The 57,434-nt window shown below is 53.3% G+C and overlaps 2 protein-coding genes and 2 long non-coding RNA genes across 18 annotated transcripts; 2 read left to right on the top strand and 2 right to left on the bottom strand.

Annotated features, from left to right (window-relative positions):
* Positions 1-8,729: 8,729 nt before the first annotated feature.
* On the top strand, positions 8,730-24,197 carry TAL1 (TAL bHLH transcription factor 1, erythroid differentiation factor). Of its 15 annotated transcripts, none has more exons than XM_086716894.1 (7): positions 8,730-8,798; positions 11,534-11,689; positions 11,958-12,125; positions 12,297-13,032; positions 15,038-15,475; positions 16,853-16,947; positions 20,685-24,197. In XM_086716894.1, the coding sequence occupies exons 5-7, from the start codon at positions 15,039-15,041 to the stop codon at positions 21,137-21,139; spliced, it is 987 nt and encodes a 328-aa protein (XP_086573020.1). In that variant the 5' UTR covers positions 8,730-8,798; positions 11,534-11,689; positions 11,958-12,125; positions 12,297-13,032; position 15,038; the 3' UTR covers positions 21,140-24,197. The 15 variants fall into 15 exon arrangements, with proteins under 15 accessions (XP_086573020.1, XP_086573019.1, XP_086573024.1 ...); XM_086716893.1 differs by having other exon boundaries at positions 12,271-13,032; XM_086716898.1 differs by having other exon boundaries at positions 11,958-13,032; positions 20,685-20,891; positions 21,013-24,197.
* A 15,373-nt stretch (positions 24,198-39,570) lies between these two features.
* LOC147577990 (uncharacterized) lies at positions 39,571-41,801 on the bottom strand. Its single transcript, XR_015254679.1, has 2 exons — positions 41,693-41,801; positions 39,571-40,069 (listed from the first exon to the last, which is right to left on the bottom strand). It is a non-coding gene; the product is annotated as an uncharacterized LOC147577990 (long non-coding RNA).
* Positions 40,822-47,474, top strand: PDZK1IP1 (PDZK1 interacting protein 1). The gene is made up of 5 exons (XM_086716884.1): positions 40,822-40,845; positions 41,060-41,236; positions 44,356-44,464; positions 46,327-46,422; positions 47,045-47,474. Exons 2-5 carry the CDS (start codon positions 41,170-41,172, stop codon positions 47,115-47,117), a joined length of 345 nt encoding a protein of 114 aa, XP_086573010.1. The 5' UTR covers positions 40,822-40,845; positions 41,060-41,169; the 3' UTR covers positions 47,118-47,474.
* LOC147577989 (uncharacterized) lies at positions 45,725-49,182 on the bottom strand. The gene is made up of 2 exons (XR_015254678.1): positions 48,900-49,182; positions 45,725-46,493 (listed from the first exon to the last, which is right to left on the bottom strand). It is a non-coding gene; the product is annotated as an uncharacterized LOC147577989 (long non-coding RNA).
* Positions 49,183-57,434: the final 8,252 nt, after the last annotated feature.

Genomic DNA, 57,434 nt, shown 5'->3' with positions numbered 1-57,434 from the left:
GGTTTCTAGGACCAGGAGGGCTGGCAGTTTGGGCTTCCTCCAAGTTCACGGCCCAGGTTCCTGCTGGGTGGTGTCCCTCTCGCTCGATTTCTTTCTCCAGTTCCGTCACTCTTATTCCTTCAACATACCATTGCGGTGCTGCTACTCTGTCTCTATGATATGCTGGGGCATAGATAAACCAGACCTGCCTCCGAGGAGCTCTTTGGGGTACACAATCCCCCTGATGTAGTGGTTGGCACCATATTGGAGGGATGTTTAAGGGACACAGGAGAAAAAGCTGGAGGCAGGAACTTCTGCTCTCCTGGAAGTCCTAGGGCAGCCAAAGCCCTTGGCTCCCTCTGCTTAGAGGAGATTTACTTGGTGTGCACCCCACCTTCTCCTCCCCCTGCCACCCAGTGCAACAGGTCCCCAGTGTATGGTCCTGGGAAACAAGACCAGGGTGGGACTGACCTGGGAGGAGCACAGTACCCAGCCCATGTATATTTTAATCCACTCGGCAACTTTGCATTCTCCCAAGCCTCGCAGGCACAAGCCTCGGCGCCTTGGCAGGCAGCCCAGATGGGCTCTGAGTCCTGTCACATCCCCAGCAGCCAGCATGGGGCCCAGAATTACTGTTCAAAAGTGTTTGTTTAAAATGAATGCATAAGCAGGGGCCATGCCCACTGTACAGATGAGGAAACTGAGTTCTGGAGAGGGTGGATGACTGCTCTCCCATCACAGCTTTTAGGAATAGAACAAGAAGGAAGCCAGATTTCTTAACCTAGCGCAGAGCATGCTGTCCAAGCAAGGGGAGCATGTCACCCCCGCACCCAGGATATTGTCTGGCACAAGCTAGACCCTTAGCAAGTGTGGAATAAAGGAATGAGTGAAGCTGGGTGGGCATGCATTTTGGATAGCCCTGGCCCACCATGCTCGCCTCATCTACCGCTTTGTGTAGCCCCTTTGTATAACAGTGACAGTCACACTGAACTTCTCACCATCCCCACATGTACCCTTCCCTTCCCACCACTGGGCCTTTGCACCTGCTATCACACTTCCCCATCATCTGACCCTGCTACTCCCAGTCCAAGACAGACAACACCAGTTTTGCAAAGTCTAGTCTGATCCTTCCCAGCAAGAATACCCAACACACACACACACACACACACACACACACAGTCTCTCCTCGGTCTCCAAAGCATTTTGCATACCCCTGTCTGGCAGAACATGTAATCCTTGCTACTGTATCTCTCTCTTCCATCTCAGTATCTGTAGGCCTGAATACGGGGTGGGGTAGAGGCTCGTAAGAAAATTACAGTTTCTATTTATGAGACGGCGCTCAGCTCTGTGCTCAGCTTTTTATATATGTGTCATAGGTTCCCAACAACCCTGTGAATCATGTGTTCTTTTTACCTCCATTTTAGAGATGAGGAAACTGAGGCAGGGAAAAGTGCAGTAACTTGCTTAGGGCCACCAGCCACGAAGTAGTTGAGGAGGAACTCAAGCCTGGTGGGGCAGACAGTTAATCGCGTATTCTCTTCCACTCCATTAGGGCTCTGTCCTGTGGAATGGGTTCCGGGCTGGACACGCAGAACCCAGGCCACGCAGGGCCGTGCAGACGAGAGGTTTTCCTGGCGACTCACGGTTGTGTGATAGAGCCTGGTAGGCCCATGTGTCTCCTTAATGGTGCCTTTAAAACAACTCTCCCTTTCCCTTCCCACCCTCCTTTTCATCGCCCTCTCACTGTCACCCCATAGGAGCTGGCAGACCGGCTATGACTCTGTCGGGCCTGACTTGTTAGGATGTGACAGGGAAGTGGGCTCCTTGTCTTTCCGGGTACCTGTGGGGTGTGGGAGCTCTCACTAAGAACCTGAGCGGAGACCCAGAAAGAGGAAGGAGGCACAGATGAGAGCCAGATTAAAGACAGAAAGAAGAGCAGACTCAAAGAGTGAGAGCTGGAGATAGAGACGGCACACTGAAAGAGATGATAAGAGATAAAAGGGAGAGAGATCCTGTGGTCCCCTCGCCCCATCCCTATTAGAGATGGGGAAACTGAGGGTCAGAGGAAGTGACCCTACTTCCTGGCAGATGTGTCTGTCACTTTTGCAAACACCATCAATCCACTTCCTCTCATGTCCCCAGATAGCTACTGCTGTTCGTGTGCCTGGCCCTAAGCAGCGTGCGTCAGACTGCCGCCGGGGGCTCTGGGGCCTGCTCGGGAGGACAGCGAGAGTGAGGGGTATCAGTGCAGGATTGATCAGCGATGGCATCCTGGACAGGATAAGACCGAAGCCAGGCCACACAAAAAAATGTTTGCAATCAACCTTACTGAGGCATGATTTATACACAATGAAATGCGCCCATTTGAAGGATACAGGTTATTGACTTTTGACACACATACGCTCGTGTAAGCAGCACCACGAATCGAGACCGAGAATATTTTCACCCCCAGAGACGTCCCTTGTGCCTCTTTGCTGTCATCTCTCCTCTACCACCAACCCTGACTTGAACTCTGCCATTATAAGATTAGGTTTGCCTTTTCTAGAGTTTTCTATAGATGGAATCATACACAAGTATACTCTTTTGTGCCTGTCCTCTTTCACCGAGCATAATGTTTTTGAGATGATTTCGTATTCTTGCATGTATCAGTAGGTTGGTTCTTTCTTTACTGTTGAGTAGTTTCTTTACTGTTGCGTGAATGTACCACAATTTATCTGTTCACCTGTTGATGGGCATTTGGATTGTTTCTGGGTTTTAGCTGTTATGAATAAAGCGGCTATATGAATATTGCATCCCAGAGTTCTTGGGGATATATGTTTTTCAATTCTCCCAAATAAGTATATGTCTATCAACTATTTTTTTTTTTTTGAGAGAGAGAGAGAGAGAGGGAGAGAGGGAGAGAGAGAGAGAGCCCTAGCAGGGTAGGGGCAGAGGGAGAGGGACAGAATCTTAAGCAGGATCCATGCTCAGCGCAGAGCTGAGACCCGGGGCTCGATCTCACAAACTGTGAGACCATGACCTGAACCAAAATCGAGAGTCTGACGCCTAACTGACTGAGCCACCCAGGCGTCCCCATGAACTGTATATTTATAAGGAACCGTCAAAGAGTTCTTCAAAGTGCTTGAGTCATTTTTGCGTTTCCCTTCAACTATGAGAATTCCAGTTTCTCCACATCCTCACCGTTAGTTGCTAGTGTCAGTCTTTTAAATTTTAGCCATTTTAGTCAGTGTGTCACAGGCATCTCATTGCAGCTTGAATTCACATTTCCCTAATGTAAACTTGAGCACCTCTTCATGAGTTTTTGGCTCTTTGTTTTTATTTTTTAGGGTCACAAGGGATTTACGTCGGGACATATCACAGTGCCATCCAAAGTGTCCACGATTTTAAAGTTCTCTCGATGTAGCAAATGAGTCATTACAGCCAGAAGGCATGAAGAGGACATTGGGCCCAAGGCGACGTGGCTGCAGACCAGCTGAGTGACCTCGGGAAAGCTGAGCCGGTTTCCTCATCTTGAAAGCTGGGGTCACACTAGCAGCCTGGCAGGGTTATTGTAGAGGGTGTTGTGGCAGAGAAGAGCCAGACACAGGGAGCTGTGCAGGCGTACGCGGAAGGTGCTCAGGACATAGAGCCCCCTTCAGCGGTCTAGCAGTCCTGCCCACAAGTATTTATGTGTACCCAAGGCCCAGGGCCTGTCTGAGTGACCACCAGCAACTGTTCGTTCACTGCCCAGAGGGCTGGGGGCAGCACGCGTGCCTCTCCTTTTCTGACAGCTCTGGGAGCACGACCACTGAGGGCAGAGCTGGCTGGGCGGCTCCCTCGTGAGGACAGATGAGTTTAGGCACTAACCATTCCAGGTCTGGGGAGCAGCCTTGGTCTTCCGCATGCTCCTGTCAGAAGCATGGGGCAGGGACAGGGACATGGCTTCAAAGCACTAGGAAGCGCAGTGCTTTCTTAACAGATTCAACTATTTTATGGTGGGCCTTGCAGAGGACAGCGGTAACTAGGGCAGAGTTTCTCAGGGTTTGGTGAACATCAGAATCCCCTGGACGTCCTGTGGACATGCAGGCTTCTGGGCCTCACTCCCGGAGTTTCTGATGCATCAGGCCCAGGGTCTGGGACTTGGCGTTTCTAATGAGTTCCCAGGTGGTGCTGATGGCCCACTCTGAGAAGCGGAATTCTGGGGTGAAGCCCTTTCCGTCCGTGGGAGCTGTGGTGTCCTCGCTGGGCTTGGGCAGCATACAGATGGCACTCCCCACGCTTCAGCTTGGAATTCTCTCTCAGCCCCACCTATGGGCAGGGGGCGGGTTCTTTCAGGGCAGGGAATGGAGGCCAAAATGGAGACAGTGGTCCCATGGAAGTGGAGGGGGGAAACAATGTCACCTCCTCAAGTCGGAGTTTGGTTTTATTTTTAAATTTGTTTAGTGTTTATTTATTTATTTATTTATTTATTTATTTATTTTTGAGAGAGAGAGAGAGAGAGAGAGACAGAGCATGAGTGGGGGAGGGGCAGAGAGACAGAGGGAGACACAGAATCAGAAGCAGGTTCCAGGCTCTGAGCTGTCAGCACAGAGCCCGATTCCACGGGGGGCTCATGAACCGAGAGATCACGACCTGAGCCGAAGTCAGACCCTTAACCGACTGAGCCACCCTGGCGCCCCCAGAGTTTTTACCACTACAAATAACCCTGTGATGAGAACACTATGATGTATGGACAACAATCACCCCCTCTTCTACAGATGAGGAAAGTGGAGCACAGAGACTGAGACACTTTCCTACAAAGCTACTACTGACAAGTGAGAGAGCAGGGATGGGAACTCAGGACTGCCCTTGGAAGCCGCACAGCCTGGAGCCTGACTGCCTTGGGCCGGGATTCTGGCTCCACCACTTACCAGCTGGGCGTTCTCCACAAAGTTGCTCAACCTTTCTGTGCCTCAGTTGCTTACCTGCAAAATGCAGGTGAGGGCAGCCCCGACTTCACTGGGTTGTTGGAAGGATTAACTGAATTAATACTTATGAAGTGCTTAGGGCAGTACCTGGCACATTGTGCCTCCACATAAATGCACTGAAAGTAAACCTGGCTGTCCACCAGAGCGCACACACCCTGCATTCCTCCAGAGGACAAGCTCAGGGGAGAAGCTCAGAGATCAGCTAGTACCCAGAGACAGAGTGGGCTGAAACGCTTGAAAAAATTAAGACCTCAAATTTGGGGGTTAGGAAGAGCCCAGCCTTTGGTAGGGGTAGGGGTGGAGGCAGGGGACAGGTCGGAGAGTGGCCACCGCGGCCTCAGGCCCCAAACCTGGCGAGGCTGTTCTCTCCAGGATGCTCCCTTCCAGGACCAGACTCCAGACTGACCTGTCTGGGTCCCAACCTCCCCTCCACCCTACCCTGCTCCCCACCCCAGCCCGGGCGCTCTGGGTTTCCTGCCCGCCCGAGGCCCCTGCTCCAGGCACGCGGAGGAGGGGTGGCATTTCCTGGCGGGGCCGCGGGCCGCGTCACTCGCTCCTGGACGCTCGGACAGCGCTGACCGACAGGCACCAGATGCTATTTCAGGCGGCGCCCTGCTCAGTGCGCAGTTTCCGTTTTTCCACCGACCGTCGGAAACAGGGCAGGGGAGGAGGGTGTAGACGTCACGAGCCCCCCCTCCTCGCTTCAGGCGGGGGTGTTGGGGGCGGGGGTTGGGGCAGGTCCGCGATGGCTGCCAGACTGTCAGAATCTCGAGCTTTGCGAGCTTTGCGAGCTTTGCGAACAGAGGGGGTGGTGAGCGTCACCTCCGCGCCCTGCCACGGATACCTGGGCACACTCTTCTGCCGCAGGGTTGACGAAAGCCTTGCCGCCTGTGTTCCTTCCCTACAGCCTTGCGGGGTCATTTAATGCCCGGTAGGAGAATCCGACAGCTTGTAGCTGCCCCGGACACCTAAACTCAAGAAATTCGAAACCAAATGCAGAATCTCTCCCCATGCTCCCTGGCCTCCAGGCCCCTATCTCCAGGAATAACACCACCGCCTAAGCCAAGGAGAGCCAGAAACCCAGAGGGGTCCTGGATTTCTGCTTCCCTCTCATCCCCCAAACCCTATGGATACAACCCCAGTTTTGTATCCTAAATACAGGTCGTCTTCATCTGCCTCTTGTCATCTCTTCCTCGGCACCCTAGTCCACCCTCCCACTGGACCACTGCCTTGGTGTCAGAACTGGTCTTCCCACTTCTTACCCTCCCCCCCACACCCCTTCGTCACCTTGCAGCCAAAGAGCTTTCTAGAAATGCAAATCTGATCCTTTTTAGGACACTATGCATCCCCCTCCCCCGGAACCAAATAAACAAAATGGTTTCTTCTCCTAAATCCTTTAAATTGGCCACAGGCTTGTTCCAGCCACACTGGACTCTTTTCTGTTCCTTGCATGAAACTAAAGCCCTTCTTCCGCATCAGCCCTTGGCCCACGCAGAAGGCTCTCAATGTTCACTCTTTTACCCACCCTCAGATCTCACTCTCAGTTCTCCATCCAGGCATCATTTTCTCGGGGAAGCATTCCCTGGCGGGGCTTTCTGATATGGGAATGGCCAGCACCTATTTGCAGGGGCTCAGAGAAGCGAACTGACTTCTGGAACTCAGAATTACAGGAGTCCCCCGCTTTCAGTTAAGTGATGCAGTCAGGCAAAGGCAATGGGGACCAGAGGAGGAGAGATGAAATCCAGCCCCGTTGAAGGGAGGCTTCAGGGAGGAAGTGGCCAAAAGGTTGAATCGTGAGAAACGCGAGGAGACAAGAGAAGGCCAATAAGGCAGAAGGAGCAGCAGTAGCTGAGGCACAAGGGGGGATTCGGTGTGATGATAGTGGGTGAGGCAGGGCTGGAGCCATGGGGAGAGAGCAAGAGATCAGGCCTAATAGACCCCAGAAGCCTCTCCTCAGGGTCCCTGTGGAAGGCTGGAATGGCTGGGCCAGGGGACGCCTTGTGACATGTCCAAGAATTAAATTATTTTTCGCAGAACTTGGATGGTTCTTCTCCCAGGAGATTCTGTAAAAGTTACCGGTATGCACAGGGTGCCCTGACTTCCACCAGAGAGCACAGGGGGGATAGAGGCCACAGCCTGCACTGAATTGACCCTATCTTCACAGAGAGTCATCTTGATGGCAAGGAGGGGCCAGTACTCAGACTGTGACCAGACTCTGGGCACTGTCCTTGACTGGGACTCAGTCCGGGACCAGATGAAGGGATTTCCCCAGTTTTCAGGCTGCAAAAGAAGCTCCAAAGCAGAGCTATGGGGAGGACCAAGCATCCTGGCATGGTGGGTAAACCTGTGGACTGGGAACTAGGTACTTGAGTTTGGGTCTCAGCTTTTCCTGGGTTCACTGTGAGCTTTGGCCAAGTCACATCTCTCCGTGCCTTAATTTCCTTGTCTGTAACAATAACCAGAACTGCCATGCAAGTGCATATGATGTCATCCTGGGCTCTGGGCTGTGAGGGTTCCATAGATTACTGTTCTCATACCTACCTTTTAAAGGTCATTTAATTCTCACAACAAATCTGGGAGGTAGGTATTATCTCCCCATTTTACAGAAGAGGAAACAGAGGTTCGGAGCCAAGCGACTTGCAAGATTTAAACCTGGGCTTTCCCCTCCACCATAAAAGAATGAAACCAGATGCCCTCCATGAGCTGAGCCCCAGTCACCACTCCTCGCTGAACTCAGACTTCTACCCCACACTAAGATCTTGGTCCCTGCAATGAGTTGAACCCAGATCTGTCATCCCAGCCTCGGCTCTGGCTGCTTTTTGTCATCTGCTGGGCTCCAGGTGGACACTGGTGCCAAATGAACTTCAAACCCAGCCTCCACCACTCACCAGATGTGTAACATTGGTCAAGTTTCTTTTACTCTCTGTGCCACAGTTTCTTCATCTCTAAATGGAGGATGGTAATAGCACCAGCATTGTTTATGAGAACGAAAGGAATTTGTATGTGTAGAGTGCTTAGAACGGCGCTTCAGTAGCAGGATTAAACTGTTTAAAATATTATGAGGGATGGGATGTTCCCCGGGCTCTGGGCTCAGCCTGGAACTCGAGCAGAATAGACGTTTAAATCGCTCCGTTGACAGCAATTCTGCCTCCACAGAGCCCCCGGCTGTGAGCTCACTCTATGCCACGGGAGGCAAGCAAGCTCCATTTTAGAGCAGAAAGGAGCCAGGGCTGAAGGGGCTGGGGGGCCGGGGGGGGGGGGGGGAATGCTGGGAGCTTCCTGGGATGAGGAACTGCCCATTGAAATCCAGGTGTCTAGGACTGGAGAAAGAATGGATGCCGGGGAAGGGTTGGGAGTGATGGTTTTGGTGTCGGAGGTAGGGACGGGGTGCTGGGATGAGAGTCGCTGAAGAAAGGTGTCTCGAAGGCCGTGGGACAGAGGTTGCGGGTTGCCCGGTTCCCCAGAGGCTTCGGGATCAGAAATGGGGCTGGACTCGCCGAGTCCTAGACCGCGCGCCCAACTCTCTCCGTGGCGCATTCCGGAGCCGGTCCCAGCGCCGCGCAACCAGTCCCCGCTCCCTCCGGTGAAATTGCCAAATTAAAATGAATCATTTGGCCCATAATGGCCGAGGCGCTTATCGGGGGCGAGCGGACCCGCGGCAGTGCCTTATCTCGGCGGCGCACACGGCCCCGGCGCGCCTCGGCCCATGCTAACGAGGCCCAGAACGTGAGCGGGGATTAGCGCGCGTCGCTGGAGGAGCCTGGGCGCGCGGGCGGGGGACTGGGACGGGGGGGGGGGGGGGGCGGGGGCGGGCCTCCGCACTGAGGACCAGGCCTCAAAATGGCCACACGCGTCCCCCCGTAGCGGCAAAACGTGAGCATTCTGGCCTTTTTCTAGGGGGAGGCAACCTACGGCCTCCCGCGGAATTCCCCGTCAGTTCCTCTCTCCCTTTCCCCCCGCTCGCCTAAGAGGTCTTCGCTCCTTTTCCCTGGGTTTCTTTCGATGGGGGGCATTTTCCACGGACGCCCTCCGCTCTCCGCCGCCGCCCCTCCCGCCACGGAGACTCTCTTCCTTCCTTCCCCTTTTTCCTTACGCAATATACAGAAATGCGCGAGGCGGTGGTTGGTTTTCATTTCTTCTTGGTGGTTGTGTGCATGCGGTGGGATTGTGAGTGCGTGTGTGAGCCGTCGGCAATGCTGACTTCTTCCGAGTGTGGTCTTCCCAGGCGATGGGCTGTGTCCGAGTGTGATGGTGTCCGCGCCCTTTGGGTTGTTGATTTGGATTCTTCAAGCCCTTCTGCGTTTTCATCGTTGTATACAGTTATGCTCGTTGGCTTTCTCGACACGGGTCTGCCTCTGGGTGTTGGGTTGTGTGGCCTTGGCGATTGTGTTTGGGTGGTTTCGTTGTGTCGGGCGTGTGTGATCCTGACTACCTTAGGTGTCTGTCCGTGAGCGATTGCGTTGGACTGATTTCGTTGTGGCGCGTTGGACAATGTGCGGGCCCGACCATGTCGACTTGCGGGGCAGTGTTGGGTTGTGTTTACTTTGCTTCCCTTCTGTGGGGCTGGACCGTGTGTGGTCCTGTCCATACTGGGTTGTGTGCTTGTGTCCTTTAGAAGTGCATTTGCAAATCGCTGGGGGGTGGAGGGGAGGGCGAGCAGGAGATGGGGCCGCAAGTTGAGGAGGCGGCAAGGGGGCGGGGAGAGGGATTTCACATTTTATTCCAAATTATGATGTATTCGGAAGCCAGTGTTGGCTTGGATGGGCAGACGGAGCCCGGTCGGCGGCTGCTCTGTCCAGAGGCCAGCCTGTGCCCCGGTGTTCGAGGGGTTTGTTAGAGTGGGAGGTTCTTCAGGCTCGGAGCTGAGCAGCGCTCGCCAAGGCCCGCGCCTTCAAGCCGGTAGCCGCCGGCTTCGGTTTCCGCCGCACCCAGGCTTCATCCATTTCTGGTCAGTTTCGCGGGTACCTCGGCCGGGGTCTGCGGGAGAGGCCTGGAAAAGACAATGGGCGCATTCTCCAGGTTTCGCGCCTTGGGTGGGGACCCTCGGGATAATCTCCAAAGAACACTTTCCTATCCCCTCCCCGGGTGAGCGAATTGCCGCGTGGGTCAGGTACACGTCGCGTCGGTGACCCCGGCCAGGCTTTGTGGAGGGATGGGGTTAGTGCTGCCCTCGCTGCGAAAAAATGGATTTTGTTTTGCCAGTTATTATGGTTACTGATGTCGTCGTCGTCATCATCCTCATCCTCATCGTCATCATCATCCTTTTTAATTAAAGTAATCGTTCAGAAGCGAAGCGGCTTGTCCCTTTTAGCTTCTTTGGAGCGATAACAAAGCAGCGCCGTTTCCCGCCGCCCCCCCCCCCCCCCGCTCTATTTTTTAAGTTGCTGAGCTTGGGGTTGGGAGAGAAAATGGAGAGAGGGACGGACACACAGACTCTGTCATAAAGCAAAAATTAACCCAACCTAAGATACGGGAATGAGTGAATTCTCCCTTCTTCCCACCCCTCCCCCCATTTCGATTAGAAGAGGAGAAAGAAAATCTCCCGCATTGGACTGAAACTGCAGGGAAGAATTATTACTGTATTTCTACCAAAGCTGGGGTAAAAAAAGAGTCCTTTGGAATTAATCCAAGGCTTCGATGTGTAATCATAAACTGGACAATTTAGGCAAAACAAAACCCTTAGGAGGAAAAAAAAAAGCAGCCTAAATCTCACTACACTACACCCTGGGAAGCAGTATTGGATTTGTGTTTATCCTTCCTCCCTTTGCCTTGTTTATTGCTGCAAGGAATTACTAGAATTCTCCTTTACTCTGCTAGTCTGAACACTGAAAAATTGAAAATCATTGTGTGGGGATGGTTGAGAGGAAGACGGGGGCTGCCTGTGTCTCTCTCTTTCTTTCTTTCTTTCTTTCTTTCTTTCTTTCTTTCTTTCTTTCTTTCTTTCTTTCTTTCTCAATAGGAAGAAAAGAGGGGACCTAGATAGATCAAGATATCTCTCCCTCCCCTCCCCCATCCTCTTGGATCAGTGCTGTTCTGACTCCATTTCTCTGAGAAAGTAGCTTTTGGAATTGGGTTCTGGTTTCGCTTTGGGCTAGAGGTGGATATGGAGAGAATGGGGGCCTTGGAGGTTCTGCCCCACAGATCAGGGTCTGAAGACTGGAATCCCCTTTTCCAACACACATTTCCCACCCACCCGTGCTAGGCGTTGTGGCTGCTGCTTGGGCCTGACCCGGGTTCCCAAGCCAGCCAACCGCATAGACATGTCAGTGCTTAGAAAACAAACTCGGCTGGCCGCACTGAACCATCCGGTTGGAGGGCCCGAAAATGTTCTGGCAGTCTGTGGAGAGCTCGTTTTTTGTTGTTGTTGTTGGAGTAAATAGTTATTCCTGATTGGTCAGGTGTAGGGTTCTTTTTAAAGGGGGGCTGGGGGGAGGCTTCAAGCACCTGCAAGTTGGGGGCAGAAAGCTGTTTGCAATTCCCTGGGCTGGTCGGCGAGGACATGAGGTAATTCCCAGCCATTGACCCCCATTTCTCTCTCTCCCTCCCTCTCGCCCTCCCTCTTTCTCTCCACCCCCATCTTTCCTGGAAACTCGCTTTGGGCGCGGCAGACTGCCCAGGACCACACCGTGGCCTAACTGCTGGTCTCTCAGCGAGAGAGGGGGAAAGCAAAGACCCCAGTCCACAACTTGGACCTTGGCTCCCGCCCCTCTCCGGCGGAGTGGAGATCCTATTCAGAGGGGCTTGTCTCTCTAAATATGCCCCAGGTGAGTTTTGGGGGAACAGTTATCGGTGGCAACAGTGTCCAGGAAGACCTTGGGTTCCGGCCTGGGGTGGGGGAGGCTCAGGACAGAGGCCAGTCCGGTCTCCGATTGGGTGAGGGGAGGACGAGCCCAGAGCTGGGAATCCGGGATCCGTGCCTCTGTGGTTTCTAGCGGGACCCTTTCTTTTTTCAATCCTGGGTAAAAACACCTAGCTGGACTTAGCCCCCACAGGCCGCTCCCATCAGTCCTGGTCCTGTGCTTGCTTCACAAGGCTCCTAACTCTGGGGCAGCTATTTCTGGGTGGTGCAGGCTGCGTGTGCCTGGGCCGCTGGCAGGAAGAAGGCCCAGCCATCCTGGCTAGTGCAGTCCCAACTCCGGTGGGCCTTGACCGGGGCCTGAGGCCTAGAGCGGAGCACAGCTGGAACACTCCTCCACTCTGGTAGTAGCAGGGAATACGGTTCTGTTCTCGCGAATGCAGCGCAGGCTTGGGGCTCCCCCGGGGGTTCGTTCGGGTGTGGGTGCAATATGAAGGGCAGGAAGCTAGCTCTTACCCCAGGTACCAGCGGAGGCTGTTTTCACATGAGAAATTTTCCCTGCCCGGAATTGGGAGCTGCGGAGACCCCGTTGCTGCCCCCCAGGAGCTCCTGGGATCCCTGCCTTGTTCAGACTCGAACGGAAACATTGCGGCCATCTGGCAACAGGAGATGAGGATCCGGTGTTGGGGGCTGCGAGCTGGTTCTGGGCCGCACAAAGACAGAGGAGTTGTAATGGTCAAAATAGTCTAGCTCGATTCTGTTCAAAAGCTTCTCCCCATTCCTTTGTCTTCCCCAAATAAAAACAAATGAACAAAGTAAAAATCACTCGGGCTTTCCTTTCAGTAATCTTAACCAAAGCCAAGTGATTGGGGTTAGTCTCCTACAACCAGAGGTGCTTATGAGTCCGCTGTTGGCTTCTTCTGGAGCATGGACCTTGGCATGGGTGATCCTGGTTGCAGAACAGCCTGCCGGGTTTTCCTAAGGTCCAGGGATGGGCGGGGAGAGGTCGGCCACAGACCCTGGGGGCCAATCAAAGGTTTCTCACGGGGAGCCTCCGAGATACAGATATTTATAGGCCTCTGGGGAGGGCATTTGGGGCCAGAGTCAACTCATCTGGAATATGTGCTCCTCTTGCCCCTTGGGGACCCACGCCTACATGAAGCCTCAGAATTAATCAGAGGGTATAAATGTGTCATAAGGAGAGCTTGAACTCAGTCTGGTGATTGCAGTGTGCACCGTTGGTCACTCTGGTTAGAAGCTGGGGCTGAAGCACGTGTCACCGGGCACACAACGGTGTGTGGGGACAGTAAGGTAGGGAACCAGCACCTTGGGGGTTGTATATTTTGCCACAGGATGGTATATTACTGGTGCATTTCACTGCTGCAGGGGAGCCAGGAACACCAGACTGGTATACCTCTGGTGCATTTCTAGTGGCTGCAGTGTCTTGGCAGTCCCATTCTGTGGATACAGATCTATTGTTGCCGCCATAATCGTAAACTCATTTCCAGTGAAGCCTTGTGAACCCACTGCTTTTGCAGCTCATGTACACCAGGTCTTGGGGAATTCTGTTGTCTCCAGGGCGAGCCCCTGGAGCTGGCAGACCCAGTGCAGAAGTGCAATTTGAATGACAATTCTCCATCAGCTTGTGTGTCTGGTGGCAATTTTGCTGAGCCCCGAAGAGGTTTCAGAAGGTCGTGTCTCTCTTCTGCAGCTGGAGGATATTTCCCAGGCCAACTCTTGTCCGGAGCGGTGCAGTGGCGGAATGGCTGCCGCGAGTGATTAGATGCCCTCTGGTTGGGGATGAATTGGATTTTTGTGTATTTTCTGCTATAAAATATCCCAACCATCTAATTCAGAGAGCAGAAATCTTCTTTTGGACATCTTATGAAGCCTGTTGGGTTGATTATATACGTATTTTATTAAAAGAACTCACAAGCATCCCCAAACTGCAGACCCAGAGTCTCATGGTTTTTTGGTTTTCATTCTTTCGGGAGCCTGGCTCTATTGGCATCGAAGCAGGGCGGTGGAAGGCCCCCAGTCAGTGTTAGTGGGGACTGGAGCCTCTGTGGTCACCCTGGTGTATGGTTGTGGAGAAAAGAAGGAGTGTCCTCAGCCCCAGGGATATACATGGGAGGGGGTACACAGGAGGATAGCTCAGACAGAGTGAGATAGAAGTTCTGGTCCCGCTCTGTGGCTCTGTGGCCAATAGGTTCATGTGACCTTGGGCAAGGCATTCCCCTGGATGGTCCGGATAATGTTTACTTGAGCATTTGCAGGTGCTTTTAAATGCATAAATGAGGTATTGCCCCCATTTCCCAGAGGACAACACCACGGCAGGAGAGGGGGATGGAAGAGTTCAAGGGCCTTCGTGATACCTCTTCCTGCTCACAGATGGGAGCCTAGACCCCGGTGGCCTCAGGAGCATTCTGAATGCTGAGGCTCCATAGCCCTTCAGCCAAGCCTCCCTTCCAGACCCCACCTCACTTGAGTCCAGCTAGGCAGAAGGAGGTGGAGTGTGCGGGGGACGTAGGGCTAGGATCATTTTCTTCTTTCCCAGTGTCTCATCTCTGGTCTCGGTGGGAGTAAAGGGCCACCGGGGTTTCCAGCAGCTGCCCAGAATACACGGTGTATTTGCTTACTACAGACAGACAACCCCTGCAGGGGGGTGCATATGTGTTGAAAAGAGAGCAAGAAGCGCTGCCAGCTGTGGCACAGTGGACCCCAGGCCCTGTAGCCTCCATTCCCTGAATTTCCTACTTGCACCCCTCCCAGGTTTCTGGATGTTCCTGTGCGGGCGGCAGGCTGGGGGTGGGTATTGCTGAGGGTGGTTGGAAAAGCACCCCACCTCCGCGCCACAGTTTCCCCGCCAAAACCAAAAGGGGGGCGGGAAGAACATGGTCAGGGGATTTGTTCCCTCCTCTTCCCTTGCGGCCTGAGCAGGGGGACAAGATGGTATTTCTTTCTCGCCTCTTTCTACATTTCCTTCCTTTTCCCCCTTCTGTTTTCTTTCGCTGGCTGTATTCCTTTTCCTCCAATGCCTGTCGTGTTTTTCCATCTCTTCAGTCTCTGTGTCTCCCAGGCCCATCTCCCTTCTCCCAAACTAGAGCCCCCCCCTTTCTCCCTCCTGCCCCAGCCCCCCGCTGGGCCTTCAGGCCCCGGGGGAGGGCGTGTGTCCACGTGGCGCTAAGTTGGTCCGCCTCTTCCCACGTCTCGGTGCGAGAATTTCTCTGACCCCTGCACCCCCTTCACTCACCCCTCGGTGGGCTGGGGGCGGTTGTCAGAGCGGGCGTCCGCTTGTCTGTCTGTCTGCCCGCAGGATGACGGAGCGGCCGCCGAGCGAGGCGGCCCGCAGTGACCCCCCGCTAGAGGGACGGGACGCGGCCGAGGCCCGCATGGCCCCTCCGCACCTGGTCCTGCTGAACGGCGTCGCCAAGGAGACGAGCCGCGCGGCCCCCGCGGAGCCCCCGGTCATCGAGCTCGGCGCGCGCGGCGGTCCGGGGGGCGGCCCCGCCGGTGGGGGCGGCGCCGCGCGGGACTTAAAGGGCCGCGACGCGGCGGCGGCGGCCGAAGCGCGCCATCGGGTGCCCACCACCGAGCTGTGCAGACCTCCGGGGCCCGCGCCCGCCTCGGCCCCCGCGGAGCTGCCCGGCGACGGCCGCATGGTGCAGCTGAGCCCACCCGCGCTGGCGGCCCCAGCCGCCCCCGGTCGCGCGCTGCTCTACAGCCTCAGCCAGCCGCTGGCCTCGCTCGGCAGGTCAGGGCCGCGGCGGGAGGGGACGGGGTGGGGGGGCGGCACCCCGGGAAGCATCCTGCCGGGGCGCCCCTTGTGCCCCTCGGAGCGACCGCGCTTAGCGGCAGGAGCGCAGGAAGGGAAGGGAGTAGTAGACCCGAGGGCGGAAAAGTCTGCTCGCTGGAGCCCGTGCGCGAGCAGACGGGAGCCCTTTGTGGGAGTGTGCGTGTGCGCGGGGCCGGGGCGTGCCCCGTGCGTGTGCGGCCTGCATGGGTGTGCGTGAGCCCGCGAGGGGTCCACGTCTTCGGGCGTGCAGGCATGTGGCCGGCAGTGAGTGGAAGCGCGCTGGCTGTGCTGGGTGTTGGTAGTGTGTGCGTGCGTGGTAGCTAGTGGCCCGAAGGGAGCCGCTGGAGTGTGAGTACCGGGCAAGAATGTGTCTGAATGCGCTCCGCTGTGAGATTCTTCTGGAAACTGCAGCCTTCAGTGGACAGGTAAGAGATACGGAGCTGATGGTCGTTGCAAGAGGGTTCCCTCTTCGGAAACTGCTTCAGGGCGCATCTGGGGAGTGGATCCCTCCCTCTCCTCCTGAGCCCCTCCTGAGCCTCTCTGCCCCTCGGCCGGGCTGGGCAGGGCGGCGGTGGGGGGGGGGCGGTGCGCGGTGTATACCCCTCTCGGTGTGAGGGTGTCCATTTTCCTGCTGGGGCCACTGAGATGGCGGGGAGATAGAGGTAGAGGTTGCGCGCAGACAGGAAGATGAGGCAGGGGTTGATAATATGGGCCAGTTATTGAGTTTGTGGGAGACCCCAAGAAAGAAGCCATGGAAAGCACAGAGTGGGTGATGGGGGGGGGCATGTAAACAGTGGTGAGTCAAGGTTTCCTTTCTGTTGAATGTCGGCGGCCCCCATGGGACCCCCGATGAAGGTGGGGCGATCTGGGGGGAAAGGGATGGTGTGCCTTGTGAGGGGCTAGAGTTGCACAGCACACAAGGTATGAAGGCCACATCTGCCTGTATGAGTACCTGTTTGGGAGGGGAGGTGTCTGGGGATCCTGTGCTTGTACCGGGAAGGGGAGTATGCCTGCCTGTGAGTTGCATGTGTGTTCATTATTGCATTTGTTCCATGTGTTCACTTATCATTTGTGTGGGGGGAGGGGTGTGTGGGAGTGTGGTCCCTCCTCCCCTTGCTTGTCTCACCGGGGAGAGAGGGTGGGAGCATTCTGTGAGTGTGTTTGGGTGTGTGTGTGATGCTCTTTCTATTCCAAACTCAGGTGTGAAGGGAGCAGGAGCCCCCTTGTTTTCCCAAGGGTGGTGGGAGGCTCAAGAACACGTGGGGAGGATCGCTGAGGAGGCTTTCTCCCCTCCACCTACGTGTGATCTTGTGATCTGCCTGCTCCCTCCCACAGTGGGTTCTTTGGGGAGCCAGATGCCTTCCCTATGTTCGCCACCAACAACCGAGTGAAGAGGAGGCCCTCCCCTTATGAGATGGAGATTACTGATGGTGAGTCTACCTGCTTCCACCTTTGTGTCATCCCTCATGCTCCTTAGAGCCCCTTGAAGGTGGGATCCTTGGGCACTACTCCATGGGTGTCTCACATAGCTGGGTTGGCTGCCTTGGAACCCGAGTCTGCCAGAATCCTCACCCTGCAACTAGACCTGGGACTAGGGAAAGTCATGGGTGGGGCTGGGGGCCACCCTCATGGTCCTGGGAAGAGGGAAGTGGTGCTGAGGACACACTGAGGCATTTAGCCCAAACCCCTGGAGTCAGTTGTAGTCCCCACTGTAGCTCCGTTCCAACCCCTGGCAAGAATCGCAGGCGGAGGGCAGAACACGTGGTGCTCCCTGCCTCTAAGCGCTGCCCCTCAGGGATTTCGTGCACCTCCCAAGTCCTTTTTGGAGTCTGGAGTCTGCTCCCTGCCTGGAATTGCACATTTAAGGGCCTTGTCCCAGGACCCTATGTTGTGGGGCCATCTCGTCTCCGTTCCACACCCAGAGCTGAGAACTGGAGTTCCCTTCCTGACATCCTAGATTCCCCGAGAAGGTCCTTGGCACTACTACAGTGAACTACCCGAGTAATCTTTGGCACTTAACTTGGGGGAAGGGGTTGGATGAATGGGAAATTTGGAGTATCCCCTCCCTCTCCCCAGTGTTGATCTGATGCAGTAGATGGGACCCAACACCAGGGGGCAGGAGAGCAGGCTCTTCCAGAGCCCAGGACTTGGAGCCAATCCCTGGAGCCTCCAGTGCTTCAGCCTGGCTGGGGCCTGGGGCTCCAGTAGGAAGGGCACCTGAGGCCTTGAAGCCACACTGGGTTTATTCAAGGAGCCAGTAAGAGGGATATGTATTGAGCTGGAGCTTCTGGAGAGGAGTCCTCTGTGGTGTTCTGGAGGGGAGGGGGCCTAGAGTCTGGACAAGGAACAGGCCTCATAAGACCTGATCAACCTGGGATATGGGGTGTAGGTCCAAGAGGGAAGGGTGATGACATGTCAGTGCTGTTAGGTTAGAGAGGGGAGGTGGGTATACCAAACAGGAAATAGGCAGAACCAGTCCCGAAGTTCCCCAGGGAAGAGGCATTTTCTGCAGAGGGCAGAAGCAGCGACAATCAGGCATAAAAGAGAGGAAGGAGGAGAGGGGCAAGAGGGTGAGGATTTGGGGGGAGCACAGACGTATAGGGAAACCATTACTCATAAATGTCACTAAAATTTACTGAGCACCTACTCAGTACCTGGCCACGGAGAGTCAGAGGGTGCAGAGGGATGGACAGACTGGGGGAAGAGGAGGGTGTGGAGAGGTGGGAGGTTCTCTGGGAAGGTGCCAGCAAGGAAGAGGCAGAAATGGAGGTGAGAGGAGGGTATGTGTGTGGGGGTGCAGAATCTGTCCATGAGACTTGGAAGTCAAAGGTATAACCAGAAAGAGTCCAAAGAAGTGGAACTAATTCGAGGTGTAAAGTCGGGACTTGATGTGGATTCCTACTGCTGAACTTTTCTGGCACTCAGTTTCCTCATTTGTGAAGTGGGGAGAGTAATTGCTTCCTTACAGATTGCTGAAAGAGTACAATGGGGTAAAGTGTTTTTAGGGCCTGGCTCAGAGTAGGTGCTCCTTCTGGAGTTCTGTCTAGCTGTAGCTGTGACAGCACTTATAATGCCCCCTCCTCACCTAGGAGCTCCCTAAAGATCAGTCAGCATTACCATGGAGCAGGGACGGTCTTCTCTATGTCACAGCTGAGGGACACCCCTCTGTCTGGCCTGGAGGCCAAAGAACATGGAGTTATTTCCTCCGCAGCAGCCCAGGGTAGGACTGCCAGCACAGTGCTGTTTTTCCCAGCTTGGGTCTGGCCTTTGGCGAAGAGTGCATTGGGCTGGGGCCTGTTGGGGTTTAGAAAGACAGCTTTCAGAGGCACAGTGGGCAGGGAGTGAATGATCCGCTCTGAGAGAATATCGTGTGTGTGCATGTGTGTATACGTGTGTATGTGTGTGTGCACGTGCTTGTAAGAGAGACAGATGATGAAGCTAGAAGTGCTGGCATGGATGAGCTGTCCCAGCCTCAGTCTCAGTGGAATGAGCAGTGGGTCTTAGGTGATGCCTTGACCCTTCCTCTCCTCGTCTCCCCTACTCAAGTTTCCACATTCTGAGGTCTGGTTCTAGGGGTCATCAAAGAGGGCAAACAAATATCCCAGGACTGGGAGTTCCTTCAGTGCACAGAGCTTCCTGATGACTGCTGGGAGCTTGGCTGTGTGTCTCAGTGTTGGGGAGGGAAGCGGTCACCTCAGCCCAGGAGGTCAGGAACACTTGCAGGGCCCTGTTCTATTTTCTCTGCTTTGGGCATCCCAGGTCAGGCTTGGATATTTTGTGCAGTGCTTTGAACATCATAGGTGCTCAATACATGCACGCTGGTGTCTGCTACTGCTCCACAAGTCTTAGTGTGTGAATATAGTCTGAAATTGGTCTAGTCTGTAATCAGTGCATTGTAGACATGGAGAGACTGAGGCAGCCCCCAGACACCTGCTCAGAGCCTCAGGCCGTGCCTGTGCATGGCTGTCTCTCCACTCCTCTCCTGGGGGAGAGAGCCCACAGGGTAGGTGGGCCCTTTTCCCTCTTGTCTCTGCTCTCTACTCCATTCCCCCTCCTGCCAGCATGATCAGTTAGCAAACATTTACCAAACCCCTGCTCTGGGTTTTCCATCACCCTTAGTATAAAGTCCCCACCCTGACTGCAGGGACTTATGGGGCCTAGATTCAGCCTACTCTGATCACAACCACACTGATTAGCCAGGCTGGCTTCAGCCATTTTCCAGCTCAGGGCCTTTGCCATACCATTCCCTCTTCCCTTTCTGTGGCTGCTGGCTCTTGTTTAGCCTTAAGTTCTTACCTTCTAGATGTCACTTTTCTCCAGTATGCCATCCCCAACCACCTCAGCTAAATGTAGTGGCTCCTTTCCATATTTTATTACATTCCACTTCCTGTTCATTTGTTATTTGTTTGTACTTGTTCATCATCTGTCATCACCATTAAAATGGAAGTTCCGTGAGGGCAGGGACCCTGTCTGTTTTGTTCATCATGTTCCTTGGTGCCTGGTTGTTAGTAAATAACTGATGGTTGGATGATAATAGCTGACATTTATTGAATGTTTTATCTGAGGCAGGTATTGCCTTAAGGACTTTACCTGTGTTCGTTGTTAGATCCATATGACAACCTTGTGACTTCAGTTGCTAGTATTACCTCCATTTTACAGATGATGAAGCTAAAGCACGGGGAGTTTAAGTAACTTGCCCAGTCACTCTCTAGTGAGTAATAGTCAGGAATCATCCCGGAAAGTCTGGCTCCAGAGTTTGTCTTTCTGACTAATGTGGTATGGCCTCTTGGCACAATGAATGAATGAATGAATGAATGAATGAATGAATGAATGACAAATGGTCCCTGTCCTCAAATGTTTCACAGCCCAGACAGGGCAACAAGCATAGACACATACAGCAATGATCAAAAGTAATGGAGATCAGGCAGTTGGAGGGCCATGATGGTTGGTGAGGTCTGTCCCAAGGGGTGGAGGGAAATCCTCAGAGAGGAGGAAACAGATGAACTGGGCTTTACAAGCTGAATAGGAGTTTTCTAAGTAAAAGGTAAGGGAAGGCGTTCTGGGTTTCCCCAGTTTCCCAATGACTGGTTTCTCTTCTTCCCCACAGGAGAAGGTGCCTTGGGGCACCTCCATTTCACCGTTTTAACTCTTGTCCCCCTACCTCCAGGTCCTCACACCAAAGTCGTGCGACGCATCTTCACCAACAGCCGAGAAAGATGGCGGCAGCAGAATGTGAACGGGGCCTTTGCTGAGCTCCGCAAGCTGATCCCCACACATCCCCCAGACAAGAAGCTCAGCAAGAATGAGATCCTCCGCTTGGCCATGAAGTACATCAACTTCCTGGCCAAGCTGCTCAATGACCAGGAGGAGGAGGGTACCCAACGGGCCAAGCCTGGCAAGGACCCCGTGGTGGGGGCTGGTGGAGGAGGCGGTGGGGGAGGGGGCGGTGCACCTGCAGACGACCTGCTGCAGGACGTGCTCTCCCCCAACTCCAGCTGTGGCAGCTCTCTGGATGGGGCCGCCAGCCCGGACAGCTACACAGAAGAGCCGGCACCCAAGCACACGGCCCGCAGCCTCCATCCTGCCATGCTGCCAGCCGCTGATGGAGCAGGTCCTCGGTGATGGGGCCAGGGCCACTCAGGACCGGCCAGGAGGGCAGCCTCAGGCTGCTGGGACCATGGGCTTCGGGGCAGGTGGGGTGAGGATTGGGCAGCTCTGAAGCAGGGCAGTGGACTTGATGAGCCTTCCTTGATGTCTGAACTTTGGGAAGTCTTAACTGCCCCAGCTGGCTTTCCTGTTTCCTGACTCAGTGGTAGAACAGAAAAATGGAGCAAAGTGGTAGGTACTTTTTATGAAGACGGCACGGTCTTCCCCTCCCCCAAATCCCTAAGACTTTAAAGTAAAGAGCTCAACTGGCACTGCTTTTGGCCTGGAGCTTGGGACCCCCGTCTTTGCTGAGACTTGGGGTTGTCGGCTCTCCCCTGGGGCATCCAGCAGCCTCTGCCTTGCCTTCAGCACCACCCCCCCCCCCCCAAGCTGGCTGGAGTGGCTTGTGTGGCCACTCTGTCCAAATATGTAGGTACCTGGTAGCTGCCCATTTCTGGGTGAGCCCCATCTTCACCCAGGCCCATGTTGGTCCACCCAGCTTGCCAGCTGCCGCAGAGAGTCACAAGCCTCGAGGTGCCTTCTTCAGGGCCTGGTTGAAGAAGATGGCCAGTGGACAGCCTGCTCTTGACTAGCTGGGCCAGAGGGTCAGAAAACCCAGTAGCCCTTACTCTTGCCCCAGGATCAAAGCTCTGCTTTCTCCCCACTGAGACTTGCCTTCCTAATCCTTGTGGCTGTGGGGACCGAGTCTGTAGCTGGGAGCATGCCCTGTTGGGCCTCATGTGAAGGCAGAGAGAGGGAAAGTGATTAGAATGAGTTGAGCAAGAGCTGTTTAGGGCTGTGGGTTCACATCCCGATGGTGTCTCAGAGCTTCCTGCCTGTATTCTGAGCTCCCCATCACTGTTTGTACGGTGAACGAATGCCAGTGTGCCGATGGGCATGTGCTTGTGCTGACAATGGATGCACAGCCCCATCTGTGTGTCCTCGCAGATGCTCAGAGGGACCTTCTCACCCCCAGGAAGTCTGTTTGCTGATGGTCTGGTCTGTGTTCTGAACTCAATTGAGCACAAACCCTGTCCTGTGAATTTCTGGCATTTGGGATTTTTGCTTCACTTCAGTTACTGGTGGGATCTTTAGGTCTTGATAGGACCCAGGCGCCAGCCCCCTTCTGGGGCATGGGAAATCCAGAGACCAGAGACCAGGCCCTGGCTGAGACCCAGACATATGCACAATCACTTAGAATCTTCAATACCCCTCGGTTATACAGCTTTCAGTCACCTAGGGTGTGTATGGGAGGCTGGCTTACTGCAATAAGAGTGTCCCCCTCCAAAAGTTGTACATGAAAGTTTTGTAAATCAAACCCTTATCCTTCATCTTTTGAAGAAGTACTACTGCAAGTCCTTTTGTAAAGTGAAGAATTTTTTTGTAGAGTGGACCCACTGTCCTGTTGATCTCTTGTGTCAATCCACATGGTGGGACATGGTTTTCTTAAGGCCAGGCCTGCCTGTGACATGCATTCCAACCCCGTGGAACAGACTCCACCCAAGTCCTATATACCTGTCATTGTACCCTCAAGTCACCGCAGCCATCTCCCACCAGGCTCTGCCTTTGGGGTTAGAGGGAAAACAATCCCTTGTGGTGAAGGACCTTGAGCACAGCCGAATGCAGATGGCATGATCCCTGCTCCCTCCCCTCCCTCTTAAGTTGTGGGGTCCAGTTTGTGAGTAAGGGGGGAACATGGTAACCCTTATAGTACCATTCTTCATCCATTTAAGACCCCCAACATCCTATTTTGGTGAACTTAGGATTGGTTTCTTTCCAGTACTTGGAAGCTCCTGTGAGGAATCCCATCTGTCTAAAGATGGAGCCCCTGTCCTAGGTCCTAAGACTCTACCTCCTGGCAGAGTAATTTGACTTGGGAGTGAAAAGTGGCCACAGTATGGATGAGTGGAGACGATTTAGGAGATGATCACACATTCTATCAGGAACTCAAGCTTCTGGCTTCCTCCTCTCTCAGACAATATGGATGTTACCTCTCTCAATGTCAGTTTCTCATAAACACCCTGGTCTCCTAGAGCTGTGGTGTAGACTGAGTGGAATCATGAAAGTAGCATTTTGAAACCAGAAAGAACCCTTCTGCCCTCAATATCATTGCTGCAGTGGGGTTTCTCACCCTGAGTGCAGGGCCTGGGCAGTGGGCCAGCCTGCCTGACTGCATAGCATTTGAGTAATCTAGGTTCCAAACCACTTTTGCCTGGATTATCCTGATTGTCCACATTTCTCCAGATTGACCTCATTTTCGTTTCCTTCCAAGGGGAGGCACAGGAGTAAGAATGGAAAAAGATATGGGCGGAATATGTAAAACGCAATACAGCTTCCCCAAACTGGCCTGGGTAGGGAATGGTAAGGCTTCATGTCTTTGCAAGACCTACAGAAGATCCAAAATTTTCATTTTCATGTCCAACTGCGCACCCCCCGCCCCACCCAGCATACCCTTCTTCTTCCTCTGCCTCACCTGTAAAGAGATGGCAACATTCCAAGAATCATATTTCTGCAAAGGGAAGGAATGTAAAGGAAAAAAAGTGTGGAGAAGAGAGATGATTGTAATGACCGGAGGGATTCACGTCTTTTCAGGAAAATTCACATGCTTTTATTGGTGGTGGCAACGACAAGATGGTACAACCTTTATCCTATTCCGAAAACAGAACAGAGGGCACAGCATCTGTAGTCAGCTGACAACTATCTTGGCCTTTGGGGCTGGTCTGGTCTCGTACTTGTGATTTCGATGGTACGTGGCCGCCACCAAAGGCTTGCCCTTGCCCCTGTACATAGCGCGTTGTCCCTGTGGGCGGGCCCAGCACTTTCCGTCAATGTTGTACTGTACGTGATGAGTTGTGTTGGTCTCCGCATTTTTCTGCAGAAGGGGAGTAACCGCTCCGGGTACCTTGACCTTTGTACAGCCGGGAGGCCAACACTGTGGGCGTGACTCTTTAGCGACAAAACCCTTGTGGTGATGATGTGTGTATATATATAAGGATATATTGGGAAGATTTCTAAATAAAAGTTTTACAAAGGGGCCTGGACTCTGTACTTGGATCTTGCACCCCCAGGCCTGAGAGTTGGGACATTAAAAGGAAAGGTCTGACAAGAGTCTGTCTCCCTTGATATAGAGGGGCCTCCAGGACTCAGCTGTTCCCTCAGGGTGGGATGATCCCACCCTGAGGCTCCCCGCCTTAGAGGTTCCATTCTTTTCCCTCTCCCAGGCCTCACAGAGGGGGCCTCTTCTGAACATTGTGTACCTGTACTTGCGGCGCAGGGCCATCCCGCAGGTGGCCTCCTCTGTGTGCTGGGTTCAGCCTGTATGGCTGGGGCAGTGGCTTTCCTCATAAGTTCAGGACAGATTAAGGTCTCACCAGAGGATGGTCCCAAGTGCTCTGATGACTCCATGGAGGCTGCAGCTCTAATACCTGACTCTCGAGGATTGGGGGGTGCAGGTCTCATGTGGGGCTCAGGGACAGGCTGAGGCTTTGGGAGAAGTGATCAGTGAGGGGAGGCTTAGGAATGGAAATGCCGTGACGGACGGGGACTCTGGGTTCGGGGGGCAGAGAGGGCTCTGCATATGGACTGTTGGAACTTCAGGGACCTCAGTGGGTTAGCATTTCCAGTGGAGTACCAATCCTTCCATGTAGTCGTGTTTTTTGAGCCCTACAACGGGCCAGGTATCATTCTAGGTACTGGAGATCCAGCAGTGAAGAAAACCAAAATCCCTGTTCTTGAGTTGCTTGAATTCTAGCGAGGAGACAGTAAGCACGCACACGCACACACACGCATATTAAATATGCCGATTATGGTGTTGATACAGTGAAGTTACAGCACATTAGAAGGTGATTAGTAGCAGGGAAAAAAGATGTGCCCAGAAGGGAACTCAAGGGGCCCCTGGATGACTCTGGCTCCTTTGGGATTAGCCTTGCTCATCTTGCCAGGCTTTGATCTTGGCTGCACCTGTCCTAGGAAGCTTCCAACCATAATCTAGGAGGGCCAGGGCCATGCAGAGCTTGAGGGTCAAACTCTGGCCTGTAGGGAAGCTCCTGAGCTTTTAGAAGACTCCCAAGTATGCATCTCCCTGGCCCAGGGCAAGGAAGCCTTTGGGAAGATAGGAAGAGGAGACTTGGTCCTGGGGCAGGAGAAGGGGGTTCGGGTGGTGAGAGAGGGGGTGGAGGAGAGAGAGAGATGCATGTTCATGCAAGCAAGAGAGTGACGTTTCGGAAGCTATAGTGAAAGGGGGTTTGGGGTCGAGGAAGTGGTTAGCCAAGACCAATGCAGTGATAGCCGAGGCTCTGGTGAGGATGGCATCTGGGGAGGAGGAGAATGGGAAGGGAGGAGTACCTATTTCCAGGAGGATCTTTCCCAGGAGAGGGCAGGGACTCCATTTACAGAGAGGTGAGGAAGACCTGACTCTGTGGCCACCAGGCAGAGTCTGTGGGGCTATTGACTGCCCAAGTGGGCCAGGCCCTTGGGGATCGTTTGGACTAGTGTCTCCATCTTCAGATAGGAAGACTGAGGCCCAGAGAGGAAGAGTCTTCCCAGGGCCACACATCCCATGGACAATGACAATAGTGGCAGGCAGGGCAAGACTAGACTTCCTGCCTCCCATGGGGGACACCTTCTGCCCACCTCAGGGAAAAGACCATGTTCTCGCCATTCCACCCATTCCACTATTTGCTTTCTCTGCCCCTATTGTATTCACCTTTCTGTCCTGGCTGCCATTGTGTTTTTAACCATTCGGTTTTGCACTTTTTGTTTCTATCTATCATCTGCTTCCATCTTCCTTTTGTCTGGCTAAATTGTCCCCAGCACCCAGAAGTCTGTCCTGACTCTATGGGGCTTCCCTTCCCTCTGTGCTCACTTGTCTGCTTCCCCAATCAAACATGAGCCCCCTGAGGGCAAGACCATGCCTGATTGGTCTATTGGCCTCCAGTGCCCCATGGCAGACCTGGCATGGGATCCTTTCAACATTGACTGAATGAAGAGGTTCCCACGTATGGAAACTCCTAGCTCAGTGTTGAGGCCAGCATGGAATGAGAGGATAGGTGTGAGGCTGGGTCATCCCTACAAAGATGCCTCCTGCAATGTTCTCCCCCACCCCACCCCCACCCCGGCCGAAAACCACAGCTCTGGGCTGGTTGGGGCAGATGGACAGCTCTGCTCTTGGGGCTGCTTCTGTTGGTGGGGAGGCGGGGTGTGAGCTTTCTGGGGCTGGGCCCCAGTGGCCTGGTTATCATACTGGACCTGGGTGGGGCGAGGTGTGGCTGATGAAGATCAGGAGGCTGTTTATCCCTGTGCTCATAGCAGCCCTGCCCCCTTGTGCTGCCCACTCCCCCTTCTCTACGTGCAAAACAACTAACGGTGCTCTCTCTGGCCCTATGGCTGATGTGAGCCAGGCCAACACATCTGACCAATGTGCTGAGGACAGGCCATGGTGCTGGGCCATCATGAGTCAGAGTGAAAGGAGTAAGTCAGGACACCCAGAGCATCCTCTCTGTTGTCCAGAGAAGGAAATGAGGCCTAGAGAGGGGATGGGGTTTTACCAGTTACTCAGGATTTGAATTCAGGTCTGAGTCCAAAGCCCGTGTTCACTGCCCTTCAAGAGAGGAAGAAGAAATAGTCCCTAAGTAGTTGGGTGTTTTTAGAGCAGACAGGCCCGTGCTGTGCTGTAGAATCTGCCCAGGACCATGAGCAATTGGTGGGGGCACTGGAGAGCTTGCCTATAGCAACAGGCTCAGCTTGAGGACAGGCAGTAAGCACAGTCGATGTGGTGTCAGTTCAGGAAGGGAGAGGCCAGGACATGGGTGGGATTGAGCAAGAAAGGCAGAAAGAGAGGCGCTTTGTGGGCCACAGAAGGAGCCTAGGCTTGGGGTCAGACTTATCTGGGTTTAAATTTCAGGACTACCACTGATTGTACTGCTGTGTGACTTTGGGTAAATCACTTACCCTTTCTGAGCTTCAGTTTCCTCATCTGTTAAGTAAAGATATTAACTCCCATCTTACAGGGCTGGCATGGGATTTCAAAATAATCTATATAAAGTGCTTGTGTTTTATAGAAAGAGCCATTGTTATTGCTAGCAATGGGTTTGGGACAGGGCTATACCTGGGAACGGCAGAAGAGAGAAAGAGGGCAGAGAGGGAAGTGGGAACACTAATCATTCACAGCAGCAGGAACTTCTCTGGACCCGCCACATGCTGGGCGATGCTGGGCGATGCTGGGGGGCCAGCAAGGGACTTTCCCTGTCCCCTTGTCCGAAGGGGGCACGAAGGCTGGGTGGAAGCTAGGTGGAGGGGAACAGATCCAGAACATTACAACCCCAGAGGAAAGTGTTGTGAGAGAGAGAGAGGCCTGAGGCTGAGGGAAGTCTGGCTCTGGCCCTGCAGGCCCAGGGTAAATGTTTGCTGAATTGAAAAGAGCCTGGGGAGGAGGCTGGAGAAGGCTTCCTGAAGAAGGTACCATTTCCCGCCTGCCAGGTGCCTTTGCAGGGAAGCACAGCCTGTCCTGAGCTCCAGCATCTTCTCTTAATGGCAGATGCAAGTTGCTCCGGGGATGTTGGTCCTCCCTCCTGGGTGCCCTACTCCTGCCAGGCCACCTGGGGTCAGGCAGGGCTGGGCTGCTAGAGCTACCTGATGCCCACTGTGACATTCCCTCTGGCTCCTCCTTTCTCTCGCCACTCACTTGGTCTGAGCCCTGCCTCCCTCCCCAGCTCCTGGCCTTCTCTGTCCACACAATAACAGGATGTGATCCGTTCAAGAGAGGAAGTGGGGAGGACGGGCAGTGCTGATAGCGCATTTCTGACTCTCTGACTCTCCACTCCACACCTCCCTTCCCCTCCTCCCCTCCGGGCTGCCTTCCATGAGGCTGCCTCCTCCCCAAGGCCCTGCCTGCTTTGAGAGGGATGAGTTTGGGGTCTTCCGGCTTCTCAGGCCTGTGTAAGCCTATGGAAAGGTACACGCTGGCCCACTGTACGGCCTGCTCTTCAGGCTCCGGCTTTGCTGACCTGCAATTGTCTGAGACACTGAGACTCAGGGAGGCTTGCCTGACAAGTTTTGGACTCCAGGGTATTTTCTGGAGCAGCTGGAGCATGAGGGTGGGCAGGTGAGTCCCTCTGCCTCCAGATCAGCAGGGCTCCACCCACACACCTGTTTCCTTGTGGGCCTGATCCAAGGCAGTGGGGTGATAGAATCAATCAAAAGGGCCTCGTCAAGCACTGACTGTGCTCTGCCTTGCACAGTGTGGGATAGGCTGCACAGATGGGGAAACTGAGGCTCTGAGGGGCAAAGGGACTTGTTTAAACAGCATGAGTTAGGAGATAAGTTGGAACCAGAGTCCAGATCTCTTAACTCCCAACCTGGAGCTGTCTCATGCCTTTAGGCCGGCACTGTCCGATACAGCTTTGTGTGATGATGGCCATGTTCTGTGTCTGCCCAGCCCAATATGATAGCCGCTGAGCACATGCCGCTATCAAGCACTCGAAATGTGGCTAGTGTGACTGAGTAACTGAATTTTTAAGTTTGTTTAATTTGAATTAACATAAGTTTAGACCTGTTAATATGCCAGTCCCCTAGGAAAGAGCAGATTTTCACCGAGAGAGGCCGAGGGACCCCAGCCCCAGACCTGGGAAGCTCAGGAAGAGGAAGTGGGTCACTGAAGGTTAGCCTCACCCACCTGTGCTCAGTGTCTACAGTTTATAGCAAAGGGCGAGGCTTTTGACTCTGCTATCACACTCTGACTCGTCCCAACAACCCAACGCAAGAGGAGAGTCACTCCTCATTTTACAGATGAGGAAACACAGAGGTCAGAGAGGTTAAATGATTTGCCCAAGGTCAAGTGGCTAAGAGACAAGCCCAGCTGGGATTCTGACCCTGGCTGTTTGGGGAGCCAGTTCGCTCACCCCACTACAGGTGAACCCCTGAATGCAGCTGGGATCACTGCAGAGAGGCACCACCCAGTCCCAGGCCATTAGGATGGGACTACTTGGAGTGGAAATCGGAGGGCTCCCCCCTACATTGTGGGAAGGGAGGTTTGGTTATGTTATTCTGTGAGCTCCCTGATTTGGGGAGACGTGATCTCTCCTGACTCAGCTTCATTGATGCAGATGGTGGTTTGCAGATAACGTCCCCTCTCCCTAGGCAACCCCCAACCCCTTGCCATCCCATAACTAGGCCCCACAAAAGACCCCTGCCTTTCTGAGACCCAGTGGACCTACGGGACCAGGGTGAAAAACTCTTTCCCACCCCATGCCTGGTGACAGCTCAGCCAGCTGCGACCTGGGAGCCCAGGGTCCTTCGCCCTTTCCAGCTTACCCTCTGCAGCCTGGGACCTGTGGTGCTCCTGGGTCCCAGGCTCTGCAGGATCTCCGGAGGCTGGGCCTTCTGCCCTCTGGCCGTTCCCACACAGGCTGGCCTTGGTTCCTTCCCTTGTGCTCCGCCCCTCTCTCCAGCAGTCCCCAGGGCACTGCGCTTTCAATGGGCTATCGGGCTTCCCCATCACTCTCACGCCCCTCTCCATTACCCCTGAATAGGTGGGATCCAGACAGACACAGGCACTCCCAGCCCCAAGCCCCCAGGCAATCTCGTCCAGGACCGCCTGGGACCTCAGATCTCTGCTGTAGGCTACCTGCCCGACCAGGCTGGAGACTTAAAGTCCTGGGAAGCTGAGTGTCTGTCGTGTCTGTTTTCCGGCAATGGCACGTTCTAAAGCAGCTCTCTGAAGTGGCTGCCCCGGTCTAGGATGCTAGGATTTGACCCTGAGCCTAATGACAGGTCTCTAAGACCCCAGGAGTCATCATTCAGGACCCGTCTGCTTCTCTGCTTCCATTTGGCTCTTTGGCAGTCCCAGCAGATTCTGTGGGGCGATGCAAGGAAAGGCTGATGGGGCTGGCAGGACAGGGCCGTGGTTGCCTGGCGTGGTTAGTTTCTGAGGAGGGGGGGCAGGGTTGCCCACAGGCCCCTTCAGGGTCCACATCTGCTTGGTTGGGGCCTAGCCAAAGCTGGGCTGGCCTGCCCAGTTGCCAGGCGGGCAGGCTTTCTGTATGATGCTAATGAGGGCTGTGGCAGGCGAGGAGGGGGAGGCACAGCTTTTGTCCTGCACTTGTCCTTGCTGGAGGGTCCTCAGAGAGAGACAAGGGGCCTCCTCACACCCAAGTGGCTGTGATTAGCCTGCCGTCACTCACTTTGATGGCTCCGAGTGCTCTGGGGATGTGGACAGTTTCAGGGAGGGAAGGGGGGAACAAGCATGGTCCAGGGAGTGTCCTAAAAAATCAGGCCAGTTCAAGACTGGAGTAGAAAGTGCTGTGCCCTCCTCTGCCCTCCATCCTCCCTTAAGGGCCTATTGAGCTCCCCACGTGTTTCATGTGCACTGTCTCTTAGTTCCCACCTCTGAGCATTTCCCTGGCTCAGGTGCCTGCCCTGAATGCCCCACGATAGGTGCACTCCTGTGTGTTCAACTACCTCAGATGCTCAGATGCTGCATCTGCTGGATCCGCCCCCCCCCCCACCCCTGCCCCCGCATCCCCCTGCTGAGGGCTGGGGCCTTCCTTACTTCTGAACTCAGAGCCCCTTGAACCATACCTGGGGCGCTTGCCCTGGATTGAGTCCCGGCCTCATCTCCCTATCCGTGAGTTGGCCAGTGCTGGGACAGGGTGTCACTGGTCACTGGTGGCTCCGTCATGCCCAGAGTGTGTGGGTGCACATAGGTGCTCGGTAAATATTTACTGAATTATTTCATCAGGTCCTCGTGATGTGTGGGCACAAATGGGTCATTACGTTCATTTCATTAAGAGCATTTCCAAATCTATGTGAAAATAGAGAGGATAATATAATAAATGGCATGCATCCATCACCAGCCTCAACAATCAGCCACGTGGGTAATCTTGTGTCATCTATACCTCCATCCTTCCCCATACTCCCTGTCTTCACAATGGATTATCATGAAGCAAATCCCAAACGTCATGTTATTTCATCTGTAAATTCAGTTAAAATCTTTGTTAGTTCTTACAATTAAAAATATCCACTGAACACCCACTCTGACTGATTGTGTGCTATGCTCTGGTAAATTCCTACTCATCCTTCAGAGCTCAATTCAATGGACACCTCTTCCTAGAAGTCTTCCCTGATCTTTCCTTCCCCTTTGGGGACTTTAATAGTGCCTTCTCCGAGGTTCCAATTGTATGCCTCCTTCACGGCACTCATGGCTTTTTAGTAATTGATTTGTTTTTAACATGAGGAGGAAGTATAATGTAATACTTGAGAGCTTTAGAATCAAATAAATGTGGATTCAAATTCTGGATCCACTTACTTTCTGAGTTTAATTTCTCTGAAATTGTCTATGGTATTGTCTATGGTAAAATGGGGATATAGCACTCACGATATTGTGAGGATTAAATGGGCTGTGAGTCCGCAGCACCTGGCACAGTGCTTGGCGCATAGTAAGCATGCCTTCAAAAAGTGCTAGCATTTCTGGTGTTACAGGTGTCTCTGGACTGAGCTGCAGGGCAGGCCCCAGATGCTTCCTATGTGTGTCCTGGCACCTGGAGGGCCTCTCTGGAAGAGCATGACGGGGGCAGGCTGCCATTAGCCAGAAAATAGACAGACTGGGCTCGGCCATAACGTCCTAGTGCCCCTGCCTGGCCAGGGACAGACAGATACTTTGGCAAAGAGAGGCTCTGGGTTAACTCTGCGCTATGTAAGGGCAGTAGTAAAAATTTGGAAAAGTGACTTAATTTTGCTTTTTAATGCAGGTTTATTTTGTTTATTAAAAATTTTTAAATGTTTATTATTTTGGAGAGCGAGAGAGATGAAGCATGAGTGGGGGAGGGGCAGAGAGAGAGGGAGACACAGAATCTGAAGCAGGCTCCAGGCTCTGAGCTGTCAGCACAGAGCCTGTTGTGGGGCTCGAACTCACAGACCGTGAGATCATGACTCAAGCCGAAGTCAGCAGCCCAACTGACTGAGCCACCCAGGCACCCCTATTTTATTTATTTTTAAACTATGAGTTTTTTTTCTCCCCCTCTCTCCCAACAAACATTTCTTGTTATAGAAACTCTGGAAAGAACAGAAAGAGAGGTAAACAAAACAAAACAAAAATCATAAACTCGGCCCAGTTCACCAATGAATGTTTCGTTGTATTTCCTCTCTTTAAAAAAAAGTCTGTATTTGGGGGCACCTGGCTGGCTCAGTCAGAGGAGTGTGAGACTCTTGATCTCAGGGTTGTGAGTTTGAGCCCCACGTTGGTTGTAGAGATTACTTAAAAATAAAATCTTTAAAAAATATATATATTTTTCCCCAACCATGAAATTATGATTGCATTATGTTTAACTTCTGCGTGAAGCTGCAGGCTTTTAAAGTAATTTTCATTTCGAAGGCCAGAGTCTGACTTTCAGACCAAAGCTCCAGATGTGAAATGTGCAGATGGTTTGAGTGTGGCTTCTTCTACACTGACTTAGAGGTGGTGAACATGTGGCCAACGGAATGTGCCCATAATGCCTCTTACTGCCCTGCTGGGGTTTCTGTTCAGAAAAAGGGCTGGTTTGGGACAGGGCAGTATAGCTCAAACACTGGACGTTGTGTTTAGATCTGGGTGCTCTCAACATTATCAAGTGTCTCCTGCTACCAGGTGTTCAGATGCCTTACTCTCTGACCAATCCAGTGCAGCAACAGAGGCTGAGAAACAGAGGCTCAGAGAAGTGGGGAGTGGTGCCCGGGTCACACAACTTGTGCTGGGTGAGGGTCTCGACGCTCAGTTCATTCCTCCTGGGCCCCAGAGACGTCACCATTGAGTCCACTCACCCCTCCCTGCCCCTTCCTGTACTCTACCTCTCTCTGCAACCTCACAGCTCCAACTTGCACACCTCTAGTGATGGGGAGCTCATCACTTTACAGGGGCTTCTTCGCTATCACTAGATACTCTTCAAGACAGGCTTTGTCTCGGTGAACCAAAAACAGTCTCTCTGTAAATCTTCTCATCCCCAGCTCCATGCTCAGAGGGCACAGAGGATGATTTTTCTCTGGTCAAGGACAGCCCTGCAGATAACTGGAGACAGAGACTCCTGAGAGTGCTCCTTTTCAGGCTGAAAATCTCATCTTCTCCAAATATTTCATAGACTAATGGCAAAATTGATAACTAGGGAAGAAAACAGTTTTTGTTAGGGTGAAATAAAATCAGTTACATGACTCCAAAGGTCCTGAAATGTGGAGTGCACCTGATGCCTGTAATTTGATCCTAAGTGGTGTAAAGGTGATATGTGTTCCTTCTTCATTTTCCTTTTGATTCAGATGGAGACCCACTCCCCATCCATTCACACAGGCATTTCTTAGGGCTGGGTCCTAGCCCTACTTCTCATCCCTCCCTATTCCAGCCACATCAGCCCTGCCAAGGCCTCAGTTACCATCTGTAAGCTGCTGAATTCTAAGCTACCACTTCTGGCTCAGATCTCTCTCACACACCGAGCTGCATCCTGAGATGTGCCCTGGGTGCCGTGAACTCAGATGACCTGCCTTGGGACCCAGCATTTGGCTCATTGCTTTTTGCTTGTCTCATTCATTAGCCCTTGAGTGCCAGACACTGTGGAGAGTTTTGTTGAATGAATACAGGCTCTCTCCTCACCGCCCCCGCCCCCCCCAGGCCCCAACCTGCTGCTCTTCTAGTATTCTTAGCACCAACATCCAAGTGTTGTCTAAGATGGGGGACTAGGTGCAACTTGACTCTTCTGAGTCCTTCACTCCTCACATCCAGGGAGTCACCTTAGCCTGCCGGCTCTCCCCATTGAGTTGCTCTCCCACCCTCCCGCTTCGCTCCACGTGCTGTCCTAACTCCAGCTGTGCCTCTTGTCTCCTGGGTCCCTCCCCCACCCCCAGCTCACCCACTGGCTCACTGTTCACTGCATTGTCTATCGAACCCATTCTTCCAGCTGTGGTTGGAAAGACCTCGCTGAAATGCAAGACTGCCCGTGCCACGTCCTTGCCTAAAATACTATAATGGTGTGGCTTTACCTGTAAGGGAAAGATCGAATCTCTTCACAGGTCCTGCAAGGCCATCAGGACCCCTTTCCGGATCACCTTCTGCTCTCTCAACAGGCTGATGCCCCGATGGCTCCCCCTGCCTGCAAGCTTTCCTGTCTGCTCTTCCCCGGCCTGGAAGTAGCTCTTGCCTGACTTCCCAAGCCCAGCACTTCAGATCTTGTCTCCCTGTGTCAGGGGGAGCCCTCCATCGCTGTCTGACAGCTCCCAAATACACATCTCCAGCCTGGACCACGCCTCCTAACTCCAGACCCACATACCCATCTCCAGACAAAACATGTGAATCCTGCCCCTGTTGAACCTTCCCCATCTCAGTCTGTGGTAGTTGAACAAGCTCGAAACCTTGAAACCATCCTTGGCTTCTCTTTTCCCGCCACATTCCGAATCATGTTGGCTTTACCCTCAAAATGTATCTAGATTCAAATCACGTATCCCTGGTGCCATGGCTGCTGCCTTGACCTAAGCTGCTGTTATCCCTTTCCTGTAGTATTGTGGTGGCCTCCTAACTAGTCTCACTGCTTTGCTTCTGCTTTTCTTGCCTTCTGGGATCTTTCCTCAACAAAGCAGCAGCATCATGTCTTCTGTGCTCAGACCCTCCAATAGCCTCTTCACTCCATCTGATTCAAAGCTGAAGTCTTTACAGTCACTCACAAGGCTCCATGTGAGTGAGTCTCACGCAGCTTTTCCAACCTCCTCTCCTGCATTCACTTCTTTATTAGTCACACAGACGCTTTCCTCATGCCCCTTCCTCAGGACCTTTGCACTTGCTGTTTATTCTCCTTGCCTGCCACCCTCTCCCCTCTGACAGCTGAACATCTTGCTTCCTCAACTCAGCTCTGTTCAAATGTTCCCTCTTAGAGGAGCCTTCCCTGATGAATCTATGTAAAATAGCACATAGCATCCTATTCTCCTGATCCTGTCTTGTCTTTCCCATATAGCCATATGACCTATTGTATCTATTTATTTGTTTCCTGGATAACCCCTCTAGGATGTAAGCTCTCTAAGAAGAGGGACTTCTTTTTGATCACTGCTGTATCCTTGGCATCTCGAAGAGTGCCTGGTCCACAGGAGGCATTCAGTAAATATTTGTTGAATGAATGAATAAATGAATGAATGAATTTTAGACTTAATATTACCCTTTCTTGATTTCCTACCGTAGAGGGCATCCCCATTTATATACTCTTGGCACTCTTCGTCTCCTTTAAAATATTTGGTGCAATTAGGTTACAGTTGACCCTTGAGCAGATGGGGGTTAGACACTGACCCCCCCAAAAGTCACAAATCCACACATAACTTTTGACTCCCCCCAAAACTTAACTACTCATAGCCTACTGTTGACCAGTAGCCTTACTGATAACATGAACAGTTGACACACATATTTTGTATATGTATTATATCCTGTACTCTTATAATAAAGTAAGCTAGAGAAAAAAATGTTATTAAGAAAATAATAAATCATAAAGAAAATGCATTTACAGTGCTGTACAACATTTATTGAAAAAAAAAATCCACATGTAAGTGGACCCAAGCAGCTCAAACCCACGTTGTTCAAGGGTCAACTGTAATCAGATAGTTAATTAGATAATTGTATAAGCCCTATCTTGCTCACTACTGTATTTCCAGTCCCATGGTGGACATTAAATATGTTGAGCAAATGAATGAAAGCAAGCCATTTGGGAATGCCACTTGGGAAACTGACCAATACATAGGTGCTTGACAGAGGGACTGAGCTCTGGGCTACACATCGGGATGCCTAGGGTTTAGCCCTATCTCTCCTACTAACTTACTGTGTGACCTTCAGTTAGTGACTGTCCCTTTCTGAGTCACAGCTTCCCCAGCTGAAAAATGAGGAACAAGGTCACACCATTCAGGATGAGCATGTAGGCCAGGGGAGATTGTGATTCTAGACACTAGCACTCCCTGCATGGCTCCACTGCTGGCCTGCAGCCCTGGGCAGGGGAGCAGGGCTGTGCTGGAACCACTGGCAAAGGATTTGGCCTTGGGACCTCTGTTGGCAGGCTGGGCTTTTGGCACAGGGCCAGCCCTTTCGTTTCTTGGCTGAGTGAAGAGGCAGCAGGAGGGGGTGATTGATCTTCCCCAACTGGGAGGTCCTGGTCATAAATCTCACCAGCCCAGTGGGGTCGCCTAGGACCCAGGAGTCACAGCCAGTACATTCCTTGGCTTGGCTGCCTCCACGCTGGTGCTTTTTGCCCCTTCCAGCTCCCAGGCATGGGGTGCTCTATGAGGGTGAGCACCCATTCACTCTGACCATGGCCTCCAGCCCTGAGCCCCAGAAAGCCCCTGTCCAGAAAGTGCCAATCTTTCTTCAGGTCTGACCTTGAGATCACATGGCACTGCTTTGAACAGACCTGCCCTAGGCTCCTGTGAGTCATGACTCCTTAGCCTCTTTGGTGCCGTGAAACCCTTGAGTGGTCTGGTGCAGCCTGTGGACCGAAATGTGTAAAATAAAAGGAAACCAGGGTGCCTGGGTGGCTCAGCCGGTTGAGTGTCCGGCTTCAGCTCAGGTCATGATCTCGAGGTCTATGAGTTTGAGCCCCGCGTCAGGCTCTGCACTAACAGCTCGGAGCCTGGAGCCTGCTTTGGATTCTGTGTCCCCCCCCCCTCTCTCTGCCCCTCCCCCACTCATGCTCTGTCTCTCTCTGTCTCAGAAAAAAACATGAAAAAAATTAAAAAAAAGGAAACCAATCATATCGAAATGTAGTTGTTAGAATGTTAAAAATGTAAGTTTGCAAAAGAGTAACTTACTTATAGTTTGATAATGTATTAGACAGTAAGATTTAGTGGCAGTCAGTCCAATGACTGATATGCTTCGAATAGTGATGAGCATAAGGGATATATCCAGATATCTGCAACAATGGTGTGTGGTAATATGGAAATATCACAGAGGGACTGTGCTTTGTTACCTTCATTCTTTTTTTCTTTTTAAGAATTTTTTACCTTTAGGGAATCTCATCACCCAACATGGGGCTCAAACTCACAACCTTGAGATTAAGAGTCACACACTGTACTAAACCAGCCAGGAGCCCCTGTTGCCTTCATTCTTCTTCTTCTTCTTTTTTTTAATGTTTGTTTTTGAGAGAGAGAGAGAGAGAGAGAGAGAGAGAGAGAATGAGCCAGAGAGGTGCAGAGAGAATGACAGAGGATCCAAAGCAGGCTCCATGCTGACAGCAGAGAGCCCAACGTGGGGCTTGAACTCACAAACTGTGAGATCATGACCTGAGCCGAAGTCCAACGTTCAGCTGACTGAGCCACCTGGCACCCCTAAAGTTTGCATATTATCTTAAGAGCAGATACCCTTTACCAATGTGTCTCCATGCTTGTCCTCTCTCTGCTCTCAGCTCTCTCCTCTCTCTGGGGCTGCCTTTCTGCTTGGTCCAATGATACAGCTAACCTTTTTCCTTCCTAGCATCACCTCCTCCAGGATGGCTTCCTTAACAATTTAGTGGTCTGTGCTTCTCTACGGCACAGCCCTGAGCATGCCATGGGCACTGTTCCCAGCTTGGCTGACTGTTTACATGTCAGTGTCCACCCTCCCTTCCTCCAAACCACCCCCAAAAGGGGGCGGAAGTGAGGGGGCCCCGAAAGAAGGGGAAATTGCAGAATCTTCCCTGGCAAACTGGCCCCCTCCCTGTCCTTCCCAACCTGGCAGGGATTGGAGCTGGACTCTGCCACCTGCTGGCAACAACTGCAATGGCAGGCGGGATGGCTGGAAAGTCTAGGCCCACTGATGTTTCTAAAGGGTGAATCACACAAGGCGTAGCTGGATGCTAGATGGAGGACTGGTCCAAGGGGCCTGATGATTCATGGTGGCAGAGCTGGGCTGGGACCCCGAGGGAGGAACTGAGTGTTGATGGAGCAGCAGCTCAGAGATGAGGACACAGGGTCCAGTCTTGTGGAGTTGCTGAGGCCTGAGTCTAGATCTTGGGGCCACACCAGACGAGCAGGGGGACCAATTTGTTACCATGGGGACCCAGGGCTGTGTCCATGCAGCTGGGGAGATGATCCCCCCTCAGCTGGATGAGGACGCCCAGACAGCAGAGACCAGCCTCAAAGCCAAATGTCCACCCACACCCCCCTCTTCCGGAACAACTTGTTTTGCTCTAAAGCTTGGGACTTTGACCTGGGAGGTGTGTTTTCCTCCCGTTGGTCACCTGATGTCCTTCCTGCTCATCCCCTTCCCCCACCCCCCCAACCCAAAAACAGGGCCCTGGGAGTTCTTGTCCTTTCCTGGATTCTTTAGGGAAGGGGGGAATGCTTGGGTGAGGGAAGCAGGACATGAGACCTGGGGACCAATGGGAGAGGCTGGGCTCCTTTTGGGGGAAACTCCTTGGAGGGGGGGTCACTACAGTGACTTCCCTGCCCAGCTCTTATTGGCTGTCTCCTTCCTGGATTTCTGGGACACCTCACTCTTCTGAGATTTCTTCCTCCTGCTCTAACCTGCTCCAACCTTCCTTTTTACAGACGCTTATCACTGGGGCTGTGTCCTGGTCCCTGGCTTCTCTCCTTTCCCCTGCACACACACACACACACACACACACACACACACCACATACACATATACACATAACATATATTTGCCACACACCGCACACATACATACACACCACACAAACACATACACACCACACCCCACAAACACCACACACACATACCCATACACCGCACACATGCGCACATACATATACACCACACACATACCACACACACACACATGCACAGGCACCACACACATACACACCACACACACACACACACACCACATACGCCACACACTCATACACAACACACATCCACATACCACACACACCATACACACCACACACACACACACACACACACACACACACACCCTGGGGTGACCATGTGTTCCTGTGCCGACCATGTGTTCCTGTGCCTCAGTTACCAGTGCTGTGCCACACATGGCTCCCAGATCTAGCTCTCTACGCCAGACTCAAGATCCTGCTGCCTTCTGGATGTTTCCTTATGGAGGGTCCACAGGCACCACAATACATCTGAGCCTGCAGCCCATCATCCCCCCACCTCTTCGAAACTTGCTAGGGTCTCTGAGACACCAGGCATCACCCTGGGCAAATCCTTGTCCCTCACCGGCCACCCCCAGCTAGTCATGTGTTCAGAAGCCACGCCCTATCCACCCCATCTCCTAGAGGGCTCAGATGCACCGAGGCTGCCCTGGTGCAGCCCGGGCCCTGGGTGTGTGGCCATCCAGCAGCCCTTTCTCCCCTTTCTCCAGCCCTTGCACTCCCTTTCAGTCTCCACCCCCCCCCCCCCCCCCCCCCCCCCCCCGGGCCAGAGAAGTTTTCTCAAATGCAGATCTGGCCACATGACTCCTCTGCTTAAAACTCTCCAAGAAAATATCCTGATGTTTATTAAATTCAACCCCATTCCTTGCATACCGATCAGTGATTCCCTAGCTATTCATTAACAGGAAAGGTGACTACTCTAGCCAAACTTTGTGCCAGAAGATTCTGAGGACTCCAAGTTGGGGTTAGGGAGGGAGAACAGGACATATATGGATGTATCACTCAAGTCCGAGCTGAATTCCCTCAGACCACCTGCGTCACCCCATCTTTGGATGATGGTGGTACATGCTGTGCTTGAATGTGTAGACACAGGAAGTGGGGATGCGGCAGAACACGTGACTGCTGCCCCTGGCAGAACCATCTTGCTATAGAAAGGATTGCCCATGAGGTCCTGTGAGCAGCGGCTTGGTGGCTTCTGGGCAGGGAGACCGTGGAGGGCTTTCTGGGGACACTCCCTCTGAGGCATTGCCCTGGTGTGCTGGGTCCTCCGTTCTTGGTGTCTGTGGAGTGAGACTCTCAGCATCTCTGGCTTCCTGTACTCCTGGGGAGGGGTAAGGCAAGGAGACCCAGCATGACCTTTGGTCCCAGGCCTGGACAGGTACTTGGGTCATTCTTAGTTCCTTAGCTGGAGGGTCAGACGGACTCCACGTGACCCTGCGGTTTGAATGCCCAGGGCTTCCGGGACTTCTATTGGATCTTTCCACTTGGGGGTGTCCTTTCTTTGCCTCCATGGCAGGGCTGTGTTCACCCGCTAGTCTCCCTGTGTTGGGTGGGGGTGGGTCAGAAGGTGTGTATAGAGGCCTCTGACCGAGCCTTGACCTTGTCACAGGGAGGTTCCACCCAGCTTCCAGGTACCACATGTGGGGCCAAGAGGAAAGCTGAACTGGGCCAGGACAGCTGGGTTGGGTAGGGAAGGCTGGGGACTGGGACCTTCAGGCCCACTGTCATGGTCCCCATGGGGGAGGGTGGATTATAGAGCTACTGAGCTACGCCAGGGATGGAGGGACAGAAGCCAAGGCTGAGTCCCAAGACTGGAGCCCCTTGGTCTGGTTGGGTTGAGTAGAGACAGGTGAGGGGGAGAACAGGAAATAGACCAGGCTGAGGGGGAGGGTCAGCTTTGACCTTTCCCTAGCCACTGGGGTTTTCCCCAAGCTCCTGCTGAGCAGCCAGACAACAGATTTCTTAATCCCACTGTCAGCCTTCCAAGATGCCCCGCCCGCAGGAGCAGTAATGTGTCACTCTTTTCCCCAGAGCCCAGCCCTGCTGCCAGGAAGGGGGAAAGCAGACACAAAAACTGGGGAGGCCGGGGGCTTGGAGGTGAGGCACCAACTCTCTTCCTGTCTCCCTGGTCCTCAGACCTGCTTTCTTACCCAGTCTCTGAAAGATGACCTCGAATGCCAGCTTGAGTGGGCAGGGCACCGGCCAGGGGAGGCCAGGCCTGGAAGCTCATTACCATGGGAGGGAGGGCAGTTTCTCTCCACCTCCCCTCCTTCCTCCCTCGCCGCCTTCCTTACTTGCGCCTCTTCTCCAGGGCCAGACTAAGCCTGGGCTGATCTCAGGCAGACACGGACAGACCCCACGGCAGCTCCAGGAGCCCAGATACCAGCAGCCAGAGAGAAGGCCCAGAAGCTTCCTGCAGCCATGTCGGCCCTCATCCTGCTCATTCTGGGCCTGTTCACGGCAGTGCCACCCGCCAGCTGTCAGCAAGGTAGCGTGGGACTGGGCCTGCCGTGGTGGCTGTGGCGAGGAGGGCTGGGCTGGGTGGTGGAAACCCAGTGGAGGATGGGGTGGTCCTCTGGCCTCCCTCACCACCCTGGACACATACAGTTGGGAAGGAGAAGCAGGGATTGGGCTCACTGGAGGAACCTCCAAAGGCAGAGATCTCTGAGCAAGGCTTCTGTCTGGGACTTGTTTTCCACGAGTGAGGAATGCAGGGTGGGGAGGTGGGGGGGGGGGAATAGAGACCTAGAGGAGTTGAGACCCAAGATCTAGGAGCAGGAATTGCCTTAGAGATGGCAGGGTCCTGGGGCTACAAGGAAGAAGGGAGGGGCCCAAGCAACCCCCCAAACGGCGGGCTTGTTCCAGGGGAGGGGCAGTGTTGTCCGGGGCCTGCTTCCTGGGCTTGGGAAGAGGACAGTGCCCCAGTGTGGTCCCCACCGCGTACCTGAGATTTGTCCAGCTCTGCCTATGTCTTGTAGCCTGGAGAAAATCACTGGCCCTCTTTGAGACTCAGTTTTCTCATCCATAAAACGAGGACTGTAAACTTGCCCTGCCTACTTCCCAGGGCTGCTGCCAGGGCTGGGGTGCAGGAAAGTTTCACACCAGTGAGGAGCCACACCCTGAGATCTGGAAGTGTGGGGGACTCAGCAGGTGGGATTTGGGTCCAGAGAGGACCGGCAAAGATGTTTCCAGAGTACCCCTCCCTTGCAGGAGCCCTGAGCTTGCATGCACGTCTACTTCCCTTCTGCCTTGCAGTCTTGGCAGCCCTCTTAGAAACAAGATCAGAGGGGTCCAGTAACTTGTGTGAATCACACAGCAGAGCAAGAAGGGATGTAGCCAGGGTGCAGGAGCTCCTGGCTCCAGGGGCCCAGACCAGGTTTGCCACTCACCGCTGACAAAATCCAAAGGCGGAGAGACGAGTGGTGGGGAAACAGGAAAGGGATTTATTTCATTGAGGCCGACACCAGGAAGACAGTGGACCAGAGTCTCAAAGGCTATCCCTAAAGTGGAGAAAAGACTTCCAGGTTTGTGTAAGGAAAATGTGGGACAAAGGTGGGTGGGTACCTGCAGGTGGGCAGTGAAGGTCAGGTCTTTGTCTTGGGGTCAATCACAGAGGTCTTGCTGGCTCAGGGCAGTCCTGATTTCTTGAGAGGGTAGTTTTGGTTTCCTTTGGAGACGCTTTGCCCTCAGGGTATTTTGCCTGATTTGAGAGATAAGCTGGAAAGAAGAATTTAATCAAAGTGAAAGTTTGAGGTCGAAAGGGAGGATGGTTGAGTCCTCCTGCGGGGACAGAACTCAGATCACCTCTGTCTCCAGGTTCTGACCCTTGTGCTGTATGTTCACTTCAGAGCCACCTGGAAGGAGAATCAGGGACCGGAGTTCCCTGTGTGTCTGGAGGGAGCTGGCTGAAGGGTCTGGAGGAGGCAGGGAGGGGCCTCCCAGGGCTTGAGGCCTAGTCACTGACCTGAGGAACCATTGTTTCTTGGGCAAACAATGAAGCCAAAGCACTGCTTTTTGGCAAGTATGGAAGTCAAGATAACCACACTGACCTGGCGACAGACCAGAGAGTTCCCAGATCCCTCCCTTGTCCCCAGTACCTACTAGGCTCAGAGAGGAGGCAGGGCCTTCGCTGCAGCAGGAGAGCTTTAAGGTAGACTCAAGGAAGGACTTTTGAGTGAGAGTGAGGCCGAGTGAGGTTTTTGATGCCCAGCCTGGGCCCCTCAAAGTACAGGATGACACTAGCGATGCATGTGTTTTAGCCTGGAGGCAAGACCCTTCGGGGGCCTCCTGCTGGCCTCTGTCCCCTCCTGAGACCTGCCTGCGACTGCATGTCTGTCCTCTGTAGGGTCAAGCTCCCTCAGGCTCATGGAACACAGTCATGCCTGGGGGAGGGGAGAGCCCTTTGGGGCAGCCAGTGACTGAGGGCAGAGATTCTGGGAAACCATGAGGGTTAAAGGTGGTGTCGAAGGTCAAGGGTCAAAAGATAGAGAAGGTGGGGGGCACCTGGGTGACTCAGTCGGTTAAGCATCCGACTTCAGTTCAGGTCATGATCTCACAGTTCAAGACTTCGAGTCCCACATCAGGCTCTCTGCTGCCAACACAGAGCCTGCTTCACATCCTCTATATCCTTCTCTCTCTTCCCCTCCCTGCTCATGTTCATTCTCTTTCTCTCTCAAAAATAAATATAAAAAAAATTAAAAAGAAGAAAAAAAGGTAGATGGATGGGGCCTCAACCTGGTCTCTGGCCTAGTCCCAGAGGCATCCAGCTGGAGAAGACAGAAGGGGAGCAGCTTTTGAAGCTTTCTACCTGGGCCCCACGACCTGGAGGAGAATTTGCCCTTCTGCCTTGCCTTTCCAAGGGTGTTCTGTCCCCGCCATCTCTCAGGCACCCTGACACCCCTGGCTGAGCAGTCTTGCCTGTCCCGCACTCCCACCCCCTACCTAGTATCAGAGCAAAGTCTTTACAGAACAGGATCTTCCAGATGCCAGACCCGCCCTCTCACAGGGAGATGGGGAGATACCCTCAGCTGGCAAGGCCCAGGCCGGCCATCCAGAGGGCTGCTCTTTGGTCCTTGGGGCCCAGACACTTGTAGGGCGTCCTGCATGTGACTCACATGGAGGGATAGGTGGAGGCTCTGGGCTGTCCCTCCTTGGCTCCTCATTTCTTCTTTGAATTCTTGTTTTCCAACTATCGTCCCTTTTTTTTGTTTTAAAGTTTATTTATTTTTTTTGAAACAGAGAGAGACAGAGAGAGAGAAAGAGAATCCCAAGCAGGCTCTGCACTGTCAGCGCAGAGCCCGATGTCCACGCAGAGCTCATGACCTGAGCTGAAGTGGGAAGCTTAACTGATAGCCATTCAGGTGCCCCGCCACCACCGCCCCCCCCCCCCCCCCCATCATCCCTTACTTTAGCTCAGTGGGGTCAGGTCGGTCCTCCTTGCCATCCCTGCTGCCTCAGAATGTCTCTTCTGGTCCTGGCAGCAGGCTGATGGCCTGTGACACAGGCTCTAGCCCTTGCTCCCCTCCCCCTCCCCCCTTCTTCCATTCTGCACTTGCAGCCCCCACTGCTGCCGAGCCTGCTGCAGCATCCCTGCTCCCCTCTTTCCAGGCCTGGGGAACCTGCAGCCCTGGATGCAGGGCTTAATCGCTGTGGCTGTGTTCCTGGTCCTGGTCGCAATTGCGTTTGCTGTCAACCACTTCTGGTGCCAGGAAGAGCCGTGAGTACTGCGGCGGGGCTGGGGTCTGGGCTGGGCAGGCAGGGCAGGCCCCAGGACCACCGCTACTGCTCTAGTAGTGGTGAGGAGGGCCTCGGAGACCCGGAGTCCAGTCCTGTCACTGTGCAGAAGTGAGACTGAGGCCCAAGTTCTCTAGGACTGGCGCTCGGGCTCGCCGGCCCCCAGACACGGCTCTGTTGGCCTCCACGGTTCTGCGAGCTTTGGGGACAATGTCTTCTCTTCTCAAGGTCTCAGTGTTTCTATCTGTAGAGTCAGGACACTGGCTTAGCCTGTGATGGGGGTTGTGAAAATCTCTGGGAAGAAAGGCTCCGTCCTTCTTCAGGGTCAGGTGCTGTGCCACGTGCAGGGGTACAGGGGGGCAGTGGGACAGACAGACACAACCCCTGAACTCTCAGGCTCCCAGACCGGAAGACAAGGAGTGATCCCAGTGCAAGTACCAATGGTAAAAGGGAGAGCAGACTGCAGTGCTGGGCCTGCCCTGGTCTGGGGGGCCGGGGATGGTAGTCCAAGAAGGCTTCCAATTGCATGTTTATTCTGAAGCCTAAAGAATGCAGAGGAGCGCCTCTCGGGATAGAGTAGCACGGGAAGAGCATTGCAGCTGATGGAAGAGGGCATCGAGGCCACCAGGGGTCCAAAGTGCAGGACACTGAGGTCGAGGGCGGTGGGCTGAAATCCAGTCCACTCTGTGCTGGCCGATCCTGGAATAAGGCTGCACCTGCCAATAGCTCCCACGGAGGGGCCTGGTGCCAGGGTGCTAGCCAAGGCCCTGTGCAGCCCACTGCAGGAACACGAGCAGTCATGCGTAGAGAGAAGGATGGGAGGCCTGAGATAGACTGGCAAGGTAGGCAGGGCCCGGGCCTGGCAGACCCTCGTACACCTATACCCCAAACTGTGGGCTTTATTTTTCGTGCAGTGGGAATCCGGTGAGAGCTTGTACGCTGGTCCTGGGATGAGAGTTGGCCTGAGCACAGGCACTCTGGCTGCTCCGTGGGGCATGCGTGGGGTAGGGGCCAGTCTGCAGGTGAGAAGGGCAGGGCGGGGGGCTGAGAGCATGAGGTGAGAGAGTCTGGACTCTGGAGGGAGCAGAGGGGATAGAGAGGCACCATGTCTGACGGCTGTCTAGGGGTCTGGTCCCCAGAAGTTGGTGGATGGGGACGGCGGGGGGCAGGAGGAAGGAAGGACAAGGATGCGTCCAGGCTTCAGATAGTACCACTTACGGAGACGGAGCATGAGAGGCAGATCTCTGGGCAACTGCTGAGTTTAATTTGAGACATACTAAGTCTGAGGTGCCTGTGGGGTGTCCAAGGAAGGACAAGCAGCAGTAAGAGTCCCCGTGACCCATGTAAGAATAGTTTCAGGTAGGCAGGAGCAGAGGCCACAGTCACTGGGTTTAAACTGGAATAAGAGGCCAGGAACTTTTTGTCAGAAATGTTATTTTTTTTTCAACTGATCCAAGCTCTGCCTTCAGTGGAAGTTGACCATGTCTGTACCTAATTCCCTTGTGGAAATCTGGGCAGACACTAAATCCTGTTGGGTCTTGAGCTGAGGCCAGAAGGAAAATTGCACAAAGTGTGAGGCCTTGGATACATCTTTTGCAAATCTTGGACTGGGACCTGAGGCCCCCACCTTGGAGCAGGGAGAAGGGCGGGAAGGCCCATGGAGTGGGGCCAGAATCAGGCCACTGGCAGGGCCCCTACTGGAGAGAAGGGCTTCTGCCCAGGGCCAGCCACTGCTCTTGGACTCGTGAGAACCAGAGCCTAGAAAGGTCTGATTAGGCAAGGGGGAGGAGGGAGAACAAAGAGGGTAGGGACCTAGGGAGCCCGACTGATGAGCCCCATCCATAGGGAGCCCATGAACACAGTCACGACCGTTGGAAACAAGGCAGATGGAATCCTGGTAGGAACAGACGGAAGGTACTCCTCGATGGCGGCCAGCTTCAGGTGAGATGATGGTACAGGGTAACCACTCTGCGCTCCAGAAGGACCAGATGCTTCCGAGGGGTGGGAGGGGGCTAGAAGGTGGGAAGGCAGGGAAGGAGGAGGACTCATGTGGGGAAGGGCTCAGTGAAGAGAGGAGCTCAGGGAGGTGGCAATGGGGGCTTTGTGAGGGTGCAGGGCTCCTTGGGGACCTGACGCTCAGCTGGGGAGAGGGCCCAATAAGGGGGTAGGGACGGGTAAGGGGAGCAGCTCACAGGCAGACTGGGATTCATAGGGAGGAGTGCAGTGGGGGAAGGTGACTCTGAAGGGATGAGTCGGGGGCACTCAATGTGGAGAGAGGGGTGAGTAGGGGCGGCAGCTCAGTATGGAGGTGGACTCCACGAGGGGGTTGCTCAGTGGGGGCCCAGTGGGGGAGGGGCTCAGTGTAGGAGAGAGATGGGGCTCAGGGAGGGGTGCTGAGAGGCCTCCAGTCTCAGGTGCACCTGGGGCCAGATGTGGGCAGGGGAACCCCTTCTGGCACTCAAGGATTATTTATTCTGGAAGATACTGCTGTCAACAGTGCAGGATAAGGCAGGGAGAAGGGGATGGGATGGAATGGGTGGTGACCCCTGTCATCCTCTTTCAGGTCCAACGAGCACGAGAATGCCTATGAGAATATCCCCGAGGAGGAGGGCAGGGTCCGAAGCACCCCCATGTGACCCCCGCTTGCCTGTGGGCCCCAGCTGTGAGCCCAGGTGCCTGTGATGGATGCCCAGATCACCACTCAAGCCGCTCCTTCTCTGTGTAGGAATCTACAGTAAGGGGCCGACTCTTCCAACCCCACACTGCCCACCTTCTCTGGAGTGGTCACCAGCCAAAGTCAAAGCTCAGGCTGTATCCAGGTTAGGGCTCAGCTATGGCTCTGGGGGGTTTCCTAGGAGGTTTCCCACCCAATTCAATTCAGAAGACCCTTCTGAAGAGGACAGTCAGCTCATCACCACCTGCCTTGCCTCATACCGTCTTCCTCTAACCTTGGAAATGCCTCTTATTTCTGTGAAATAAAGATGTTTCGTATTTCCAGGCCTGATGCTCCCAGGGCTCAGAAAGAGCCCCTCAGGTTTACAGCCAGGCCCAGTCTTGCTTTCTGAATCATGACAATCACCTTCCAAAGCCACTGTCATGGTGACTTTGGAGGATTATCCAGGAAGCCCTCTCTGAGAGGCCCATGGGGCTAGGGAGCTCAGCCACTCTACCCCTTGTAGAGACCCTCCTGCCAGCACCCCTCCCCTGACCTGCTCTTAACAACTGTGATTCTGGGCCCTTCTTGGCGCAGCAGCATTCCCCTTCCCTATCCTATCCTCCATGTGGCCTGATTGCTGGCGGTTCACTCATCCCTCATCCAGCCAGCTCTAGCAAGCTCCAAGAGTCTTGGGCTAGGACTCAGGAAGCCTGGCTTTGAGTGCCTGTCCCCTGCCGGCTTACTATGTGACTTTGGGAGAGCTATAGTCCTCTCTGAGCTGAGCTTCCCCTCTGGGGACAGTTTGGCCAGTCTTGCCACAGAGCTGGAGTAGAATCATCCTCACAAGTGCCACTGACTTCTAGTTCTGGGTGGGGGTGGAGTCAGGGAACTGGGTCCCCAGGAGAATGAAGCAGGAGGGAGTCAGGGGAGGAGGCGTACTTAGCAGGCTGGCTGACCCTGGAGGCCCCTCATCCCTGTGACTGTCATTCTTATGGGAACGGGCAGAGTCGGGGGCAGGTGGGTGACAACCTGAGACCCACCCAGGAGCACTCCCAGATCTAGAGGAGTGGGGCTAGAGGGTAGGAGGCAATCCACCTTGTCCCAAAGATCTCTCTCTGCCAGCTGTCTCAACCCATCACAGCCCCCTAGCTTCACCATTTCAGCCATTGCCTTGCTGTTCAAAGGCTTCAGCCAGATGCTCAGGGAGAGATCCATCTGAAATCTGAATTAGCCTTTCTCACCGCACGGAAGTCTAGTTTGCAGCCTGCAGCAGTGGGAAGAGCCCTGAGCAGAGGGACGGCAGGCCTACCCTTGCCTGCTGTGTGACTCAGGACAAGTTGCCTTCCTTCTCTGAGCTGAAGCTCAGAGAATTGTGGCTGTGCTCATGTAGACAGTTGCCTTCTTACCCACCTCTGTCAGTTTAAACTCTGCATATTCCTTTTTCTTGGCCCTGCCAAGGTTCTTTTTTGTCTAGGAAGTCCTCCCTGACTAGATCAGAGGGCAGAACCAGGGGGGCAGCCAGACCAGCCTATTCCTGAAGGAGAGATGGAGGTTACTTGAGGGCCTCTGCTAAGGCACAAACAGCCCCTTCTTCCTTTCTAGCCTCCTTGGTCTGAACCTTTTGGCTGCCTGCATTCTTCTGGCAGGAAGCTCCGTTCCTTCCCCGCCCCCGCCCCTTGTCCCTGAGGGGTGGAGGTGGGTTCAGAACCGGCCCCACAAGCGCCCTGCCAATGCTCAGCAAGTGAAGCCCCGCCCCTCTCACCTGTGAGGCTTCCCAGCAGGAGCCCGTGGCAGTTGGCCGTCGCTGTCCTGCCAGGTTCCTGGGGCAGGCCACCCTCTCCCTGCCTTGGCCTCTTTGGGAGGCTCCCTAGCCCCCTCTCCATGGTGGAAGGACCAGGATGGTGGGAACCCTGGGGTCCTTGCAGGTGTCGCGCTGGCACTGACCTTCCCCCACCCCATGTTCTTGCCCTGGCAGAGGGCAGGGGGCATGGGGCTGCCGGCCCCAGAGCCCCCAGTCCTTATCGCCGGTTCCCACCTGCCAGCCTGGCCAGATGAGGGAGGGAAAGGAGGCTGGGCCCGGGCCAGGGCGGTGCTTAATGACCCTCCGGGGCCTAATCTCAGGCTGGCAGCCGCTGAGTGGCTCAGGCTTGCTCCTGGAGGAGGCTGATAACACACCAGCTGGGCCCCCCACCATCTATCGGGGCTGCACAGCCAGTCCCAGGGGGCGGTGATCAGGGGGCCTGGGGAAGGGAGCCTCTGGGCTGGGGCAGGTTGGGAGGCGAGCTCCCCCCGGCCAGGCCCCCGGGGGGAGGGGATTCTGATCGCCTTGAGTGACAGATAAGGGGAGGGACTGGAGCGGCGGGCTGGCCCGGCAGGACCCCCCCCTCCCCCCCCCCCCGCCGCGCCGAGGCCCTTATGTCTTCACGACTTCCTGCTCCTTCCCCACCCTTTTCTCCCACCCACTCCTGGTCTCCTTTTTTGCTCCCCCCCCCCCCCCCCCCGCCTTTATCCATCTCTGTCTGTTTCTCTTTTTGAGTGCACCTCTTGGCCTCTGCTTTTATCTCCATCTTCCTGTCTCTCCCGTCTCCTTCTTCCACCTGAGCTAGTGCTCACCGGCTCCTCTCTCCCCTTGCATCCTTTCTCTGTTTCCAGGAGGTTCCCTGTGTTGCCTCTTCCCCCGCGGGCCCCACCTGCCAGGCTTCCCTGGTGCCTATCCCTTGGCTGGGGCAAGTCCCTTGCCCTCCCTCACTGGAGTTTCACCTCTCAGTGTGGCGCCATCTACCGCTGATCTGTCCACCTGCTCTCTGGGCCGAAAGCCCAGGTTGCCCAGGCCCTGGCAGGGAGACCAGGAGATTCTCCTACTGCTATAGGGCCTTCTTGCTCCTCCTGCTTCCTGGAACAGGGCTTGCACCTTTCTTTTTCCTTCTCTACCTAAAACGTGTGAATTTCACAGGGTTACATTATAGGTTACATGAAGCTCAGCCACTTAAGGCTCCGCCCAGGAACTTCAGAGTTGAAGGTAGATGGCAGCACTGCTTACTTCAATTAGACTGGAAGAGGAACTTCCAGTCTGGAGTTGGTGTCAAAAAAAAAAGGCTGTGGAAATCTATCTCGAGTGTCACCCGTTATGGGACAGAGTGCCAGGTGGTTGGAATGATTTTCAAGATTGCTTCCCTTACGCTCAGTGTAACATGAGTAGAAATACAGGAGCCAGCAGATCAAGACTGCTGCTCACCAGGGATTCCTCCCTCAGCGTAGGGTACAGGTGGGGTTGGGGATGCAGAGTGGCACTCCAGGAGTGACCCTAGTCACACCCCCCCCCCCCCACACACACACTGTCTTGTCCCCTTGAACCAAGTTCACAGGTGAACCACACAGTTGAAGCTGTCAGAACCTGCTCTGGGACCAATGTGGGAGGCATCTATCCCCCTCCAAGTCTGTCCTAGGGACTGGAGCCCCCAGCTGGGTGTCCTCTCCATTTCTAGTCCCCAGAAGTACACACAGCGGCCAAGAGCTTGAGCTTGAGAATCATGCAGACTCTGGTTCAAATTCCATCTCTGTTCCTCACTGCTTGTGGACCACCTAGCACCTTTAGTGCCCACTGGCTTGCCAGTAGGATTGGTTCTGTTGTGTCTTTCCTGCAGGGCTGCTGGGAGGAAACAGAGATAATATATGCTATTATTGCAGCTGTCATTTGCCAGAAAGCCCCCTAGGCGCAGCAGAAAGTCCTTCCCCACCCCGGGGCTGGGCATTCCCCTGGGTCTTTCCAGCCATTTCTGCACACACCACCCTGTGACCTGTTTAACTGTGAGGCCTGGTTGCTCCTCGAGCGCAGGAACAGGGTCACTTCCCTCTGCATCACCGGCACATTGGGCAGGGCTGGACTCAGGGGAAGGGAACCCCTAGGTGTGCTGAGGAAACCCAAAGGAAGGGGCTAAGCCTAGTTTTCCATCCAGGTGTATGTCTGTCCATACCCTTCAGCCCGTATAGGTGGAGACACACTGCACACACATGCACTCACTCTTTCACGGTTTCTGATTGGAGGTTGTGGGGGTCAGTGATGAGCCAGCCCCCCTGAACATCCATGCTCCACCCAGCCAAGTCTGTCTGCCTATGGCCTCGGCTGCCATCTGGTGGCTGCACACTCAACAGGAAGGGAGATTTCAGCAGAGCTTTTGAACTTGAGCGTCAGGCAGGGCTCTTCCTCCTTACTGCTGTACTGGAGGCTTTCCCAGGGCATGGCTCCAGGGACCCCACACCCCCACAGGTTGTGCCAGCAACGTCCTCAACTTCCTGTAGGCTTCAAGGGCACCGGCCTCCAGTGCTCCCCTCCTTGTGGTCCCAAAGGCCAAGGCTGTGAGTCGCTTAGGTTGTAAGCACTACTGGTGGGGGCCAGGCTCTTGGGGGCTTCGTCCTGATGACACACATCCTTTTCTCTCAGAAATGGTATAGGAGGCCAGTGGCTTCTGCCCTGGGGTGCTACTCCAGAGGACAAGGGATGACAAAGGTTCTTGGATATGTTCCTGGGAGACCCCCTGGAAAAGCAGAAAAGAGGAAGCTTGATGTGTGTGAGAGAGAGACAGAGAAAGAAATGAGAAAGTGTGAGAGACAGAAGTCAAGGACAAGTTCCAGTATTGTCCTGAGCAAGGTGCAAGGTGGGGGAGGCTGGGACATTGCGCTGGGTTATACAGGCTGTGTCTCCACTAACCGGGCCCTGCAAGCTGGTTTGGGCCTGTGTCTGCCTGCAGGGAAGGGTGCTTTTTTCCAATTCTCACAAAGGCACCATACAGGCTAGTGAATGGTGCTGGGAATGGCAGGTGCCAGGGAGGAGACAGGCAAGAGTGCATGTGGGGGTAAGGTTGCATTTATTGGCAGTGGAATCTGGGGATGGACTAGAGGGCAAGGTGGGTACACAGTTCAGGTCTGAAGCTCAGGTGAGCAGTTAGTAGTTGAGCCAGACATTTTGCCTTTTCCAGTTGGATGCCCACTGGGAGGTTAAGAGCCCAGGTCTGGATCAGGCAGCCTAGATATGGCACTGCTTGGACACTTAATACCAAGAGATCTTGGATGAGTGAACGCAACTCACTAAGCTCAGTTTACTCATCTGTAAAATTGGAGGCAGTAAATGGTATCTATCTAATAACAGATGTAAAGATTAACAGAAACGGTGCACGTAAGACACATAGAGTAGCGCCTAGCCCACATTTAGTGTGCAATAAATGTTAGCTGTTGTTTTTATTTCTACTATCATTACAGGATGAGGAATTGCATGCAAGACCACAGTGTGTCAGAGCTAGCAAAATATTTAGAATGATTTAGCCCAGTTTGCTAATATTGTACTGTGGAATCTGAAGCCTGAGATCATGTACTGAATTGGGGTGAGAGGTAGCTAATGAGTACATGCCTGGCTAGTGAGTACAGAACATGCTGGACCCAGCTGCCCTTCTGGACTTCTGGAGGCACCGGCATAATGGAGCTGGTTATGTGTCTTTGTTCTGCATCGCTGAGGCCGGTACAGTTCTGCACATGGACTTTGCAAATGAATAACCAGACTCTTGACCGGTTCTGGCCATGAGCTTGGGCATGTGGGATGGGGGTGGTGAGGACAGGTACTGACAAAGTGGGGAAAGGGTCAGGGGGGAGGAGGAGAGGGAGAGATGGGGAGAAGCTGAGGGAAACATCTTCCAGACCCCAAAAGCTAACAACCTGGAGCAAGAGACCGGGAAGAGCCTTCCCTCAAATCCAAACACAGTGATGGTGGTGGCACTGCTGGTTTTTACGTGGAAACTGAGGGTTACTATATAGCAGAGAGGACACTTTCTGATTGGAGCCTCATTCATATCACCTACCAGGTGGATATAACTGGGCCCATTTTCTCGAGGAGAAAATGCAGACACAGAAAGGGAGGTGGCTTTAGCGACATTGGTCTAGTTATTGGTATTGGGCTCTAGTCTTTTGACTTTATTTTTAAATTTTTTTTGAAGTTTACTTATTTATTTTGAGGGAGAGAGAGAGGGGAAGTGAAGCTGGGGAGGGTCAAAGAGAGGGAGAGAGAGAATCCCAAGCAGGCTCTGTGCTGTCAGTGCAGAGCCCAAAATGGGGCTCGAACCCACGAACCAACTGTGAGATCATGACCTGACCTGAAATCAAGAGTTGGATGCTTAACTGACTGAGCCACCTAAGTGCCCCTAGTCTTTTGGCTTTAAGTCCATTGCTAATTGTCCCCTATCATAGAGTTCTCTGTAGTGTGTGTGTGTGTGTGTGTGTGTGTGTGTGTGTGTGACATCGGAAGCTGAAGAAAACAGTGTTTGCCATTGCAGAGCTAACTGCGTTTGGAAAGATGCATCTGGGCAGGTTGAAAGGGATCCCTTCAAGTGTCTAAGAAGAGTGGTCCACATTTGCCGGTTCTGTCTCCATCCTTCCTACCTGCTCCTCAACTTTGTAGCCTCAATTTCAGCCGCAGCACTGCTGAACTACCCTCACCAAGTGCATTAGAGTCCCATTTTCTTGTTGCAAGGTGATCCTTCTGCTCACAACATAATGGGATCATGGCCATTTTCTCTGCAGCCTCCTGGCTCCTGATCACGTGTCCTCAGTTCACCAGGTTCCCACAGGCCTGTTGGTTCATGTTGGGTCATTGGCGTTGCTCTCTGTGAACGTGGAACTGTGAGGCAGAGACCACATCTGTCTTGTTTATTGTAGTGTCTGAGTGTCCAGCACAGGCCCAGAAAACTGGGGGTCTCCAGTACATGTTTGTTGAAAGAATGACATGGGGATCTCATGCATTCAGTTCATTCCCATTACTGCCCATGAAGTATCAACTTCCAGATCAACCCTTCCATCTGGTACCCACCTGCCTCCTGCACCACTCCTTAGGTGCCTCAGGTCCAAGTGGAATCCTGATCTTTCACCAACGTGAGTCCCCTGTTCTTGTTAGTGGCACCACCACTCATCCACCCAAGACAGCGACAGGATTCACACCGGATTTCCCTCTTTCAGCCTCACTCCAGCTCCCCTGTTTCAGGTCTCCAGCTCACCTGGATGTTTGCAGCCATTTTTCCTATGTTGCTGTTTTCAATCTTGCTGCATGCTCAAACCAGCCTCCACGTTACCACTAGAGAGATTTGTCCCAAACACAGAGCCAACTGGGACCCAGCCCTTTACACCTGTGAGACGAACTCCACGGCTCCAGGCAGGTGCCGCTTAATGGTTATGGGCATGAGCTTGAAGCCAAACTTCCCTGAGCAAATCCCTCCCTGTCAACTTTATATTAGTGTAATATTGGGCAAGTTCATAACAAAGGCACCTCAGTGTCTGAAGCTGAAAATCTAGGGTGCAATGCCCATATATAGGGTTGTGGTGAAAAGTAAATGAGTTAATATATGTACAGAAAGCATATAGTAAATACTCAAAGCAACAGCCATTGTAATTTTCCTTTCTGTTGTGCCCGCAATATCTTGAGCAGCCAGTAGATGGCCACACTGAGGGTCCTCTGTGACTTGGCTTCTTTCTACCTCTCCAGCTTCCGGTCTCCCCCTCTTGCCACATACTTTACACTTCTTGAAGTTCTCCAGTTCCCTCCCCTGTCACGCTGCTCCACATCTTAGTGCCTGTGTTGTTCATGTGCAGGGCTCATAGTTTTCCTTCTGCCAGCCTCATGTCCCCTCAGGATGGCTCTCTGACACCCCTTTCCCTCCCCACGCTCTATGTCTGTGAGCTCCTGGAGGGCAGAACACCCCCAGGACATCTGGCACAGTCCCTGCACAGAGCAAGTGGTTGGTGTTTGTGGAATGGGCTGAATATGTCAGCTAGTCCCAGTTCAATTAAATCTATTGCATGACCTTGAGCAAATCACTTCACCTCTCTAGGACTCCATTTTCTTTTCTTTAAATGGACATTAAAAAGAGGATCTACTTCATATTTGTAGTGAGAGTCCAGTGTAAGGCTCTGGCATAAGACCTGGCATGCTGTAGTCTACGGTCACCATGCACAGCCATCTGCCAATCACTCACCACCTATTCCCACTGCCTACCAGCTATTGCTCACCCTATACTCACTCTTTTCACCTGGCCCAATTGAGGGTATTAAAAATGGTTTTACCTCTTCCCAAAGGTCTTTCTTTACCAAATAGGGTCTGGAATTAGTCTGCATGCCAGCTGGGCTGGGCGGACCTAGGGTTGGTTGACAGATCAACTGAGTCCAGTGGGCTTCCATTTGCCTGAAAAGAACAGCCTAGTCTCCCAGTCTCTGAAACCCAACTGTGCATCCCAGAAGACCACGTTCCCAGGTCTCTTTCTCCGTCCACCCGTTCCTGATGTCCCAGCTCAGTCTGCAGTGGGGCCAAAGGTCTGGTTTCCAGCTATTCCCATGGATCTCTGCACTCTGACTTCTCTCTATCTGGATGACCCTAGTCATTGTGCCTTTTTCATCAAAGCCCTGAAGCAATAACCCTTCCTTAGGATAAACTCCCAGGAGTGGAATGACTCCATCAAAGAACATGAACATTTCTAAGGCTCTTGAAAGGCACATGCTTTCTATTAGTTTCCCTAAGGGTTGAATCCATTTAAATTTCTCAGTTCTACCACAGTGTAAACCATAAGAGGATAGAGAAGATTCCAGTTTGCTTTGAGCCCATTTTCCAGAAGTTCATTCACAAAATATAGTGCTTTCTTTTTGCAAATGTCTGTTCCTGTTATCGGCTCCCTATTGCTTGTAATATCTTGAATTGCCACCAGATGGCAAAGCTTACACAGTCCCTGGGAAGATGGGTGCTGGACCAGCAACTCTCCTTTTCCAGAGAAAGAGGAGTCTGCTCAGCCTGGGGGTCTGAGTGGAGTGACCATTGATGGGATTCCAGGGGATTCCTGAGAAGACATGGGGGTGGCCCCAATGGATAGAAACCTGGCTGGAGTTCAGGAGTTTGGGATTCTACAACTGGCCCTACTCTGCCTCAAGTTTAGCTACCATTTCTTTAATTTTTTTAAGTGTTTATTTATTTTTGAGAGAGACAGAATGTGAGCAGGGGAGGCACAAAAAGAGGGGGGGCACAGAATCCGAAGTAGGTTCCAGGCTCTGAGCTGTCAGCACAGAGCGCCACTCAGGGCTCTAACCCATGAGCCATGAGATCATTACCTTAGTGGAAGTCAGATGCTTAACGCTGAGCCACCCAGATGAACTTCTTCTTCTTTTTTTTTTTTTAACTCTAATGTTTTATTTTATTTTGGGGAAAGAGAGTGTGTGAGGGGAAGGGGTAGAGAGAGAGGGAGACAGAAGATAGGAAGCCAGCTCTGCCCAAGCCTGATGTGGGGCTTGGACTCATGAATGGTGAAATCATGACCTCAGCTGAAGTCAGATGCTTAACCAACTGAGCCACCCAGGTGCCCCAGATACCATTTATTTCTTGAGGACCACCTGTCTGCTTTTTGTCCAACCATCACTGAAGAAGCATCCATCATTGGCATTTATGTATCATCATTATGGCAACTGGTTGTTTTATGCAAGTTTCAGGCAATGCAAAGCCCAAGACAAACCTGTGTGCTCATTGGCCACTAGAAAATATTTTTTAAAATGGAGGTTTTTAAAAAATGTTTATTTATTTTTATAGAGAAAGAGCAAGCAGGGGAAAGAGAGAGACAGAGAGAGAGAGAGAGAGAGAGAGAGAGAGAGAGAGAGAGAAGAGTCCAAGCAGGCTCCACGCTGTCAGTACAGAACCCCCCTTGGAACTTGATCTCGGGAACCATGAGATCATGACCTAAGCCCAAATCAGAGTCACATGCTTAACTGACTGAACTATCCCGGCATCCCTAAAATGGAGGTTTTGATGGCTGAATTTATAAACCAGGCATGGTGATGCAGGAAAGTGTGCTTTCTAAGGGGGGATGATTTTGCTTTTGTTAAACACTGCTTCCAGGCAGAATTTGGAGATATTAGAAGAGGAAAGATGGGGCAGCATGCTAATGGATGAAATAGGTGATGGCGAATGAGTTTAGCCCCTTTTAGTCACTGAACTGTTCACCTAGGCACCACCCTGGTGACTGAAGGCACACTTCATAATGGTGTCCAGGGTCATTAGGAAATGTGTTCAAAGAAGTTCAGATATGGGTCCTGGGTAATGAGCCTCTCACATATGTCCTGGAAAGAGAGACGAAGATCACATCATACAAAATGCCTATCGGTGTCTATTGGTCCCTTTTTTCTACATGTCCCTAATTCTCAAATTTTATGGTGGCTTTACAGCTTCTTTAGACTCTAAAGTAGAGAGAAATGGAGAGAAAATAAAAGTACAGTATAATTACAA

The sequence above is a fragment of the Puma concolor genome, chromosome C1 (assembly GCF_028749965.1).
Source record: "Puma concolor isolate L17-30 chromosome C1, mPumCon1.1.hap2, whole genome shotgun sequence".
NCBI classification, from domain to species: Eukaryota; Metazoa; Chordata; class Mammalia; order Carnivora; family Felidae; genus Puma; species Puma concolor.
This window is presented reverse-complemented; position numbering and strand designations above follow the sequence as displayed.

Coding starts and splice junctions, on each gene's coding strand:
- TAL1 (XM_086716892.1), top strand. CDS start 15,039: ATGACGGAGCGGCCGCCGAGCGAGGCGGCCCGCAGTGACCCCCCGCTA. Junction 15,476..16,852: donor CCGCTGGCCTCGCTCGGCAG/GTCAGGGCCGCG, acceptor TCCCTCCCACAG/TGGGTTCTTTGGGGAGCCAG. Junction 16,948..20,684: donor TGAGATGGAGATTACTGATG/GTGAGTCTACCT, acceptor CCCTACCTCCAG/GTCCTCACACCAAAGTCGTG.
- PDZK1IP1 (XM_086716884.1), top strand. CDS start 41,170: ATGTCGGCCCTCATCCTGCTCATTCTGGGCCTGTTCACGGCAGTGCCA. Junction 41,237..44,355: donor ACCCGCCAGCTGTCAGCAAG/GTAGCGTGGGAC, acceptor CCCTCTTTCCAG/GCCTGGGGAACCTGCAGCCC. Junction 46,423..47,044: donor TCGATGGCGGCCAGCTTCAG/GTGAGATGATGG, acceptor ATCCTCTTTCAG/GTCCAACGAGCACGAGAATG.